At 32.7% G+C, this 72,089-nt stretch overlaps 6 protein-coding genes across 10 annotated transcripts in view; 3 read left to right on the forward strand and 3 right to left on the reverse strand.

Annotated features, from left to right (window-relative positions):
- Positions 1-738, forward strand: part of LOC107911301 (probable WRKY transcription factor 31) — a 2,363-nt gene extending 1,625 nt beyond the window's left edge. The window contains exon 5 of the mRNA XM_016839164.2: positions 1-738. This exon is cut by the window's left edge and continues 89 nt beyond it. Coding sequence (XP_016694653.1) covers positions 1-613 — 613 coding nt within the window. The 3' untranslated portion in view covers positions 614-738.
- Positions 739-21,913: 21,175 nt separating this feature from the next.
- On the forward strand, positions 21,914-28,555 carry LOC107912650 (methionine aminopeptidase 2B). Of its 2 annotated transcripts, none has more exons than XM_016840928.2 (12): positions 21,914-22,151; positions 22,633-22,797; positions 24,323-24,359; positions 24,449-24,556; positions 25,061-25,160; positions 25,285-25,430; positions 25,510-25,601; positions 25,740-25,834; positions 26,595-26,691; positions 27,359-27,502; positions 27,618-27,835; positions 28,208-28,555. In XM_016840928.2, the coding sequence occupies exons 2-12, from the start codon at positions 22,644-22,646 to the stop codon at positions 28,316-28,318; spliced, it is 1,302 nt and encodes a 433-aa protein (XP_016696417.1). In that variant the 5' UTR covers positions 21,914-22,151; positions 22,633-22,643; the 3' UTR covers positions 28,319-28,555. The 2 variants fall into 2 exon arrangements, with proteins under 2 accessions (XP_016696417.1, XP_016696416.1); XM_016840927.2 differs by having other exon boundaries at positions 21,986-22,151; positions 24,320-24,359.
- Positions 28,556-36,227: 7,672 nt separating this feature from the next.
- On the forward strand, positions 36,228-40,805 carry LOC107912651 (coproporphyrinogen-III oxidase 1, chloroplastic). 4 transcript variants are annotated; one of them, XM_016840929.2, is made up of 8 exons: positions 36,228-37,056; positions 37,168-37,243; positions 37,899-37,993; positions 38,544-38,627; positions 39,871-39,958; positions 40,054-40,178; positions 40,265-40,363; positions 40,508-40,805. In XM_016840929.2, exons 1-8 carry the CDS (start codon positions 36,520-36,522, stop codon positions 40,574-40,576), a joined length of 1,173 nt encoding a protein of 390 aa, XP_016696418.2. In that variant the 5' UTR covers positions 36,228-36,519; the 3' UTR covers positions 40,577-40,805. The 4 variants fall into 4 exon arrangements, with proteins under 4 accessions (XP_016696418.2, XP_040962249.1, XP_040962248.1 ...); XM_041106314.1 differs by lacking the exon at positions 40,508-40,805 and having other exon boundaries at positions 36,265-37,056; positions 39,871-39,975; XM_041106313.1 differs by lacking the exon at positions 38,544-38,627 and having other exon boundaries at positions 36,268-37,056.
- A 918-nt stretch (positions 40,806-41,723) lies between these two features.
- Positions 41,724-43,740, reverse strand: LOC107912652 (probable inactive leucine-rich repeat receptor kinase XIAO). The gene has a single exon (XM_016840933.2). The coding sequence runs from the start codon at positions 43,250-43,252 to the stop codon at positions 41,993-41,995; it is 1,260 nt and encodes a 419-aa protein (XP_016696422.1). The 5' UTR covers positions 43,253-43,740; the 3' UTR covers positions 41,724-41,992.
- A 9,731-nt stretch (positions 43,741-53,471) lies between these two features.
- On the reverse strand, positions 53,472-54,803 carry LOC107912653 (36.4 kDa proline-rich protein). Its single transcript, XM_016840934.2, has one exon. The coding sequence runs from the start codon at positions 54,609-54,611 to the stop codon at positions 53,760-53,762; it is 852 nt and encodes a 283-aa protein (XP_016696423.2). The 5' UTR covers positions 54,612-54,803; the 3' UTR covers positions 53,472-53,759.
- A 5,806-nt stretch (positions 54,804-60,609) lies between these two features.
- Positions 60,610-62,293, reverse strand: LOC107912654 (60S ribosomal protein L13-1). Its single transcript, XM_016840935.2, has 5 exons — positions 62,135-62,293; positions 61,914-62,029; positions 61,684-61,817; positions 61,142-61,300; positions 60,610-61,050 (listed from the first exon to the last, which is right to left on the reverse strand). The coding sequence occupies exons 2-5, from the start codon at positions 62,020-62,022 to the stop codon at positions 60,829-60,831; spliced, it is 624 nt and encodes a 207-aa protein (XP_016696424.1). The 5' UTR covers positions 62,023-62,029; positions 62,135-62,293; the 3' UTR covers positions 60,610-60,828.
- Between the last annotated feature and the right edge of the window lie 9,796 nt (positions 62,294-72,089).

Genomic DNA, 72,089 nt, shown 5'->3' on the forward strand with positions numbered 1-72,089 from the left:
GGCTTCCACGACTTCATCCGCGGCACGAATGCTGCTATCGGGTTCGATGTCGAGTGCCGATGGACTAATGAACTCCAATTTTCTTACAAGAACTATCCTGCCATGTTCCTCTAGCATGGCTACTATATCAGCTTCAGCCCCATTCCCCACTGTTACCTTGGACCTAACCCAGACCCCAAACCCTTTACAGTTCCCCAGGCTGACCCCAGGCCAGTTCCAGGTCCCATTTCCCAATCCACCCCAAAATCTTGCCAATTCCCCTGCAGCTGCATTACTGCCGCAAATTTTTGGTCAAGCACTTCACACCCAATCCAAGTTCTCCGGTCTGCAAATGTCTGGAGATGTGGGGCATCAGCAACTGCAAATTTCACTTGCTGAAACTGTAAACGCTGCCACTGCTGCCATTGCGGCGGATCATAACTTCACCGCTGCGTTAGCCGCAGCTATCACTTCTATTATTGGGAGTTCTCAACCCAACAACGCCGCCGTCCCTAATGACAATGCTGCCACTGCCAACCTCACGTCTGTCACTAACAGCAGTGCCAACAATGCCACTACTACTAGCAACAGCAACAATAAAATCACCAAAAATTCCAGTTTCACTGCAAATTAGGAGAAACCAAGATGATCATCTTCCATTCTTTTATATATTCATATATGTTTATATAGAAAGAAGGGCATGCCCTTTAGTTTTTTTTTTTCCTTCCTTTCGTTAAAGAACAAAGTTCAAAAATCAAATCATACATATCTCTAGCCAGTTTGCTTTTTCCCTCGATTGCTATAAACATTAGAGTAAATTGCACCGGTACCCACCCAATTTTGTCCAATGTTTCGTTTTGGTTAGTTAACTAGGGTTACAATTTCATCGTTAACGTCATTAAGATTGTTTTTTATCATCCCAGTGTGTGACACTAGTATAATAATAAATTGGTTAATATATGTAACAAGTTGCTGTAATTTTTAAAATTTTAAAATTTAGTCATTATGCTTTAATTTTTATGAATTTAGTTCATTTATTTTTTAAATTTCAAAATTTTATAATAATTATTATTGGAAAGATTTTACTTGAATATCACCCGCCTGAATAGAATTTGACTCAAAACGGACGATGACACAAAAAAATATTTTAACCTAATATATCTAGTCCTTGAGCTTTTATACTTTCTACCAATTTTGATGATGATTGTATATAAAAAATGATAAAAATCATAAATCTTTTAAAAGAATTTATATTCTTAAAACTACATAGAAAATTATAAAAAGAAGATATAATTAGATAAAAATCAAAATATACATGAGTTTATTTAATTGCTTAAACAAACCCCATTTATCTCCAAAACTTAAAAGTACCTCAGCTGTTGTGGCTGTTACATACAACTTGTGTCCTGCGAAGATCAAACTCAACTCCCACTCCCCTCGTGTTATTGCTGTAACTTGGGAGCTATTATAGGTTGGGTTGGGGTAAGGGATGGGAGGATTGGGGTTCGGGTAATGGGGATTGTGGCGAGACAATGGTTTTGGTGAAGTCGAAATTGACGAGATTTCGCTCATCGCCAACAACCTCCGCACCCACTGCCGCCTCTTCCTCTCCCCATTTCTCCATCTCCTCAACCGGTCATGCCTTGTTTGTGTGTGTGTGTGTGTGCGCGTGTGTTTTTTAATGTTATTTATATTTATAAAACAAAAGAAATTATCTCATTTTATGTATTTATGTTTATATATTAATTTTTTATGTATTTTAATTTCTTATGTATATTTGGCAAAAAAATCCTACGTATATATATTAAAGTTTCTTATATTTTTTTAAAAATATATAATTTTCTATATCTTTTAAAATTTTTACTTTTTAAAAGAATTTTGATTTCTAATAATATAAAATAAGACTAAATTGAAAGAAAGTATAAAAGTTGAGGACTATCTTTATTATTATTTCAATTAAAAAAGTGTCACTTGATGCTTTCATTAGTCACTTAATGGTTAAGTGACAAAAAAAAACAATTTAAAAAATTGTTAAACGGTTAAAACAAAAATTATACATAATTGAGTGACTGTTGATAAAGTTTACCTTAAACAAAAAAGATTTTAACATCAAAAATTAAAATTTTCATAATTTCTTTATATGAAAAGATTGGAAAGGAAATTATTAATTCAAACTTTTTTTTTTGATATAGTGGCTTAAGAGAGGCTAGACTGTAGGACCACTATCATTCACTATAAGATGGGATATCAAATTTTCTTTATCCAGCTAAACAAAATTAGTAGCCAAAGTAAGAGGACTATCGAAGAGGATCAAATCCAACCTCAGCGATCTCCCTGTTTTCACCATAGAATCAACAACTCGATTATGTTGTTGATTTGCATGATAAAAAAACTAGTTGCCATGAATGTGTAGCCAGCTCCCGAATGTGTCTACACCGTTGCTGGCCGCATGCTCACTGCAGACAACTTCGATCAGCAAAGCATTATAACTTTCAACTTCAACCATTCTAAAACCCTTCGCCCAAGCTACTTGAAGTCCTTCCAAAAGAGCCTTTGCTTCCGCTTCAAAAACTGAGGTAACATCGAGTTTCTTAGCATATCCTAGTATCCAATCATAGTTAGCATCCCTCAGCACCCCTCAAATGGCTGAGATACCAAAATTTATATTTGCTGCCCCCATCAGAGTTGAGTTTAACCCATCCCGCTCTAGGTTGCCGCCACTGGCACGCTAAACCCGAGATAGCAACACCGTGATAATGGATGGCATTCGAAAGAGCCAAACACTTTGACTAGGACAAAGCTCGTCATAATCACTTCTTTACAACTGATGTTTGAATCTTAAAACACAAACGCATTGCAACATTTCCAAATGAACCAACATATAATGGGAAAGAGAGTGTATCGACCTTTCTAGTGTGGTGAGGGATTATTTTAATAATTTGTTCGACAGAGGTGTTGAAAACTATGTGCTGGTTAGTAGAAGCTAGGGTGACAAAAGCCATAATAATATTGTGATGGCACCCTTTGTGGCAGATGAACTTAGACAAGCCATATTTTTTATGCCTTCAATGGTCCAGATGGTCTGAATCCTACTTTTTTCCAGAAATTTTGAAATTTACTTGGTGACGATGTTGTAGCTGCTTGCACAGGAAGGCTGCAATCAGGTAAATTTCCTACGTCATTAACAAACACTCTTATAGTCCATTATTCCTAACGTAAGCAAGTTGAATTCTCCCAAATACCTTAGTTATAGTCCATTATTCCTAACGTAAGCAAGTTGAATTCTCCCAAATACCTTAGACCAATATCTCTCTATGACATGATGTATAAAATTGTGGCAAAGGTGTTGGCTAACTAGTGAAGGTCTTGCTATCTACTATTTTTTAGAATCAATCTATGTCAGTTCCAGGAAGATTTATAACTGTAACACCCCTATCCCGTCTCCTCATCGGATTAGGGTTATATAACATTACCGAACAAATCAGAACAATCAATTTCAAAACAAATCAATAATTTCATTTAATATTAATTACCAAAAACTCGTTACAAACCTAGCAAACATACCCATTTGGGCCTTAAATCGAGCCTTCGAGGCCCTAGAAACAGTTTGAGAACAATTTGAGACTAATTTAAAACAAATCAGAAAATTTAGGAAAAAGTTGAAAAATTTAGAAACTGGGGTGACACGGTCGTGTGGTCAGGCCGTGTGACATAGTCTAGACCGTGTTGACACTCAAAATAGGGCCACACAGTTGTGTCACAGCCCGTGTGTCTGCCCGTGTGTATATTCGAAATAGGGTCACACGGCCGTGTCGCAGCCCGTGTGTGTATTCGATGTTGGGTCACACGGCTGTGTCGCAGGCCGTGTGCGAGACCGTGCTTGAAATTATTTTGGGAGACGCGACCGTGTGGTAGGCTGTGTCTTAGACCGTGTATAACCTGCACCTAAAAACTTTAAGACACACAGCTGTGTGGGTTGACCGTGTATGGCACACGGTCGTGTGGCAGCTCGTGTTGTAACAGCCCGGTTTTAGCCAAATCGAAACAGTACTTTCGGAACCACAAATCCGAGGTTGTAAAATTATTTTAAAATTATTTTTTGTATTTACAGTATGTTATTTAATATGTGTGAAAATTTTGTGATTTAATTTTACCGATTGTTTAGTTAATTTGATAAAATGTCTTAATCGCGTAAAATACAAAAGTTGCATACTGTTTGTTTAAAGTGCTCAATTGTTATGTTTAATTAAATTAAAAGTCCTTATGATGATATTAACCATTGGTAGTGTTAATGGACATTAATGGACATACATTATAAAATTTCTATGTTTATTCATTAAGGGTAAATATGTAAAATGAATATTAATATGTAATAAATAAAAGAAAACATAAAAATCATGCATGTTCATCTTTGTTGGCCAAAAATATCAAGGAAAAGAGACATTTTGAAGCTTGAGGGATTCGACACTTTGAAGTCTTGATTGAGGTATGTTTTGAGTTCTGTTTTTGATAATTTTATGTTTTTAAGATCGTTGCTTTGTATTCTAGCTAGCCCATGCTTTAATTTTTGAATTTGATGGTGATTTTGTGAAATTCCATTGTTGAATATTCAAGATTTTTGTTGTTTGATGATGAAAAATAAATATTTGATGTTAGATTATCATGTTTTATTAAGTGATTTTTGATAAAAATGCTTATTAAGGATTAAATTGTGAAATTTGTAAATTGAAAGGTTAAAATGTGAAATAAATTGAATTAATGGACTGATAGGGACATAGGGAAGATTCGGCCAAGCATGAGTCTATTAAATTTTTTGTATTATGTATTGTTTTGAAATAGGGACTAAATTATGAAAATGTGAAATGTTAGGGGCTAAAGTGAAAAATGCCCATTTATGTGTTTTTGGATGAAATTGAATGAATATGTCTTTAATTAAGTTAAATTTGAATTGATTTAGATAAAGAAAGAAAGAAATCGGAGTTAGATTGGGGAAAGTCGAAAGTTGTCGAATAGTCGTTCCGATCCGTTCGTTTCAAACGAGGTAAGTTCATAAGTAATTAAATATTTTTAAATTTAAATGTATGTATATATTATATGTAGCCGAATTGAAGTGTATGTATTGACATATATATATTGCCGAATTTATTTGAGCATAGGATAACCTATTTTGAGCTTGAATCGATTGAATTATGACGTCCGAAAGCCCCATACGAACCATAGGAATAGTATAGGATACGTATGTCATGACATTAGGATTTTCAAGGTATGATTTCGTGTAAGACCATGTCTGGGACATTGGCATCGATATGAGATTACGTGTAAGACCCTGTCTGGGATAGTGGCATTGATATGGGATAACATGTAGGACTATATCTGGGATATGGCATTGTATGTGATATATGTGTTTCCGAGTATCCTTAACAATTCCAAATGGTTCAACGGGCAATGTCAAAACGAGTCCGAATGTGAATTTGATCTAAATGGCTTGGTATAGGTAGCTTGGATTGGTTATTGAGCATACGAATTGGATATATTTATGTGGTTAGTTGTTCGGTTAAATGTTAATATTGGTATGTGTTTGTATTTGCTATGTGATGACTATGCTATGTCATGTGAATTTGGATATTTGGTGTGGCTTGTTAATGACCTATGTTTTGATGTATAAATTGCCTTGTAAGTTGTTTTGTAAATGATGAAAATTGCTTTGAGTATTAGGTGAGATAAATTATGATATACATATATATGATGCATATTTATATTCGGCTATGGTATTTGGTTCATTTTGATAAGCATGAGATTTTGATATTTGGTAATGTATAAAGATTATATTTAAACATTTGTTAATGTTTGCTAATGAATCATATTTGGATAACTAATAAATGGTATAATATAATTTGTTTAACTTGTTATGTGAAAGTGCATAGGTATATAAAATGGTTTGTATTTGTGATATGATTAATAAGGCATGTTTGAATTAATTGGTTATGTGCTTTATATATATATATATATGAATTTGACATATATGAATGAGGGAATGGTTGCTGTTTGAATTTGATAACTATTGTAAAGAAGTCATTATAATTTCATGCATGAATTTTAATAAATGATCGTGATGAACTATGTTTTGTACGGTAATGCCTCGTAACCCTAATCTGGTGATGGATATGGGTTAGGGGTGTTACATTTTATGCTCCATAATTAACCCCTAAAACAAGGCATTACAAAGCCAAACCTTTCCCAACAAGCTACTCAATTTGTACATACAATCAATGGACCTAAACACCTTTAAACATTCATAAACATACCAATTCAATCAACCTAAATCTTCTAACCAATATGCCATTCAGAGGCACCTTATTTAATACCAAAACAAAATCAATTAAGAACAAAGTTATAATACCATTTCTTAATCACAAAACTTAGATAAAATAGCTACCTAATGTCAACCATTATCAACCTATTTCACCATTCAAAATAAGCATACCAAAATGACCATTTTCATATAGTTTTTAACATGTACAAACTAACCATACCATATATGCATATAACCATTTACAAAATTAACCAAAAAGCAACAAAAGTATAAATGACATTAAACCCTATACATACCATTTATAACCATAGTTCAAATTAACCAAAACTACCAAAGTGTTCGTGGGATAGTGTGATAGGTCTCTGACTAAATTCCAACTGTTCGAGCTTCTGATGATCTATAAAATAAAGAACACCAACTACATAAGCAACGAGTGCTTAGTAAGTTCTTATAAACTTAAACATAAACTTACCTTTTCAAACTCAATTTATAAATTATGCATAACATCATTAACATGCTCATAAGCTTAATAAACTCCTATTTACACCACCAAACTCACAAGTTAGTAAGTTTATACATAATTCATTTAACTTTAACCATATCATGGAGCATATCATGAATGAATTTCCATACGCATACTATTCATCACATATTTATTTAGTTCCCTTTTCAATCTATTTGCATTCACCAAATTTACCTTTTCATAAGAATATGAACAATAATCAATTTGTATACATGCCTTTCTATTAACCTTTACTTACCCGTTGAACCATCTAGAATTTCATCAGATACTCGGGAATGCTCACACATAGTGTGCCTTTTCATGTAATTGTAGCCTTTCCTTTTCATTAATGCTCTCACGAGCTGTGAATTGGGCCCACTCACACGAGCTGTGAGTCAGAATGTTAGCTACATGAAAAGCTTTCTCTTACTTAATTTTGTCCAATATAAAGGAGTTTTACATTTCCGACCATACAAGGCTTCATACGATGCCATTTTAATACTCGACTGGTAACTATTGTTATATGCAAATTCAACTAACGAAAGAAAATTTTCCCAGCTACCTTTAAACTCTAAAATGCAACGAAAAAGCATATCCTCGAGTATTTGAATTACATGCTTGAATTGACCATCTATTTGTGGATGAAATAAAGTACTAAAATGTAGTTGAGTACCCAAAGCTTCATGCAATTTACTCCCAAATCTAAAAGTAAACCGTGAATCTCTATCGAGGATAATAGACTCTGGCACACCATGCAGTCTAAAAATCTCATAAACATATAATTCTACCAACTTTTCATGTAATAACCCGATTTTGACCATAATCGGAATAGTAGTTTTGGGACCACAAATTCGAGTCCTAAAAATATTTTAATGTTATTTTCTAAAATTTTTATGTGTGAATTTACTTGTGTGAAAATTTCATAATTTAATTTCGCCGTTTGAGTGTCCGATTAAATAAAAGGATTAAATCACTTAAAATAAAAATTTTGTGGTTATTTTTAGAAGGGTTGAATAGTGGATGTTCTTTTAATATGGAGGTTTTATGTGGCAATTAATCCATTTAAATGCTAGTGGACAGCATTAAGTGATAGTATATAGTTTTTATATTATTAATATTAATTATAAAGGTTATAATTATGTATATTATATTATTATGTTATAATAAAAATATTATAAGCCATTATCATTTCATTTTTTTTTCTTTCTTCATCTTTATGACCGAAACTAAACAAAAGAAAAAGAAAATAGAACCTAGCTACATTCAGCCATTTTGAATTTTGATTAAGGTTAGTTCTTTGTTCGATTTTTGATAATTTTTACGTTTTTGATATCACTGTTTTGTGTTCTTCAAAACTCATGCTTCAATTTTGTGAATTGATGATGATTTTGAAATGTGCCATTGATGGATGTTTGAGTTTTATGATGTTAGTTGATGAAATATGAAATATATGTGTTATATTAACATGTTTTGTCTTGGGATTTTCGATGAATTTGAGTATTTAGGGCTAAATTGTGAAAATAAATTTTTGAGGGACTAAAATACGAAATAAATGAAATGCATGGACTTGTATGAGTATAATGAAGTTTCGGCCTAACCATAGTATAGTCAAATTTTGAATGTTTTGTGTTTTGTGTAATTCGGACTAAATTGTGAAAAAATGTAAAATGTTAAGGGCAAATTTGTAATTTTCCATTTATGTGTTTTTGGATTAAATTGAAGTTAATAATATTTAAGCTAGCTCATTTTGAATATGTTTCGATCAAGAACCAAAGAAATCGGAGCTAGATCGGGGAAAAACCAAAATTGTCGACCAATTATTCGATTTCAATTTTTTACTGTCCGAGGTAAGTCTAATAGCAATTTAAATGTTATAAAATTGGAATTTATATAAATATATCTATCATTCATTTAGTAAGCTGGAACTAAAAGTATATAAATTGAATAGAACTTAGTGATTTTTTTCTATGTGATCCCGAACATAGAAATTGATTTTGGGAGGTTGATATTAATGGTATAAATTACATGTATATTAGCTAAAGTATGCTTTAAGTCCAATGATATGAAACTAATAGTAAAATTTACATGGATATGTAGTTAGAATGTAAGATTTAATTTGTTAAGTTGAATTTAAAGTTATGAATTATATATATAAAGTTTGAATGTATGATATAAGTTCTTTGAGCTGAACATAATATTATGAATTATATATATATGCACATATGGTTCGAATATATATATTTAAAGTTCTTGAGCTGCATTTAATGTATGAATTATATATACATATGTGGTTCAAATATAGGTTACAAAGTTTTTGAGCGGAATTTAATGTATGAATTTTACATACATATGTGGTTCGAATATAGGTTACAAATTCTTTGAGCTGAAATTTAATGCTGTAAATTATACATATGTGGTTCGAATGTTTGTTTGCTATGAAGAATTGAATATAATTCTATTCTTACGGAGATACGGTTATTGAGTAAGACTTATGTAAACATAAAGAATTATACGAAAGATCTTCCTTGTATCTGAGATTTTCAGGCTTAATGCCTAGCAGACTTGATGTCGGTGAATTACTTCAGACTTTATGTTTAGCAGACTTGATGTCGGTGAATTTCTTCAGACTTTATGTCTAGCAGGCTTTGTGCCGGTGAAATGTATCGGGCTTTGTGCCTAGCAGGCTTTATGTCGGTGTTTTATACAAGGTTCTATGTTCTATAAATCTTATCTGAGCAATAGTAAAAGCAAATAAATGTGTTAAGAAAGCTAAATTATTCAGGTATGTGTTAGCCATTTGCTTAATTAGTGTTAAGGTAAGTTGATTATTTTAAATTGATAATAGTTTCAAATGAAATATAGAGTATGAGTTAACCATTTGAATATAAGCATGTTTTGGCATAATGATTTGTTGAAAATTTGGCTTTGCTAAATATTTATGTGTATTTGGCCATATGGTTTGTTTATATGAAATACAATGTGATTTTTATTAAAATGTTATATGGTACAAAATATTAGGATATTTGGTTTATTTTAACTTAATGATGGAATAAGTATTAGTATATATATGTATATGAATTTTTGCTCATGACTTACTAAGCTTTAATAGCTTACTGTATGTGTTTTTGTTTACCTTTGTTTTATAGATTTTGGAGTCGCGTTACGAGCTCGGGGATCATCAGCATAGTCTATCACACTATCGACTTCTTTTGGTATTTTGTTAGAGTTTGAACTCGATCTTATGGAATGTATAGGCTTGATTATGTTTTTGGTTAGTTTTGGATCATAATATATAAATAGCCATGCGAAAATGGTTTAATTTCCATGTTTGTGTTCGGTTTGGTTTAAAAATGGCTTGTTCATGATCATTTTGTTTAAATTGGGTTTTATGCGTTTTTGAATGGGTGCTTGATGTGTTTAATTTTTATGCTTGAATTTGACTACATTTGATCATGATTTGAGCTTGCATTTGAATGAGATATTCAAGTTACATGTATGTGATAAATTTGGTTTATGTTAGATATTAAAGCTTTGTGATATAAGTTGAATAAAAAGGTGATATTTAGTTATGTGTTTCGGCAATAAGATTTATATTGGATGTTAGTTGAATTAAGATTATGTTATGTGATAATTAGGTATTTAGAAATATTGTATATACATGTGGTGTATTTAAATTATGTTTGATTTGAAAATGTAAGTGATTATATGATTTATGTGACTACATATATGTTCGTTTTAAAATATGGAATAAATCATAAAGAGTTTATGTTAACTTTATGATTTAAAATTTGATTGATTTAAGAGACTTGTTTATGTGTACTTGTAAATTGTTCGGATGTGTGCTTTGTTTAGTAATGCCTCGTAACTCTAATCCGACGACGGACACGGGTCGGGGTGTTACATTTCAAGTGAGTAATCCGTATGTACTGGAATGCAATGAGCGGACTTAGTCAGACAATCAACAATAACCCATATAACATCGTTCTTCTATGGAGACAATGGTAACTGTAACACCCTTAACCCATATTTATCGCCAGAACAGGGTTACGGAGTATTACCGGAGTTTACAGATCAAGTACAATTAATTCATATCATTTACTATTCATATCCAAAATCAATCATATTGTCCCTTAAATGGGCCATTGAGGCCCAAAATATGCATTTAAAACAAGTTGGGACTAAACCGGGAACTCAGAGAATTTTTCGTAAAATTTCAAAATTCTTCCTAGGTGCAGGGGACACGCTCGTGTGGCCAGGCCGTGCGAGCATTTGAAATAGCGGCACACGGCCGTGTCCCAGCCCGTGTTCAATTTAGCGTGCTTACTGACTTAGGTCACACGGCCAAGCCACACGCCCGTGTGCTAGGCCGTGTGATCAATTTAATTTGCATTAATTAGGTGCAGGGGTCACACGGCCAAGACACACGCCCGTGTGCTAAGCCTTGTGTCACACTTGGCTGAGACACACGCCCGTGTGTTTGCCCGTGTGAAAATACTTGGCATTCTGTTTCTCAATTTTTAAGATGCAGGAGACACACGACCAAACCACATGCCCGTGCACATGGCCGTGTGTCACACACGGCTGATACACATGCCCATGTCTCCGCCCGTGTGGACGAAAATAGGCCAGTTTTTAGGCCACTTTTCTCACCCAATTTGCCTTCCACCTACAACAACATTTAAGCACATTCACAAGCCAATTCATAACCCTTAAATCAAGCCAAAAAATAAGTTTTATGCATGATATATCGTCACATTTATTCAAGTATTAAACTTACCAAATTGACCAAATACTTATTTAAGCATGTTTATACCTAATATACTAATCCAACCAAATCCTAGCACACACATACCAAACATAATACAATCTCATATATATATACACACCAAAACATGCCATCACTAGTCATTCCAATGGCTAATTTAACATATACATGCCATTATACCCAAAGAAGACTATTTATACCAAAACGAGCTGAAGGATAGTGTATGTTGCTCCGACCCACTTCCAACCTTTACGAGCTTTCGGGTACTATAAAACAGAGGAAATAAAATAGAGTAAGCATTTAATGCTTAGTAAGTTCGTATAACAAAAAATGAACTTACCATTCATATTCATTAAAATAAACAGTTAAAATGCATCCAAGCAATTTGGCTAATAGCCTAAAAAGCACAACTTCATCAAACATGTTAGTCATGTATTTCATATTAATGACAAGCACAAGGATGAGCTTATCAAACATTATGTTTCCATGTAAACAAGGGTAACAATACATTCAGAATTCATCTTAACTACATCAGAGTTTCACTCATTGAATCCTTTGAAATCTCGATGGATACATGGGTAGTATACACGAAGTGTACAATATTATAAATCCATCAAGTCATATTCAGGAGTGCTTATAAAAGCACATAAACTGGAAGCTCACATGAGCCATGTAACGGGAAGCTCACATGAACCATGTAACGAGAAGCTTATTTGGGTTATAATAGGAAGCTCATACGAGCCTATAATGGGTAGCTCCGAAGAGCCATTAATCAGGAAGCTTCAGATAGCCATATATCGGGAAGTTTAAGAGAGCCATATCGAGAAGCTCATAAAAAGCCTTTGATCGAGAAGCTCATGAAGAGCTATATATCGGGATGTTCATACAAGTTGCGGTGTGCCCACAACACATGTAGGTTCACAACCGACCGGGATGCTCCGAAGAGCTATTAACGGGAAGCTCGCAATAACCATATAATAGGAAGCTCAAGAGGGCTATTAACGGGACACTCTTTTGAGCTATGGTGTATCCGCAACTTATGCAAGACCACAACCAATATGGGAACCCTTATCTAATCGAATTTCATTTATTTAAGCGGAATTTAATATTTATCGGGCATTGTCAAATATATGATTAATTTCATATACATAGAAATTACACAATTCAGATATACAATATTTAATTCAAATATATAAATATGCATAATTTAGTTACACGAACTTACCTCGATAATTGTTCGTGTATACAAAGTCTACTAATCAAACATTTTTTCTTTTCCACGATCAAACTTCGTATTTGATCTATCCGGATCTATACGAATGAATTTAACTCAATTTAATAGAATTCACATTCAATTCAATTCAATTTACATCTTAGGAAAAATTATCATTTTGCCCTTATACTTTTGATTAATTATGATTTCGTCCCTAAGCTCGGAAAATAAAATTCATGCAATTTAATCCTTGTTCGAAGCCTAGAAAATTTTTATATATAACATTTACAGCCCATGTATTTCACAAATTTTAGAATTTTTCCATGAATTTTATAACTTTTCAATTTAGTCCCTAAATCACAATTTCATGAAAATTTCCTTTACAAAAGTTGTTTATCTATCAACAACCTTTCCATTTCTACCATAAAACTTCATAATTCATGCATATTCATCCATGTTAAAACTTTAATACTTTGATAACTTTGCAAATTAATCCCCAAAATAGCTAGATTAAGTTATTACGATCTCGAAAATATAAAAATTACTAAAAACGGGACAAGATTGCTTACCTAACTAAGCCAAATAAGCTTGCTTGAGTCCTTTTCTCTTAGTTAGGGTTTCCATGTATTTTAATTTGGGAAAGATGATAAAATAAGAAGATATTATTTTATTATCATCTTTAGTTATTTCAATTTCCAATTTAGTCTTTTTCTTTATTTAATTTTCCATGGATGAATCATCATACTTATCTACTAACTCCTCTTAATGGTCTACTTGCTATATAAGGACCTCCAATTTTGAATGTCATAGCTATTTGATCCCTTTAGCTACTAGAATTTAACTTTTGCATTTTATGCAATTTGGTCCTTTTCTCAATTAAACATGAAATCGGTAAAATTTTTCTTAACGGAATTTATATACAATATTCCTATCATAATGCAGATTATAAAATAATATAAAATTTTTTTACAGACTCGAATTTGTGGTCCCAAAACCACTATTCCAATTTCACTGAAAATAGGCTGTTACAGTAACCTTGATACGAAATCATAGTAACTCGTTCTCATTTCTATTCTGGGATCATAACAGGTTGTAGCAGTCCAGAAGGTACTTGATGTTCGGGTTTGACTTGCTGACAAATCAAACATTTAGGCACAAATTCTAAAATCTCAAGTTTCATACCTAGCCATCAATACATTTGTTTCAAATTACTGTACATGTATCGAGTAATGACTGCTGTGAACTTCTTGTAAAATCTTCTGTTTAATATCAAAATTTCTCAGAACACAAATTCTATTTCGGAAAAATAAACTACCAGCATAACTAATATGAAATTCTGAATCAGATGTCTTTTCAATCTGTTCTCGTTTAACAATCAACTCGGGATCATTTTTTTAGCTTCACAAATCTGCTATAAAAATGTCGATTTAGCTTTTGATTAAGCTAAAATAGAACTATCATAAATTAATGTCAATCGAGTATTCAAAGCTCGCAAAACAAATAAGGATTTTCTACTCAAAGCATCCGTAACAATATTAGCTTTACTCGGGTGATAGTCAATGAATAAATCATAATATTTAAACAGTTCCACCCATTTATGTTGTCGCAAATTTAATTCTTTTTGGGACATTAGATATTTCAGGCTTTTGTGATCCGTGAAAATATGGTATTTTTCCCCATATAAATAATGTCGCCAAATCTTTAAAGCAAACACAATAGCTGCAAGCTCTGAATCATGGGTAGAAAAATTTTTCTCGTGCGATTTCAACTGATGAGAAGCATAAGCTACAAATTTACCTTCCTGCATCAAAAGGCAACTCAAACCATTAAGTGAAACGTCACTGCAAATCACAATTTTTTTATCAGACTCTGTCTATACCTTTTGACTTAATAATTATATTAAAATTGAGTAATTGTTAATAAATTAAGTGGATTTTATTTCAATGTTAATATTGAACATGAATTTATAAAGTATGCGAAATTATGCTTTATTACATGATTTTTGTGCATAAATTATATCATTTTCATGTTAATTATTAATATGTTAATTATTATTATGTAGTGGGTCCATGAAAGATGATATTATCATAATTTTGTTTGGACATGAATACATCCACCTTACTTGGATGGCAAAACCATACAAAATTGGGTCATAAGAATGTTAATTTTACCAGGTGAAGTGTTGTTACAAAGTGGACATGTCTGGTTATTTATTGGATCATGAAACTGTCCAACAAGAGGGAGTCAAGCCCAAATTCAGCACAAGCATATGGCTACCCAAAAATCAAATTTGGGATATTTTATTAGAGGTCTCTTGTAATAGCTCGATTTTTGGGTCTCGTCGGAACAGTGGTTTTGGGACCACAAATCCGACGAGGAAAATTTCGAGGACGAAATTTATTTTAAGGGGGAGAGAAATGTAATACCCCAAAAATTTTTACAGTAAGATATTATCTTTGATATAGTAAGGAAATAAATTGACAAAAAGGAGAATTTTGAGTTATGACAACATTGGAAAGTATATTATGACATATTAATTAAAGAAAGGATTAAATTGTAAAAGTGAGAAAAGTTTTGTTATCCAAGAGTAAATACTCAAAATTTGAGAGGTTAAAGTGTAAATATGAAAATTTTGAAGGACCAATAGTGTAAATATTTTAAGGGTGGAATAATCTAGAAACTAAGGAAAATGGATGAATTGAGACCAAATTGAATAGATGAAAAATTATGAGGGACTAATTGTAATTTTACCAAATTAAGTGATGACTCAATGATTGAATTTTAAAAGATCTAAAGGGAAAAATGGTCAATTAGAAGAAAGAGAAATCTAGAAAATAATGATGATGTTGGAGATATTTTAGATCAAATAAATAAATAAATATTAGTTTATTAATATTTTAATTTGATTTTTAAATGACATTTTATCATTTTATTATTATTTTATTTAGTATATATATATGTGGAAGAAAAGATGAAGAATCATCTTCCTTTCCCACGCATTTCACGTTAGAATAGAAGAGAAGAAAGAAAGTTTTGCTTTCTTTACAATTTGGCCTTTCCACAAAAAATTACCATTTTCACCTAGAAATCAAAAGAATTTCCATAGCTACCAAGAGAGAAAAATGTTAAGAAGACTATGGGGAGCTAGAATATCAAGTTAGATTCAAGAAATAGAAGCTGGAGGAGAGAGAAAATCAAGTTAAAGATTGAAATCAATAGCACAAGGTAAGAACATCAAGATTTCAATATACTTTTGAGTTTGATATTATTGAAAAAGTAGGAAATTAATGTTAATGTAGAGTTTCATTATATAAGGTTCTATATTCTTGTTGTGTTAGTAAAGGGAATTAAGAGAAAGTGATGGAAAATATTGAAGAGAAAGGAAAGGAGGTGTTATAAATTTAGTTATCAACATTTTATACTAAAACAGTTTTGAATAGTAACAGTAGGTTAACTTTGAAAAATCACCATAAATCGTGAAAATTTAATTAGAGGATAAAAAAAATATAGAATTAAAGCTTATTGAGTCTAGTTTCTCATAGAAGAAACGGTGTAAGTAATGGAATTGTAAATCATGAGATATAATGAATTTTGTGAGACAATGTCAGAATGAATTCGGGTTCCCCTATTCTGACTTGGAAAAATCATTAAAAATTGTGTAAAAATAATTATGGGTTATAATTTATATATTTAAAATCCTTAATTAGTCTATTTTCAATAGAAATAAATAGGGACATCATCTGAGTTCTATACAAAGAGATAATTAATTTTTAGTGAAGAGGGGTCAGAACTGTCGAACAGTGAAATAGGGGAAACTTTAAAGAATAAACTGTACTTATTGGCTGAACCAAAAATTTTGAAAATTTTATGGTAAGAAGATATGTGAGTCTAGTTTAGGGAAAATTAACGGATCTTAATTTGGAGCTCTATAGCTTGACGTATAAATAAATTAGTGACTTTGAGTCAGACAGACAGCTTGAATTTACATATAGGAAAATAGTGATAGTATGGATAATGTTGTTTAAATGTGTTATACACATTAAGGATGTGGAATGGAGAGGAGGAGGAGGAGGAGGAAAATTGGGAAATATATGAATGGTTTGTGTATAATTGGTCATATGCTTGATTATAATTGATAAACGATGAAATAGAAATGATGCTTATATTTGTGTATTATTGGTCATGGTCTAAGCTCATGTGTGAAAATAAAGTTTCATAGTATTTGTGTATGGTATATTCGGTATATGATCTGGCATGAAGTAATGTCATGAATGGTTTATGAATTAACACATGTTGGTAAGTGTGATACATGAATAAATGTTGTGCTCATCCATGCTTATAATGCTTATGCTATATGTGTATTTGGCTAACATATTTGGTGTACATGCTTAGGCTTTGGCCAAGTAGTGGTTGGATTATGCCACGTTAAATTTATAAGTTATGCATTGAAATGGTAAGTGCCTAATTGGAAATATGATTGTAATCATGAAAAGGGTGGTAAGGTTTAAATTATGTAATCTCTAGTGAAATGGTTTATCATGTGGTTAGTTCCAAAAAGAGTTATGTTTAAATACACTAGCTTGCGACTTTGGTTGAATGATATGTTTATATCTTGTGTAATGTGCATAGAAAACGAGTGTGGAAAGATAATGAAATAGTAAGTTCATATGGCTAAAATTTAATGATTACATGTTAATTTCATGAATTATATAATGTATGATGAGATATATTTGTTGATGAATTGAGAATAAAATAACAATACGAAAACCGAATAAATGATCAAATTGAGCGGAATGTCGGATTTGAGTACTTTTGATCAGTGACAAGTGATAAGTGGTAGCTTTAGCTACACTTATCTGATCAGTGACAAGTGACAAGTGATAAGTGATAGCTTTAGCTACACTTATCTTATCAGTGACAAGTGATGAGTGGTAGCTTTAGCTACACTTATCTGATCAGGGACAAGTGACAAGTGATAAATGTGATCCGTGTAAAACCATGGCAGGGCTATGGCTTTGGAAAGTGCTAAGTGATCATACGCAAGACCATAGTTATACTATGGCAAAGTTGAAGTGAAGTACTCAATTTTCCATAACCGTTCCCTAATTTGATTAAGGATGGTAAGTGACAAATGGGCCTAAAAGAATTATAGTAAATGGATAAGTGGTAGTGAATTTATACCAGGATGACGAGTTGAGTGATGTTGTTATTTAAGCTAAAGTGATATTTTCATTGCAAACTTGAGAATTTCATAAATGTGTTAATGAATGGTATAATCAATAAACGTTGAGATAAATGATAAATACGTATTAATATTGAACTTAACGATTTGAATTGTGAACATGAGAAATTTTTGAATTGAATGAAATGGAAATGAAGTATTGAATTATTAAGACTTGTGAATTGCATGAATATTTATCGGGTCTCGTAGGTCCTATTTATTATGAATATAATATTTTGAGGTTATATTATGAAGAATTATAAAAGCATGTTAATAATTTAAAAGTTTTAATTTAGATGAAGTTTTATAACTCGGTTAAATACGTTTACAAGTGTATGTGTTCTGGTAATGCCTCATACCCTATTATAGTGCTGAATACGGGTAAGGGGTGTTACATCCCTGGAGTTGCAATATAATTAGAAAAGATCCTTGAAAGATTGCCTTTGAAATCGTCCACTCTATGCCTAATTATAGCATGATTTTGTCCTCAAAATAAGCAACCAAATCACCTCCTCTTCCACATATTGTGGCCGGCCAAGAAATGGAGAAGATGGAGGGATTCTAATCCCTATTTTTAGTAAACTTCACCCTCGACCTCACCTATAAATACCACACTACTCTCACCTCTCAAAACATCCCTCACACCTCTCATCCTTCATTTTCACAAACATTATTCATTCTCTCATTCCCTCTCTTGCTCTCTTCTTCCTACGCATAGCCCTTCCATTTTAGCCAACAAAAGCCTTGAAAAGATCACCTCTTGGCCAGCCACCTTGAGGAACCATTAGCAAAAGGGCAACGAGCGGATCGGTGGAACACTTTCAATCCAAATCCAAAAGGCTACTTAATTGAAATAGAGTTTACTCTTTCCTTACTAGTTGTTTAATTTAATTATGTTTGTGATGTGTTTTATGATATTTTTCATCAACAATGATAGCTTAATTCTGTTTAGCTAGGATGATTGCGTTAATTCAATAATATTTGTTTGCATCATGTTTAAAGTGTTTGTGCCTTAGTCGATCATGTTTTCAATTAAAATCAAGATGTATTTCATTCATACGTGATTGAATGCATTCAAATTAGCTGAGCGATCCTAACCAAACGACGGCTAGTAGAAACAATAATTGAAAAGTGCATGCTTAATTTAGATAATTAAACCCGACTAAATTGAAGGTTCATAATAACTTTAATTAGCTCTATTGTCTTGCATAGTTTTTAGGTTTATGTGATTAAATTGTTTCAAACTTAATTTGTCACTGTTACCTCACATAAATACTAAGAAACCCTTAGTTTAATATGACCAGTAAAATGCATATTTCACTAAGTAAAAGATTCTGAAATGACTTAATTTGGTTTCCAAACTCATGAAAGATCAAGTTACCATGGAATGTTTTCCAACACTGTTAAGTTTATGAAAATGAAATGATCTGATTAATGTAATTATCCTAGCCTATACATGTTATTGATTGTTGAAGTTGTGTTTCTATTGCTAAAATCCATTCATACATTTAGATAATTTTGCATTTAGGGATCAATCTTATGTTTAGTTAAATTAATCTAGTTTAATCATCATCACTCAAGTTATTGTGTTTTTATCACCAAATTTTTAACTTATAATTTTGCAAATAATTGATTAATGTACATAGTCCCTGTGGAGACGATAACTCATTTTACTTACTTATTACTTGAATGACTGTGTACACTTGCACAAAAATTCTGTTGCAAGTTTTTAGCGCCGTTGTCGGGGACTGTTGCCTTAATCATTCTTTATGAAATTATTTTTTGCAGATTGGTTTTTATTTAATTTCTAACATTGATAATTTATTCTTTATTTGGGATTTATTTATCAGGTGTTTATAAGCATACATCGAATCATCGATCTATTATCTATAGACCTTGAAATTGAGAGGACATTTAGATAGAAAAGACGTGAGAAAGTAGCTCAAAGAAAAACTGAGATAGACCTTGTAAATTAAAATGATGGACAAGGTAAAGGAGTCAATCATGTGCACAATCCAATCCTTATTGCTGGTAATAGCGATCGTGCCAGTAGACAATACGTTGTGCCACTTTTCAATTCGAATTGAAACCAGTGATGTTTCAAATGTTTCAAACGCTTCAAACGGTGGGCCAGTTTAGTGGTATGCCCACAAAAGATCCACATATTCACCTTCGATTATTCATGAAGGTGAGTGATTCGTTTAAGATAGTTGGTGTGACTGAAGATGCATTAAGGTTGAAACTGTTTCCATACTCGTTGCGGGATTGAGCACAAGTATGGCTAAATTTGTTGCCACCAATTTCAATTTCTACATGGCAAGAATTAGCAGAAAGGTTTTTGATAAAGAATTTTCCACCAAGCAAGAACGCAAAATTGCAAAATGAGATAACCACTTTCCAACAATAGGATAACGAGTCTTTGTACGAGGAGTGGGAAAGATTCAAAGAATTAATTCTCTTCATCGCTTGCTTACTTCAGCAGGGCAATAGGGAAATTTTTGCATACTTAGGTGATCATGCCATGGGAACAACGTTTGTGTCTCACCACCAGTAGACATAAATCTCATTGAACCTCTAAGAGGACCATGATCAACAATCAAACCAAAAGTATCTCCTATAAGTGGTCTTGGTGGAGGTAGAGATCTAGGAGGAGAACCAAGGGGAGAAAGAACCACAACAAGGACTATAACCATATTGGCCATATCACCAGATGTTGCAGTGTGATCTTTCCTTTTTTTTGACAAAGCTCCTTACAAGGTTATCCTCATATTCGCTGCTTAGAACAATTACATATATACTAAAAATGTAAATGTTTCCAATCATATATACTAAAAATGTAAATGTGTTTTTAAAAAAAAACTTATAAAATTTAGTTTATAGAATTTTTAGGAACGTTTTCAAATTAATGTAATTAATTGTGATTAAAATATGGTAGTATTATTATTAAAAAAGTTCTATAAAGTATGCTAGACACGATACCTTTAAATAACAGTCTTTTTGGTTGGTATATGAATTAAATTATTTAAAATTTTACAATTACAAATGAGTGTAATAACTATAACTTTTAACGTGAATATATACATATCTGGTATATATTAGTATTAATTTATATAGAATTCCATTTAAAACCTGATGCTTAAATATATATATATATTCATAATAAACGAAGACTAAAAAAAATTAAGCAATCATTTTATTAGTGAAAGTCGCGAATTTTAAAAATTATTTTTAAATTAATACATCGAAACTAATTAAAGTATAAAGCAAATAAAAGGATAGTATAAAAACTTAAGTTTAATTGATAATAAAAAATAACATTCAACTGTGGAATAGCAAACATCCCTAATTACTCCAGAATTTGAATCCATGAGTTTTCACCCTAAAAACCTCAACTTTAGAAAATGCTTAGATATTGAATATTTGGACATTTCTACATGGTCAAATTTAACAACTAGGTGAATTGGATTTATTATTTTAATCCTTTTGTTTAATTGCACAACTCCAAATGCATAGGTTTTATCTTCAAAAGATGTAAAAAAATTTTATTATTTTTTTATCTAAACTCATTTTTTAATTTAATATTTTTGTTTAAATTCTCAAATTTCGGATAGGTCTTTGTGGTATAATTATTGATTATAGATTTATATTTTAGAGATAAACCTAAAAATTATAAATGAACTTTAGTCTAATGAACAATTGTATACATGAAGTTTGAATTTGTGTAACTTTATATATGAGATTTTGATCTGATTCAATTCTCACAAATTATTAATATAATGTTATTTTATATTTATTTATTGTATATAGAAATAATTATATTTATTTAATATAAAATAAATTGATTAAAAATGGATGAATAAATCAAAATTAAAAATCGATGTATACATTTAAGACGCCATTAAAGTTATTAATATTTAATTAATTAATTATAATAATTAAATCTCACAGAACGAGATCATATTCCTACTTACAAATAAAACCTAATTTATATTATATTTTAGTTAATTTTGTTGGGCTATCTTATGGTAAGTTGCTAGGTCTGCTTCACGTTGATATTGCTTCGCTTGCTTCTGCAAAGGGGATTTTCATTTCCGTATTATATATACACTTGGAAGGGATAAAATAACAGAGCTTTGCTTCGTCTAGACCGATCGAAAGGTAATGATTTCTCTGTAAGCTCTCTCTAGTTTTACATAATCTGATTATTTTCTTTCCTTCCTTCTTTCTTTCGTTTCTTTTAAATCATCTGTTATAATTAACCTGTAATTTGTTTCAATTCATGGAATAAAAAAGTGGGTTTATACTTTTTTTCATCCTTGATCTCTTGTCTAAGACATGTCTGACCTTTTCTTCTCGTACCCAACTGTGTCGGATACATTTCTTGGCCTATCCATGCTTCGTAGTGAACTAATTTCTAGAAATATTTAGGATGAAATGACAATGGTAGCTTTTTTTGAGCTACTGCTGGTAAAAAATAGACATGTTTACGCTGTAGATGGAGACGTATGCAGCTTATTTATGCATAAGCGTTAAGTTGTCATTCCTATTGCGAATGGTATGTTTAAAATTGGGAACCTGGGTGATCCTTATATTTCTTTAATAATGTGGATTTTGTATTGATGACGTTTTGTGCAAACAGGGTATTCAGTGATGGCCACTGAAATCATGAATAATGAAGTTGGTGTGGAAAAAAATGAGGAGTCGGAGGCTTCAAATGGCATTGAGAAATTAGAGATTTCGAATGGCACTGATGAGGTCTCCGAAAACTCTTCATCTATGCAAAAAGATGAAGATGGGGTGACAGGTGATTATTGTTTGGTCAATAGTTCTTTAGATTGTCATATAATTTGCATGCTGCTGCTTGTCCTGTAATCTGCACTTCATAGTTTTGAGATCCCTAGAAGTTTGCAGCAAATGTTTAATAACCAAAGGTGCTTTCAATTTTAAGAAATTGAATCAAAGCAAAAGAATTTGAAGACAATTAAAGGTAATTAATGCCAAGAACCCCTAAACTGCATATTTTTAAGTTCATCAACTATAAATACTTTTTGCTTGCTTATTGTATACTTGATTATTTACCTTAGCACATCATGTCGTTCAGCCGAGTGTCTTACACCTCAAGCATTTTTTTTCCTTGTAGAGGTGGCAAAACTTTTTTTGAATATTTTTATCTCACTTGAACCTAAATCCATTTGACTTGAAGCTATAGGACTAAGCAATGGCCCAGATCTTATCCTAACTAGAAATAACCCAAACTTGAACATGATCATTATTCCCATACAATGTAAAATGTGGCAAAAGTTGACTGGAACCTAGAAACCTGCACAAACAACCCCAATACCCACCCAAATTAACCTAAAATGAAACAAGCGAGCCAGAATCCAACCATGAGATGGAGTTGGAATGATTCAAACATGAAAATGACTCGAAAATTAGAAGTCTAATTCTCATCCAAAACTAAAACGCCCCAACCTGACTTGGATGCCAAATTGCCACCTCTAGGTTGAATCCTAAGTAATTTTTAAGTTTCCTATTAGTGTTGGGGTGTTTATATTTATTGTAAGTTTTCTTTTACCTTTTGTCTTGGTGCTTTTGTAGTTATGTTTTTTTTTCCTTTTATAGTGCATTTTTGTTTACTCTCTTTCATAATCAGTGCCCAACTTTCTCCTTCCTTTCTATCATGCATTTTTAACTGTGTGTGTGATATTAGTTTGCCAGTGGTTTTTCTAACCATGCTAAGAGCCTAAGGTTCTTTTTTGCGTTGTATGTATGACACCTTGTTTTCTTTGTAAATATGGTGCTCCTGTATGTTCTTCCCTAACTTGTACTCATCCTGTTCTCATCTCGTAACAAGTCATTGGTATAGAACTTTTCTTAATCTAATATAGAATACTTCTGCAATGTACATTACCAATTGCGCAATCTGCACATGCATTGGGCAAGGAGAGTGAGGGAAACTTCTGTCTAGTTTTATTTTGCTTGTGAAGAGTGCAAGTTTGAAAGAGGATTGTTTCTATTTCGCAATATAGGTTTGTAGTCTAGGAACTTATCTTTAATTACTCTTCTAAATGTTGTTTGTATTTGCCTCACCTAATAGACATATGTAAGTCATTTTGTACATTGTAAGATTATCATGCGGCTGATAATGTTAGATGTCCACTTTGTGGTCGTTGCTTCTATCTCTCTCCAAATCCATTTAATTTTGCTTTGAGATACTGTTTTTCGTTAAGATGATAGTGCTCCTATTGAAGGCTTCTTATTTCGATGGTCCTGATTGTGGTCTTGCTAATATATGCACTTTTCTGCATTTTTAAATTGTTTCCTAGCAGAAGTTGCCAAAAAGAAAAAGAAGAAAAATAAAAGCAAGTGAGTACTTGTTTCTAGCTTGGTTAGTTGTTTTCTTTTCGAAGATGTTTAGTTGAGAGTTTGATGATATTATGTTCTTTAACCCACAGAAAAAAGAAGGAGCCCTTGAAGCAGACTGATCCTCCATCTATTCCCGTTGTTGAGCTTTTTCCGTCCAGGGAGTTTCCTGAGGGTGAAATTCAACAGTACAAGGATGAGTGAGTCAAACCATATTCTTGAAACTATGTTTAGAAGCAAGTATATATTTCGTTATTTCCTAAAGCTTAAGAGATCTCTTAAGTGCATGTCCTTGTTCTTTTGAAATCAAAATAAAAATAGGAGTGGCTTGTAACAAGATATTCCTGGGAGGTCATTCATGTCTTCCATTGTCTTTGGTGATTGCTTTTTGTTGTAGTTTCATTTATGTGTAAAAAATAGAAAATCTCTAAGTTGTCTTAAGTTGTGAAAGTAAAATATGTTGTGATGTATTTTAACTGAGAAGGTAACTATGTCTGGATATTATTGAGAAAAAAAATACTTTTTCTTGCTTTGGAATATAAATAGCACATGAATGTATATAATGTTTCCTTATTTTATGCTACATAGTTTGTCTACATTTTCATTTTATGATTGCCTGTAATAGATTTGTTCCAGTTTGAGGTACATATTCTTATATTTGTCCATGTAAAGCTTGAACCTTTATTGTTTTTATTGCTTTTTAGTAATTTGTGGAGGACTACCTCTGAGGAGAAGAGAGACTTGGAGCGATTTGAAAAGCCAAAATATAATGCAGTGCGACAAGCAGCCGAAGTCCATCGTCAGGTTTGTTTTGTCTTGTATCCACATAAGTTGCTGCTGTATGGCATAAAAATGACTATTATTCAAAATGGTGAGTTTGGCTTTGGGGACTTACTGGTTTTCTGTAATCGCTACTATTCATCCTCAGGTTCGGAAATACATCAGAAGTATCTTGAAACCTGGAATGTTAATGACTGATCTATGTGAGACCTTGGAGAACACAGTTCGCAAGCTCATTTCAGAGAATGGTTTGCAAGCAGGGATTGCATTTCCTACTGGATGCTCACTGAATTGGTTAGTTTTTTCTTTGACATTTGATGAATCTACTTGTCTGTAATTGATTGTATCCGTGTTCAACCTTCTTCCCTGTTAGGGTCGCTGCTCACTGGACTCCTAATTCTGGAGACAAGACTGTGCTCGAGTATGATGATGTGATGAAGTTAGATTTTGGAACTCATATTGATGGTAATATCATTGTTGCTCCATCTTGTACACTTTTTGGTCCACACTATTTCTGTATAGATGTATAATTTCAACATGTGTTATGATATAACTAGCTTTTTAGCTGGAGATGTTTTCAAACACGAGTTCTTGGCTTTGCAGGGAATATAGTTGATTGTGCCTTTACAGTGGCGTTTAATCCTATGTATGATCCGCTTCTTGAAGCTTCTCGTGAAGCAACCAATACAGGCATCAAGGTACTGGATCCTATTAAATATGCATATTTAATGAGAGAACAGATTTCCCTTGTCTTTTTTATTTTCTTGCTATCAGTCTTTATGTAAATGTTCTTGTTTGTTTTTCTAGTCATAAAGTCCAGACATGTTTCTGTTAGGGGAGAATCAGTAATAAGGGAAAAGCCATGCTAGAACAATTTTGTGATTTTGTCTGATATAGTCGGGTAGGATTCTAAGAGGACTACATGGACAAGATTGATGTTGGTGCACTTGAACCTTTCTCTCAAATATGTACATAAAAATATGCCAATTGAAGATGTAGATGAAAGGATCTTCTTGTTATTTATGTCACTTGGACTTTAGGTACCGTGCCTGACAAAGGTATGTTCAATATTTTAATAAATATTTTCTATATATAATATTTGTGCTAGGCACAGGTACCTAAAGAAAAATGAAGTTGAAGCAACATACCTTGTTATACTTGGTGCTTTCTTTTCTTCTCTTTCTTGTAGTTAGTGGAAGACAGCCAACTGTGGTGTACCTTTTCCCTCAGAAATCTTTCTTTCCTTGGGAGTTCATCAATCTCAAAACAAAAGTGTCCTTGTTTGTTTTAGATTCTACATTTAAATTATTATCTACTTTTTGTTCTTGTTGAATTTGTTGGGTGGGTATTTAATATGGTTGGAGTCTTGTTGCCTTTTGAGGTTCTTCTCTTTAAAATTAGATTTACTAATTTCACTAAAATCTTTAATATATCTTTGATGGTTATTTAATTGTTCAGGAAGCTGGTATTGATGTCCGTCTTTGTGATATTGGTGCTGCAATTCAAGAGGTGATGGAATCATATGAGGTTGAAATAAATGGGAAGGTGTTTCAAGGTAAGAAATTCAGGAGAACATATGTATTTTTAAATAAGAACTATTATGGGAAAAATGCTGCTACAGTGCTAATTGTTTTTACTCTTGTGCTTCTGATAACTGACCAGTAAGGTAGTTTATTCTTATTAAAAGAATGTAGGTTTGTTTTATCACCTCTGCAAAAAATTAATTTTTGCGTTTTTGGTTATTTGATATTTATAACTGTCAATTTTAACAAGTGGGCTCCTATTTTGAGCAGTCGTCAAAGCAAATGTTTGCAAGACAAAATTTGCAATAATTGTAGTTTCCTTGGATATGTAATCTTTTGAGTAAATTTAAAATAATATTTAATATTCTTCCTTTTTCATTAAGTTGACATCAAAAGACTTAACGATTATGTATGTGGCGGACATTAACTAGAATCGGTAGTTTCATTTGATTGGTATGATTTGATACAGTTGTTCTGGACTCCCAATGGCAAGTAACAGCATTATTTTTAATCCTTCTCCTCTGAGACTGCATATAGTTGAAATTGCCGAAATTCTTTCAAACAGATATGGGTCTAGTAAAGAAATGAAAATCATTTACCCATACGCTGTGCAGACAGAAGTCCATATTTAGTAAATAGTATGACCTTATACGCGTCTTTATATGACCTTTTTTTAAGGGATTTGAATGTCCTTGGCAGTGAAAAGTATACGGAACTTGAATGGGCACAGCATTGGGCCCTATCAGATACATGCTGGAAAATCAGTTCCTATTGTGAAAGGAGGGGAGCAAACAAAAATGGAAGAGGGTGAATTTTATGCCATTGAAACCTTTGCTTCTACTGGTAATATATCTCATCTTCAACATATAAGAAACTGAATCTTTTTACATATTAGATGGTAGTTTGTGTGGATTACCTACATTGGTCTAACCAGCCTTTGTTTTTTTTTTGGGTGCAGGGAAAGGGTATGTCAGAGAAGATCTAGAGTGCAGCCATTATATGAAAAACTTTGATGCAGGACACATTCCACTGAGGTTGCCTAGAGCTAAGCAACTACTAGCTACAATAAACAAGAATTTTTCAACATTGGCCTTCTGTAGACGGTATTTAGATCGTTTGGGAGAGACTAAATATCTAATGGCATTGAAGAATTTATGTGATGTCGGCATTGTTCAGGTATCTTCTTGCTATTGTTATCAACTGTGTGTTCTTTTTTTTAATTAAATTTTTGGTTTTGCACTCTTGTTTCAAGTCCTTACCGAAAACATCTTGATAGAGGCCATGCTAATATGGTACGCCATTTTCTGAATGTGATTCTGACCTTTTTGAGGCGTTCAATAGCGGTTGTCAGTTAAGCTAATAATAATAATAATAATAATAATAATAATAGTAATAGTAATTGAATTGGGGTGGACATCTGGTATAAATGGCATAACAAATCAGTCCAAACACATTCCTCTTATATTGGTATATACCCGAAATGTAAAACTTGTAATTTTCTATGAAGATTCAGCCGATATCTATAATCATCCTTTTCTGTTGTTGCAGCCGTATCCTCCTCTCTGCGACATCAAGGGCAGCTATGTTTCTCAGTTTGAACACACCATCCTACTGCGGCCAACCTGCAAAGAAGTTATATCGAGAGGTGATGACTATTAAGGTGGAAGACCAAAAAGTTTAGTTGGTAATCATCTCCTCAAATATTTTGCGAATAATTTTAGTTGTGTACTTTTTGTGTTTTTTAACATAAGGAAGGTCCCTAAATAGTGGATGATACCCATGTTTGTCACTTGTCTGTACTCTTGCTTTGCCGTGTTTGATGATAGATGGTGTGATTGAGACTTGAATCAGGCAATATATGGTGATGGGAAGACTAGAATTTTCCATTGCAGTCAAGGTTATGTCTTACTACTACAAGACATGAATGATGTTTTTCTTATTTGGGTAAACTTTTTAAATGTTAAAGGTGGATAAAGTTTTTTCTTTTTAAAAAAAATAAGTTTTCAAATAATTATTAGAGTTGGATCGAAATCCTTCTATAGACATAGATTCAAACTTAACTAGGTTTGATGAAAATAATTTGGTTGGCATTTACCAAATATTTCAAATTAAATGATTCAAGGTTTAATTGAAAAAGTTAAACGTTTGGGTATATTTATGGTGTTGGAGGAAAAAGGATAGCGAAAATTTGGTGAGGAATTCAACATCCATAAATCTTGAAGTCAAAACTGATCTATGTGAGATTCAAGATATCCATATCAAGGTAATGCCATATCATGTATGTATAATGATGTGAATCATGTTACATCATGAATCTATTAATAGAGGAAAAAAGTTAAAAACTCTAAGCTCTGCTGAGATTCATCTAAAACTATTCATGTCCACCCCATCAAAACCATGTAATATTAAAATAGCACAGTTTAAGAATTCTTTTAGAAATATCCTTTTTTTTTTAAAGAGAACTGCGATAATGGAATAAAAAAAATCATCTCACGTTTGGTTTGCAATAGAATTTTTTTTAATTCGAAATAAATCAAAGAATTCGTATTCCAAATCTTGGATACATGTGTTATCACAAAATTCTATATTTCAAATTTGATGAAGCAATGTAGAGATAGATTTTATGAAATTCAATCTAATGTGAGAACTTGTAGAACCCATAGAATCCTTAAGGATTGAAATAATAAAGTGATGGTTTTATCACAAACTTTATACATGAACAAGATATTGTAATATTTTGTTATAGCTGATTCAAAGAAAGGTACACAACCTCCTGTATTAGCTTTTATCTTCTTTTAGAGAATTGTCCCAAGACAATGGAAGAAAGTGAGCATATGAGAAAGGTTTTATATTCTTTGTTAGTAAGAAGTCTCATGTATGCAATGTTATGCACACGTCCAAATATTTGTTTTGTAGTAGAATTGGTAAGTCTATATCAGGTAAATCCTGGTCTAAAACGCCTGCAATTTGTTAAGCACATACTCAAATGTTTACGGAGAATGAGAGATTATACGTTAGTATATTCTGGAGGGGGCTTAACTCTCATTGGATATACAAGCTTTGACTTTCAAATGTATCTGGATTCGTGGAAATTGATGTCGTGTTGTGTTTTTGCAATAGACAACAGAGCCATGGTATGATGAAGTGTTGGGCAAAGTTGTAGTGTTGGCTCCACTATGGAGGTCAAATATGTGGTTGCTTTTGAAGTAACAAAAGAAACAATTTGACTTCGGAAGTTCCTTACTGATGTCGAAGTCATTCCTAGTATGGAGAAAACTATTACATTGTATTGCGATGACAATGTGACAATAGCTAATACTAAGAAAATGAGAAATCATAAACGAATAAAACATATTGATTAGAAACAGGGATGGATCTAGGATTTTAGTCCAAGGGGGGCGAAACTTCTAAATCCAAACAACCTTTTTTTAACATAAAAAAGTCACTAACCTAATATGTATGGGTATGGGCCAAATTGATTAATTCTGTAATTTGGCTTTAAAGTCCATATTGGGTTTCTAAGCTTAGTGTTTCAAGGCCCATCATACATTAATATTTTATTATTATTCAAGTTATATAATTAAAAATTGACAAATATTTTGTTAATATAAAGTATAACCTTATGGCTTAAATAGGGGTGTTCAATCGGTTAACCGACCCGAACTACCATTAATCGAATTAATAGACCCTTTTAATTCAGTTAATTCAGTCGATTAACCAAATTAACCGAAATTTATATTTTTTTTTGTTTTTTGGTTAAAACAAGTATAAAACATATAAAAATTTAACTGAATTTAATATATGTAAAATGTATATAAAAACTATAAATTTTAGATTACTTAACCGATTTTGAACCGAATTAACCATTAATCAAACTTCCAAAAAATTATTAACCGACCCCCAACCAAATTAATTCGGTTAACTGATCGATTAACCAAATTCAGCCAGTTAACCAAATTAATTCGGTTTTACCCGAAATTTGCACACCCCTAGGCTTAAGGGGGTGAATTATATGCAATACAATTGGTCAAGGGGGCAGAATGTTATACAATGTGGAATTAATTGCTGAATTAATTGCTTATTAAGGTATAAGGACTAAATTGTAAAAGTCTTTTCGCTATAAGTTTTTAATTGGCCAAAGACTTAGGGAATTAAAGTGCAATTAGTCAAAGGTCGAAAATGGTAATTAAACCATTTTTTATTACAAATTAATGCTTGATGATGAAAGATTCCACTTATAATTGTTAATGATAGATTAAGTTAATTTAATTAGGTGATTACGATTTTAATTAAAGTATATATAACAAATTTAAGTGGAGATGCTCATCTTTTTCTTCTTCAACCGTCCAACCTAAAAAAAAAGGGGGATAAAAGGGTTTCAAAGCTTTAAACTTCTGGCCCTCAATTTTAAGGTATTTTCAAGTTTTTTTTTGTAATTTATATGTTTTTGAGGTCATGGTAGCTTGATTTAGCTAGCTCATGTACCAATTTGAAATTTTTTTAAAGTTTTAATTGTTTATTTCTTGAAGAAATTGATGTTAAATTGATAGATTTTAAGCTTAGATTATGAAAAATGACTAGATTGTAACATTTACTTGATAGTTTTGTACATAAGGACTAAAGTGAATAAAATCTAATTTTTTGTGAAATTTTGGTATAAATAGATAGTATAGGGTCTCTAAATGATGTAATTAAAGTCAGTTTTTAAATCGAGACTCAAAATTAAAAGATATGGTTATTTTGATGTCAGGGACTAAATTGAATAAAATGTAAAACTTTAAGGGTATAAAAAATAAGATTATATAGGTTCATACATGTCATTACATAATGTATAAATGTTTCGTATTGATAAATTGAATGGAATAATTGTATAGATCAAGAATTGGATCAAATTGGAGATAATCGATGAAAAGCTAAAATTGTTTATTAGTCCCTGAAGATTCAACTTGTTTGTTGTTTTGATCAGGTAAGTTTATATGATATTTTTTTTATATAGGTTGTTGTATATTTGATTTGTAATTATTTATGTGTTTGGTTGTGATTTTGTTCAAAAGGCTAGAATTAGACTAAATTGAAAAGAAATGTTTACATGTGTTAAAGATGTCCATGTGAACTTAGTAAATGTTAGGATACAATTGGCATCCTAAAAGGGTCTTGTCCGCGCTTATACGGGATTGATTACATATATTACTGAGATCCAACATTTGTTGCGGACTTATAAATACATATGACATAGGTTTAGCCCAAACGAGTAACTTGATGTCGTTTTAAAGGTTTAGCACAGACGGGTATATATATTTAGATCGGACGAGTAACTGGTGTGGTGTAGATACATGTGTATCCGAGCCTGTTTACTAAGGTTCATCGAGTGAAACGATTAAGGTGGAAATGAGAAATTGAAATGAAATGGAATGAACTTGTTAAAAAGATAAATGTTGAATTGATCATGAACAATGTAATTGAAATAATGTTTTAGACATGTATGTGATTATATTATCTCTTGATTGAATGAGCTTGAAATTGTTATCTAATGTGTCATGAATTGGCATATTGAACACTTGTGGTTTTATATGTGGATTCATTTTAAACTAATGCTCACCTTGTTAATGTTGTGATTTGCCATGTCTAGCCAAACTATGCCAAAATTATGGTAGCTTATTGTATTTAATTGAAAGATAAGGTAAGTTTTGTTTAATGTCTATGCACTTGCTAAGCAATTTATATGTTTACCTAGTTTGCTTTCTCTTTTCCTTATAGATTGTCACATTGCAGAACATGTCAAGTCGGGTCGTCTTAGAGCTCACACTATTACTGAGTTAGCTATTTGGTCTTTTTGAGTCTAAGATTTTGGCATGTATATATATATAATATGTATGCAAGTTATGGTGAATTAAAAGGTTTGGGATGATTATGGCAAATGTTGATTTTTGAATGTTAAGCAAAGTATATGAACTAGTAATGCATACCTAAGCAATGTTTGGTGTCTTTGGAAAGGAGGATCATGAATCTTTTGAACTTGGTATATTTAAGATGGTGAAATGAGATAAGTAGAATGGCTAAAATGATACTTAGTTGAAATGGTATGTTTGACTGATATGCTTGATATATGTATTGTTGAATGGTTGATTTGGTTCATGTTGATAAAATGAACATAAATGTATGAAGATAAGGTGAAATGGTATTTTTCAAATTGGTATGGCATAGGTAAGATTTGGAATTTGGATATCTTGGTTGATATGTATTCCATGGCATTGAATTGTTAAGTTTAATTGATGAATAGGTGTGGAATGTTTGATATGAAGTTGAAATTGTATGTTTGAACTCATTTGGTATGTTTTGATTCAAATGAAATTGGTATGTGGTATATATGTTGAATGGTTGTTGTTGGAAACTTGGAATAGGTACCAAATGGTTCATTTTTACCAAAAACAGGGTCCCCGTCCCGACGATTATCTTTCCTTATCGCAACGTTGACCGACAATATGTAACGTCGCGACGTCAAGTGGCCTGAGGTCGCAATGTGAAAATTTTTTTGACAACATCACGACATAGAAGGGATGACATCACGAAGTTGACCCTGAACTTTTAAAATTTTACAATTTGGTCCTATTTCGAGTTCGGGTTGACAAAAGAGCTTTCGTAAGCTCGATTAAGACACAAAATTGATTGTTTATTATAAATAGATTGTGATTGATGTTTAACTGCATATGTAAAATATTATTTACTGTGTTTTTTTACTCTAGTTGCTCCAAAAACGAATTTAGCATTCCGTAATTCAGACCTGACGATAGGATCGGGCGAGGGGTGTTACAATATATTCATTTACTTCACTAGGGTAAATGGGAGATTGTTGGGATCTAGTGCCTTTAGTGTAGTTTTTCTTCATATGCCCTTGTAATTTTTCAAACAGATTAGTTTAATAAAATTCCAACATTTACATTAATATTGTTTGCATTTGTCCTTAATGGTTTTTACACGCAAAGCAAAATAAACAAGCAAATATTGACTCATTGATTACTTAACGTTTAACTTGTATTAAGTTGTATTATATGGCCGGATCATAATGCGAGAAAACTACTTATATTAGTAGTTAAATAATGCGAGAAAACTACTTATATTAGTAGTTAATTTAAATAGTCCATAGTAGGCTATTATGTCGTCTGTTAAATTCAATTGAGAAGATACATTGTCTTGGGTATCAAAATGGATGACTCCCCAAAAAATAGAGACATAGATGTGATTCTTTGGAGTGACAATACATTAGATAGGACACAAGTTGAACTAAGTTCTAGATTTTTATAGATTTATTCACTTGTGACATTCATAGTGTGGCTTACCTAAATCCTGAGCATGTGATTGACTATGCGTGCATGTACTTGACTCAAATACTTTGATGTACTGAAAGCCTGAGTTCAATTGATATTAGAGTTGGAAGTTGGTACATTGGGTATATGACTTTTACATGGCATAGCTTCATTTACAATAGTGGAATTCATAGCGCAATAAATGGTAAATGATATTGTGTGATAACCCAATTTTCAGTGGTACTGAAAAAGGAGATTTTGGAACCCTATTTTCGTAAACCAGATCTGTAAATATTAAATATAAATACTTATAGAGTTAGCATAATAGTTTATTAAAGTTTGGTTCGATAATTTGTTAAATTAATTGCTTAATTAGGGTACAGGGACTAAATTGTAAAAATCTTATCTCTATAGATTTTTAATTGGCCAGAAACTTAAGGATTTAAATTGCAATTAACCAAATGTTAAAAATGAAAATTAAACCATTTTGAAATATATGATAGTGCTTGATGATGGAAGATTCCACTTGTATTTAGTTAATGATGGTTTAAGTCAATTAAGTTTACTTAATTTTAATTAAACCAAATTAAGTAATTACTAATCCTAATATATAAGTTAAAATAATGAAAAGATGGTCATCTTGAATTTTTTCTTCGAATTTATTACATTATTACTCACCGATGAGACACTTAGGTGATGAGTTTATTTTTTTCTACCTCAATGAAGATCAAGATTAAGCTCAATATTTGGTTAAGTAGTGCTACCATCGAACGTATGATCATATAGGTTTGTGCCATGTATTTGTTTAATTATATTAGATTCTATATAATTTGTTTGTTTAATTTTATAATTTTTATTTTATTCAATATGATGTATCAAATAAATTAAAATTATTTATTTACTTTTTTAAGGAAAATTCAAAAGAAAGTTAATATAGCATTTAAATTACATTACATTTTATAAACAACAAATCATAACATCAACATCTTAACCGGTACACAAACCAACTCACTACCACTTTCAATAGCATCATTTAGATTAACCCTAAATAGCTTTTATTAAAATCGCATTAACCTTATTTACAGTTAGTGTAGAAGTTTTTTTATTTTAAAAAAAAATGCTTAAACACTTATAAAAGACAATGTTCACTCAAGGCATCTAAATCAAAAGAGCCAAGTTGATTTTGATTAAATTTGGAGTCAAACTTGATTAGGTTGAACGAGCATTTATTAAATGTTTCAATTTAAAATGTTTAAAATGCATTTATAGAGGAAGGTGTAGCGGAAATCCGACAATAACCTCCCCGCTTATAGTGTGGAGGTCAATCTTAAGTTTTATGAAGAAGAAGACATCCACATCCATTAGACTTGAGATCAAGATAATATCCCAATAGTGGAAATCATGCTATGTGGGGGTTGAGAGAAAAGTATTCAAATCGAGCAGAATAGTTGTAAGTATTGAGATGATTTAATATATAAAAAGATTTAACCCACAAATTGATACTTAAATTATTATTTTTCTAAATTTTTTGTCACAAGTGATACTTAAACTATCTTTTTTCCCCAAGTTGCTACTTTGGTGATAAATTATTTTCTCTCTTTTTTTTCCCTTTTTTTTCCTTTATAATGTTTAGCAATACCAACAATACTCAAAATTTACCCTTCGAGATCGTGATGCTAGCAATTAATTTTGTTGTTGAACTTAATTGCCTGCTTGCTTTACTTGAACTTGATGGGATAGAAAAAGTTAATTCATTTATCAAAACCAATGTTTCCAAAACTAGACCTATTGGATTGGGAACCAATGGAGTATTAGTAAGAAGGTGAGGTTCGAACCGATACATGCCGATTGAACCAAGTTAAAAAAATAGTTAAAACAATTTTCTCTATTTTAAATATATATTTTTATTTTTATTTTAAAAGTATTAAAGTATGAAAATGAGAAGAAAAAAAACATATTTTAGGCACCAATTTATAGGTTAAGACTCTTTTAAAAACTTAACGGTTTGACTGAAAATGTAACAATTTGACTAACTAATGTATTAACTTAGGAAAAGAATAATTTAAGTACCTTTTGTTGTGATAAAAAAAAATTAAGTACCCAAATAAAAAAATTTTAAATAGGTTGAGTGAATAAAAAAAAACCAATTGTGAGAATTAAATTTGAAAGACGAAAAATGCAAAAATAGAATAAAAATAAGTTATTAAACAAAAAAAAAGTTTAAAATATAATATAAAATAAATTATTAAGTAAGAAGTTTAGATGGTAATATAAAAAAGAGAGAGATGAGTCGAGCGTTGACAAAATTGGCGGAAAATGAAATCCAATGGATGGTTTGTTTGCTTGGGGAGGGTGGTGGGTTTTGACTAAATCAGTAGAGTAACTCTAAAATACCAATGGCGGAACCATTCGCACACTGTGGGCCGACTCCTACGCTTTTCCCTTTTTATATGATCTCTCTCTCGTTCTAACTCCAACTGATTTTTGTTCCCAATTCATCCTTAAGTGTTCTTTTTTAAGTTTTTGTTTGCGGTTTTGGCGTTTTCGTCCTTTGCAATGCCGCCACCTCCCACAGCCGCTCTCTCTTCTTCTTCTTCCCTATGTCTCTTCCCATTTTCTTCTTATTCTTCTCCCAAGAAAACCCAATTAGGCTTCTGCCCATCCTTCCCCTTCACCAGGCTTACCAATGTCACTCCCACCCGCAGACTCATGACATGCTCCGCCGTTTCCATCGAGAAAGAAACTCTCATCTCCCACCGCCCCCACTCTTTCCTCCGTGAAACCGACGGCCTAGATGACGGTTCCGTCAGGTCCCGCTTCCAGCGCATGATAATGGAGGTGCAGGACAGCGTCTGCGGCGCCCTCGAGGCTGTCGACGGAGCGGGGAAGTTCAAGGAGGACGCGTGGACGAGGCCCGGAGGCGGTGGAGGAATTAGTCGAGTGTTGCAAGACGGTGACGTTTTCGAAAAGGCTGGTGTCAATATCTCTGTTGTTTACGGAGTTATGCCCCCTGAAGCTTATCGAGCTGCCAAGGCTAATGTCACTGATCAGAAGCCCGGTCCCGTTCCCTTTTTCGCTGCTGGGATCAGCTCGGTATTTAGTAACTTTTTAAATTTCCTTTCTTTGCCTCAATGTTTTGGTGCAATTCCATAGCAAAAAGAAATTGCTGATAATTATAACATTCTGGTTTTCTCCCCTTTTCAGGTTTTGCATCCCAAGAACCCCTTTGCTCCTACGCTGCATTTTAACTACAGATATTTCGAAACAGATGCTCCCAAAGGTACTTACTTTATCCATAGTTATTGTTAAAGTTGTTGATTTGGGAATGCTAAAATGGTAGTTTAAATGTTGGAAACATGAAAATATCAAAATCTATATAATAAAAATTATTAGCTTGTCAAAAAGTGATATAAATCTAAACTGCTTTGAACATTATGACACTGAGAAAATCTACTAGCATGACACAAATATTTGAATTCTCAGCTGATAAATTGTGTCCTCATTTTAATCAAAGTGATATATTGTATCCTCATTTTTGTAATGAGTTCTCTGAGTTCGTCAGAGTTTGGCCAGTTTATGTTGTAATCTGATTCCTGGAAATGGCTCCCAATAATCCCATTAGCTTAGACTTGAGTTACCATCAGCATATTAATCAAGCAAAAATTTTATTCTCTACTTGTTTGCTATTCGGTAGTGATGAATATTATGCTTTGTGGTTTGCTTTGGTACTTGTTTTCGTAAACAAAAATGAGGTAGGTCCCCAATATCCCCTCCCCCCCCCCCAAAAAACAAAGTTCCTTGATTAAAAAATTTTCAAATTGCCTTGATTTTCTTTAGTTGCATTCACGATACTTTATGATTATTCTCTACATTAGTCTCTTTCGTGCTTCAAAGATAAGTGGTTTAAGTTTAGTCAGTGACTTGAAAATTTGCAGATGCTCCTGGAGCTCCAAGGCAATGGTGGTTTGGGGGTGGAACTGATTTGACTCCATCTTACATCTTTGAGGAGGATGTCAAGCACTTCCATTCAGTGAGTTGAATTTCAATTCTTTATTTCTTATGTCTTTTTCTTTTCAAAAGAAAAAAAATCACGAGTTTCTTGTTCTCATGGCAAAAGTTTTCTCTATTTTACCAACCAGTAAAGCTTCAGACTTCTGCATTTGGCACTATTAAGATATGGAGGAGCTCAAGCAATTAAATTAGTTCTAATTCTAGTTGTCCCACTTTGAGAAAGTAAAGTATTGATTTTATCAAAGAAGGGATTTGAAAAGAACCTTCTTATTTCAAGATTTCTCTAAATTTGATATATATGGATTTACCTTAAAGCACATGGATTTGATATATATATATGGGTTATAGATTGATAGGTAGACTGGAGACAAATGTTTAAAACTGTCAATGCACTGCACATGTCGGTCTAAAGATAACTACAATGTTCTATAAATACCAGTGTATGTGTGTGTTAAAATTAGTTCTATCCTTGTAAAATAGTATTTGAATAAATGAAATATTTTGCCGGTTGTTCTTTTGCTAACATTGGCCTTCTTTTTCAATAAAAAAAAAACATTGTCCTTTTGTAGATACAAAAAAAAGCATGTGACAAATTTGATCCATCCTTTTATCCTCGATTCAAAAAATGGTGCGATGACTACTTTTACATTAAGGTATTATCTTGCCAGACCTTTTTGGTGTTATATGCATTTCTCATTTATTTTCTGAGTTTTATAATTATGTGTATAGAATTTGAATATATATGTATGTTTTTCTCTGTGATGATTTTACTTGATGTTTGGGTTGGCAGCAAAGTATTAAGAGTGTGATGAAGCAAATTCTGGAATAAAATTTCAAATTACATATTCAGGCTTATTATAAGTAATAAATGGAATTTCCTTGTGTATGTATTTAACTTTTTATAACCTAGATTTTTACTTCACTAGGGTGAGTGCTTCTTTTTTGCCTTACGCACTAGGCAATTTAAGGGTCTAGATTTCAGCTTGTCCTTTCAACAACATCGATGGTATTTGGTCACTCTTTAGTCGAAGGGTGGATGTGTTCAGGTTTTGTCCAAAAAGAGCTCCTTATGAATAGACCACAATAATGATGGACAATTCTGGTTTATGGCACTTAGGGTACTGATCCATCCAAACCATAATGTTATGTGCATTCTTTTGACTTGAATTGCCTGTCAATCCAGCTTACATAAACTCACCTTTGCCCTGCTTTTACTAACTTATTCATGGGCATAAGAAATATTGTTTTTTATTTTTTAACAAATTGTAGATAGCATAAAGCCCACTTTGAAGTTTGAACTTTTAAGTGCATGCATAATACCTACCCTAAGCTGTGCTTGCCACCTTTGAACTAGCAACTATATGTTTCACAGTATGTTCAAAATTTTTACTAAAACATTTTGCCTTAATTCGTTCTTGATTTGGTTGGTGTTAATTTTATGTTTACTGAAACGATGTTCTTGAATTCTTCTTCTGTCCCACTAGAGTTTTCCTTCAATAGATATCTGACGATGAATATTGTTTGCCATGATCTAAGGGTTTTGATTTCTTTACTTTTATTTTTTTATTTTAAGATTGATATTGTTTATCTTTTTTACTTTCTATTTAATGTAAAAGGACATGGAGTCAGATATTATATCATATTTTAAAATTCAGTGCAAAAAGTGTATCAATTTGGATATATCTCTTGCTGAAAACAGTCATCTACAGTATGATAGACATTTAACTTTGAGTGATATCAGTAGCCTAACCTGTGTGGTGATCATATATTTGTTCTGAAAGCTATTATATATAGTCATTTTTTTTCACATTGACTAATACCATACGTTTACAATTTTCTCCTCCTTTATCATGGATGAAATTGTTAAATCTTTATGTCTGCTTTTGCTCTATGTAGCATCGAGATGAGAGACGAGGGCTTGGGGGAATATTTTTTGATGATCTAAATGACAATGATCAAGAGATGCTTCTTTCATTTGCCACTGGTATACTCAGGAAGGAGGTTAATCATTGGGTGTTAGCCACATATAAATAGTGATTCCAATTGGCCTTCAATTTCTCTAATGCTATCTATTTGCAGAATGTGCGAATTCCGTGGTTCCTGCATACGTACCCATTGTTGAGAAAAGGAAGAATACACCATTCACTGAGAGCCACAAGGCATGGCAACAATTGCGAAGGGGCCGCTACATTGAATTCAACTTGGTATCATATCTACCTATAACTAAACTGGAGAGATTTTGACTTTGTAGACATCTCTTAATCAACTTAATTTGATTTGTTAATAAAAGGTATATGATCGAGGTACAACGTTTGGACTGAAGACTGGAGGTCGAATTGAAAGCATTCTCGTCTCTCTCCCTTTAACGGCACGGTGGGAATACGATCATGTAAGCTTTCTTCCCTCATTTTCCTTTTTCCCCTCCCTCCAAGGAAAAAATATTCCCATTGTTTGCAAATAATGTTGACTGATTTATGTTAATGAGAAGCCATAACTGTAACTGCCAAATATATAATTTGTGTTGGACATACAGAAACCAGAAGAAGGAAGTGAAGAGTGGAAACTATTAGATGCGTGCATGAATCCCAAGGAATGGATTTGAGACTTAGTGGTTGAATATTTTTTATTTTTCTTTGAAGGTGGTATTTCATATTGCATATGTTGTATAAGTTAGGCTTTCATTGTTTTCTGGTGTTAAGGGTTTAGGGAACTCACTCGTGTTCTAAAATCATGTGAATGTGGGTGCTTAGTTTTTCCTGTAATTTACACATTGTTCAGAGCCTAACGGTAGCTTATTATTAATAATAATATTGTCTGTGGGTAGTTCTAAATATTGTATTAAAAAGAGCAGATATAATGAAATTTTTTTTTTAAATTGACAAGGAATAAATGGATATTTACACAAATTTGTTATTCAAATGATTCGAATTTTAAAATTCAACTCGACTCAAACTCAAATTACTTATTTAAACTGGCTCAAATAACTGGATTTATTAAATATTTTTTTGAGTAGAATCTAATCCAATCCGGTTATGGATTGGTTTCAAAGTTTTGACGGTTGGCCCGCTTGTCTCCCTCTCCTTCGCTTATGTCATTTTCCCCTTTTCTCTTCCTTCTTGAACGGTTTTGGTAAAAGCAGATTTTTAATTATATAAAAGCCTATATTTCTCTTTTACAACTCATTTCTGTTGGTTTATATTTTCTTTATTTATTTATCAAAGCTTCAACTCAAATGATATTAGCAATATATATATATAATTAAAAGGGAAATAAAAGTCAAGTATTTAGGTCTTTTTATTCTTTTAAATGACTAAAACTAACTTTTGTCACATTCAATGTAAAAAAGGATTTTCATCAATTATAATAATAGGGTAAAATCCGAACAATAAATGCGACTCGGATCCAAGCTACACGTAGAGTACTAAACATTCTTAACTATCAAACTATTATATGGGGTTCAAAGAATTTTATTTATTATAATTGAACTGAATTTTATTTTTATGTTATAACTATACAAATTAGATTGCAAGTTGCAAGAGATGTTAAAAGAGTGGTGAATGATATGGACAGTGCGCAGCACCCACTCACTTTAACCAACATTCACTCATTGGTTTCTAAAACTCCCTCGGACATCCCAAATAAGTGACCACCTACGTCATCCTTGATGTATGAAATCATAGCAGCGGAATTTATTAAATTTTCGTATGAAATCAATATCAAACAAAATAAATATATTAAAAACTATGAAGTATTAACAAGTCAAGTCAAATTTTATAATAATAAAAAAGTAACCCAAATAAAATACGATTACATTGAGGGGTGGGGAGGGGTTAAGTATAAGAGAAGCAGGGCTGCTAATAAAACCTTTCTTTTTCACTGTTTATATAACTCATCCTTAAAACAAATTATATAAATTTAAAAAAAAAAAAACCTATATGGTAGTAATATAAGTTACACACACTCTTAACATTGCTTCTACTAATGTGAAACGTATAACCATATCCACCTTATCCTGATGTCAGTTGGTGGAGCCACGATGGGTGAATACGGAACATTGCGATTGCGGCCTGGAGGGCTGGCTTCCGGCACTGGCCGGGCAGGCTGATATCCCAACGGGCGGCACCATGCAATTATAGGACAAGCACAAGGAGACGGTATCAGGCAGAGTGGAACCTTGAGGTAATGGGAATCCGGATAGATAGTTATGCTGCAAATACAAAGTTTTGGTGGTGCCGTCGTACACGCTTTTCACGTACTCCTCAGGTACAGACCCAGTGAGATGGTTATTGTTCAAGAAGAGAGTCTCCACCCCAGCCAAGAAGGGGGTTATATCCCCCGTGATGAAGTTATGGCTCAAGTCCACGATGGATCCCTTGCCGCCGTAGGATTGGAAGGTGGGGTCCATCTTGATTGATGATGGGAGGCCACCCGATAAATTGTTCCGTTGCAAAAACAGTGAAGTGAGGGAGGGGTTTAAGAAGAGTGAAGACGGGATGGGCCCACTGAATTGGTTCATGCTAACGTCCAGGTACGCTAACTCGGATAGCGATTCCAGGGCCTTGAGTGGGCCCCACATCCAGTTCTCCGACACTGACAAGTAACGGACAGTTGACGGTAACCTTGGCAACGGTCCGCTGATCTTGTTCTTCTTCAAATCCAAGTGTAATAACTGCGCCGACACTGTTCTGGGTAACTCCCCTGTTAACTCGTTCCAGCTCAACACCATGACTTTTAAAGATGGAAGCTTCGTGAGGCCTGGTGGGATGGACCCGGTGAGCCGGTTTGAACTCAGATCCAGAGTGTGCAAGAAGAGGAGAGTAGAAAAGGAGGGTGGTATGGGTCCTGTTAAGCGGTTGTTGGTCAAGGAAATGACTCGAAGACTAGTGAGTTGACCCAGTTGGGGGGGGATGGGACCGGTGACGAGACCAGGGAAGAGGATGAGTTGGGTTAGCTGGGTAAGGTTGGAAAGAGCGGGGGAGAGGGAGCCAGCGAGGCCAGGCGAGTCGGAAAGGCCAGTGCCGAGCGACAGAATGGTGACTCGGTCGTTGAAACCGCAGGTGACGCCGGTGAATGAGGAGCAAGGATCTGGTGCAGTGAAGTCCCAAGTGGAGAAGAATCTTGAGCCTGGAATGTCTGTCAGACTGTCTTTGATGGCTGACAGCGCCGCCAAATCAACGGCGCTGATCTTGGGTCGTTGCTGAAATGCTAGAACAGACGCATTGACAGAAAACAGCAGAAAAAGAAGAAGGAAAAAACATGGCTGGTACTGGTAAGCCATTGCTGAATCAAACACAAAAAAGAAAATACCCTGAAAAACAAGCTCATAAGTCTTTAAGAGAGAATGGAGGGAAGGAGGGACAGACGGTGGACGTACGTGAATTTATTAATTATGCATTTGGAAGAATTTATATTTTAAAGCTGAATGAATGAGATCCAAGAGAGGCCAATATATAATAGTTTAGCTCAACAAATGGAAATGGCGACAATAAATCGAAAAGACATTAAACCAGGACCATGTAATAATAATTAAAATAAGTGATAGTAGCGTAGAGAAGGAAAATGACAGGGGAGAAGAAGGAGAGGGAGGCAACGGAGGTCGGAAGAAGTGAGAATGGGGTCAACTTGTATGTGTTTTTTTGTTCCAAAATTAGTGGTCGGAATTGGGAAGGGGACGTACGGACCAAAGTCTTTTGTTTTGCCTTAAAATTTAAATGTAACAAAATATTGTTTTAATTATACCAAATTTCAAATAAATCTTAAAATTACATTAAATTTTGATTTGATGTAGAATGTGATTTTAAAATTTTATTTTGGTGCAATTGTATAAATATAAATTTAATTTTGATTTAATATATAAATAAAATTTTGATTTTGGTTCAACTATACAAATATACCTACAAAGCATCAACATAAAAACAAGACGAATAATTGATGCAAATTGCTCTAGACTATTTTCAAAATTTGTTCACCTCACAAGGATAGTCTAATTCTACATAAGTTCTAAATGGGGTATCAAGCAAAGTAATCGAAAAAATGGATAACTACTTGACTTCATCCTTCTAAGAAGACGAGGCAGTGGCTGCCTTAAAAATATGCATCCCACCAAATCCTCTTGGACTCGACTGCCTACGTTGCTTTTTTAGAACTACTGACATTTAGTTGAAAGTGGGGTTATAAATTTTTGCTTGGAGGTGTTTAATGAAGGGAGGGATTTGCCTGATATTTACTCTATAAATATTGTTATTATTCTTAAGATCAAGAATCCTAAGTTTATTAGCCAATTTCATCCTATAAGTCTTTATAATGTTTTATAAAAAATAATTTCAAAGGTTTTGGTTAACAGACTAAGGCATGCCATCTGTGATTGTATTATCGAGGCCTAAAGTGCTTTTATATCATGACAACTAATCTTTGATAATGTGCTAGTAGCTTTTGAAATGATGCATGCTATGAAAAACAAAGAAAAGGGGATGGTTTATTTGCGCTAACCCAGTAGAATAGGGATTTTTGGATAGTATAACATGCACAAAAAGGTTTTGCAAACAACTAGGTTAGATTCGCTATGAGATGTGTCACCTTAGTATCTTAACTGTGGTGGTTAATGGATATCGTACCAATAGCTTTCAGTTAGGGAAAGGTCTTCGCCAATGATATCCGCTTTCATCGTTTCTATTTTTATTTTGTAGTGAAGATTTTTTTTTTTGCATTATTAAGAAAAAGCAATGGGGATAAAAGAATTTAAGGTATACAAGTAAGCAAAGATGGACTGTGTGACACATCCAGTTTTTTGCTAATGATAGTGTTATTTTTGAAGACTTTACTTTAGTAAGGGAAACAAGAATTAAAAGGATTATTTAGTCTTGTACAACTTTTTTAGATCAACAAGTTGATTTTGATAAATCTGAGGTCTTTTTTAGTTCTAATACAACACTAAAGGCTGAAGTTAATGTCAAAAAGAAACTAGAGGTTCAACAAACTAGTGCCCTTGAGAGATGCTTAGGTTTACCAACCATAGTAGAAAGGAACACAAGAAGAACCCTTGAGAGATGCTTAGGTTTACCAACCATAGTAGAAAGGAACACAAGAAGAACTTTTCATATACTATTGTATAAGCTGAGAGCTAAAATCATAACTTGGGGCATTAGAAGCCTATCTAGTAGGGGTAAGGAAATATTTATTAAGGCAATTTCACAAGTCATCCCTACTAATTTATATGGATTATTTTCAATTACTCAAGTCTTTTATAGTTAAGACTACCAAGATTATTAGTAGCTACTGGTGGAGACATAGCAAAATCAGAAGGGGGACTAGTTGGCTACAATACTGAGAGATGTGTATAGTTAAAGAAGCTAAGCAAACATGGGTGGAGGATTCTTACTCTATTTGCCTCAGACTTTCAAGAAGCATATTTGGGCAAGAATCCTTTTTTGACTTGAAAGGGTGTTTAGGACACCAAAGTTGATTATAGATTGGGTGGGTTGGAAACTAGGTATTGGAAATTCAAGTAGAATATAAGAAGACTCATAGTTACCTAATTTTTCTAGGGCAAACCACTACCACCACATATCCCTGGGGCATAAATAAGGATGGTAAATGATCTCATTGGCCCTGTTAGTGCCAATTACATGGGCCATATATAACTTTAGTTGCAACTTAGCTTGCATTTGGTAGACCAATGTAACTTTCCATGTTTGGTTGACATATTTTGATCGAAAAACCTTGAAAATTCATAAGCAGCACCAACATTATCTACTATCAAACAATTATGAAAAAAAAGACTATGGTTCTTGCTCACACAAACAGGTAAAATAGCCTTCAAATGATTGGTCAAAACTTTAGAGATTATGTTATATATTTTTTGAGGGCGTTGAGTCCTTCAGGAGAAGTTTCCGAAGTGTTATTCGTTGGGTAGTCGACTAGACCCTTAACAATCGAAAGTATTGTCCCGAGCTTGGTATGGTCCGAGTTTTGTCTCCCAAATCTACGGAGAACCCCCGACGGTTCATAGAGTGGAAGCACCTATGTCTCCTTGAAAAGGTTGCTTATTCCTTGGTTGGTAGTTATATTCAGTATGTGTGCATTCTTCACAATTAATTATCTACACATCCTTCAGGTACGAACTCTCTCCACTAACCAAGGTGCTCCCATTCTGTGAACCCTCGGGGATCTCCGCGGAGTTGGGAGACAAAACTTAAACCATTCTGGGCTCAAGACAATATATTCAATTGCTTAGAACCTAATTGAATGCCCGATGGACGACACTTTGGAGACTTCTCCCAAAGGAGTCGACCCCCTTAACAATATTATATTGTATAAACTAATCAATCAAAACTAGGATATTTGTTCAGAAATAGGCTTTTGAGATATGGCTAATATAAGTGTAGTTGCAACTAGCCAAGGAATTTTCTTCGCTGAAACCCCCAAGCATAAATGACATCACTTTTAATAATATGCCAATAATGTTGGTATATTAAAGTAGACATATTGCTAGGTTCATGTGACTTATTTGGGTGCATTTGCTTTAGGGCTTTAGTAATCTCTGTTGTATTTGGTACACTGAGTGTAGTATATTCATTTGTAAACTTGTAATTTTTTTCGAACAGATTGATTAATAAAACAAATTCATTGATTACATTAATATAGTTTGTATGATTATCCTCATGTGGTTTTTGCACGCAAAGCAAAATAGAAGCAAATGTTGCTCATTGATTGTCTAATGTTTAAACTAATATTAAGCGGTATTACGTTGTCGAATTATAATACAGAAAGACAACTTATATTAGTAGACAAACCTAAACATGTCCTTAGTCTAATAAAAAATGAGCAAACCGATTTAAAGACTAATATGTCGTCTATCAAGTCCAATTGGGGAAATGTTTTGCCTTAGGCATCGGAGTAGATGACTCCAAGAAGATAGAGACTGCATAGATGTGACTGGCTGGACTGACAATACATCGAATTGGATCCAAGAAGAATAGATCCTGAATTCGTTTATTGTTTTATTCACTTGTGACGTTCATAGTGTGGCATACCTAAATCCTAAGTGGATGGCGGACTATGTATGCATGACTTGTATAATTTAATTCGTGAACTGATGAACACTGTGAAAACTTTCTATTGATGTTCAGTGGGAATATCGATAACTCTCAAAGGCTAGAAATCCAAAAAAAAAACTCTTCTTCAAAATTAGAATTTATTTGGAAGAATAAATCTTTTAGAAATTTGACAGAGTGTTGACGCTTAGTATAGTGCCAGTTTGACCTAGCCAATGGTCTCTATTTATAGAGAAAACATATAGTCCTACTAGGACTATTAGGGGTGAACGACACACACCCTTTTTGGGAACTTTGTGTGCTGCCTATCCTGTGTATTTTGGGCTTATTGGGTCTTTTATTATATCATGTTCAATTATATGTGTTATCTAGTCTTTAAACCAACATATATAATTTTGCCAATTCAATAACTTGTTTTCTTTTCCCAAAATATTATTTATTTAAAATAAATTTAATTAATTCACTCAATTAAATTATTTTCTCAACCTAATTTAAATTCCATTAAAGTCATGATAACTTTATCGTACCAAAACCTGAGTAAATAAATTTAATTTTCTTCTTCAATAAAATTGCGATGACTAATTAATTTAATTTTAATTATTTTAATTATTTCTTTAATTTTAATTTTAATTATTTCTTTAATTTTAATTAATTTAATTTTCTTGTTCGATAAAATTACGATGACTTTGAATTTTAATTATTTAATTACAATCAATTAAATAATAATTTTAAAAAAATCTAATCTCTAAGCCATCTCTTGCTCACAACAAGAAAATGCATTCATTGATAATAGTGATATATGCACTATATTTCTCTAATTTGTCATTTTCATTTTTTTATCTCATCAATTTAAATGCAAGCCATCAAAGTTATACTGAGCTAGCGGAGAGCCTGACTGAACATATATAATTAGGGCTCAAATAATTTGTAATTAAGTTTTAACTTTTTGTCTGTTAATTACAAGATTATTTAGTCATGGAGTCATTCCACTAAAGTACCATGACTAAGCTCTCCCTATTATATACCATCACAAAAACTACTTATTAAGTGCTAATCCAATGGCCTTGTCATATATGTATTACCCTCGTAGGATATCCTCAATCTATTTGGGTTAGATTTGTTCACCCAATCTGATCTTATTTTATCTCATAATAATCATTACATTTTCCTTCATGGAAAAGTCAATTACTAATATGTAGTAATTAAATTATTCATTCTAGACAAATGAATCATAATCATGTTAATTTTTCATTTGTCATGTAATGCTAATGAGATGATACCATTTACCCTTTACTTGGGCTATGAATTCCACTATCATAAGTGAAGTTATGTCATACGGAAATCGTATACCCAACATACCAGCTGTAAGCTCTATAACCAATTGAACTTAAGCTTTCAATACATCAAATTATACGAGTTACGCACACATAGCCTGTCACTTACTCAGTATTGAGGTAAGTCACACTATGAATGTCACAAATGAATAAAATCATAAACAAATCTAGGATTTATTCTGCTTGGGTCCAGTTCGATGTATTGCTAGTCCAAATAATCACATCTATGTCTCTATCTTTTAGAAGTTATCCGCTCCGATACCCAAGACAAGAATCTCCCACTTAGACTTAATAAACGACATAATAGTATTTTAATCAATTTGCTCAATTGTTGTCTTCTTGCATTATGATCCGACCACATAATGCAACTTAATATTAGATAACCAATGAGCTAATATTTACTTATTTATTTTGTTTTGTGTGAAAAAAATTGTTAAAGACAAATACAAAAGATATTAATGCGAATGATGGAATTTTATTAAAACAATCTATTCCAAAAATTAGTATTACATATGGCGAAAAACTACACTAAAACACTAGATTCCAACGTCCATAAGAAAGCATAAATCATACAACAAACCCTTTTGATTTGGTTCGTGTCAAACAAATTGACAAAAGCCCTAGTTGAGGCTACCTCCAAATTCGACTAAAGTTCATAAAGACCATAACTTTAAAAACCTGTAAACACCAAGCACAATCCATTTTGAGAAAAGGAGAGAGCAATTCACACAAACCAAAACCCCTAAATCAAATTTTCACAAAACCAAATCAAGAAGTGTTGAGACCTAATAATTTGTGAAATTTTGAATTGAAATAAGAACTTAAAATTAAGTTTTTTAGATGGAATCAAAACGATGATCATTTATCTCAATCCAAATCCTAAAATAACAATGATTACATAGCTTCATCAAGTGAAATCCAAAAAAAAAAAAGTAAGGGATAAACTTATAATAAATGAAATTGTATAAAATTAGGATTGTTGGATCATTATCGTACAGATTGCGACACTTAGGATGTTAAAAGAATAACCTGTCCTACCTACAGATTGACCCCATAGTTTTTATTTTATTTTGTTGTTGATTTTGATGTATGTATATTCTCCACTTTTAGCTTTGCCTTTCTCACGCTTCCCATCCTCAGATTCACCTTTTTCAGCCACAACATTTGCTGCACTCTGCAAAAGTATATAGCTTCAAAATATCTTGCACTACCCCCTTTTCTTTTTGCTAACACAAAATTGGGGAATTAAATAGTTTACCCATTTTTATATAAAATTTTCAGAAACATTCTACTTTTTACTCATACCATCAACATAATTAACTAAAATATTAATTTTTTTTAAATATGGCAACTTACATGACAATGCTATTATACGATAAATGATATTATGTTAGCATGATGTGCACAATATGAACTGTCATATGAATTGTTGCCACTTGAACAATGTTAAAAATAAAAAATTTTATTCAATATTTTTATTAGTTTTTTTAAAAAAATTGGGTTCAATTTAAAATTTTGTAACTGAAATTCTTAGATAATATTGGGAGCAAATAAACTTAAACTGTTGAAGGTATTATTAATATTAAAAACATTGAAGAAAGAGAGATGCACATGGGGCATGTAGCACACATCCTTATGTTTAAATTGACTGGGGAAAGCAGTTGATTGATTCATTTTCTTACTGGGTTTGCCAAAAGCATGCATCTAAAAATCCCACTCCAGTCCCACATTACATACAATACACTATACCACCTCACCATTTATGAATTAATTATTTACAGCTTTCTTTTCTCGCATGTCTCTTTATTCATCAATGCCTGCGACTGCGAGTTGTGACCCACTCTTTTCATGGGTAACAAAAGAATTCAAATTTTCATATTCTTTTTTTTAAGATTATCATTTTGTCGTAAGCATATGTCCATCCAAGGACCACCCTAAATTATGTTTAATATTGCTTTCAAACTTGTTCATACTAGTTCATAACCTCATTTTCTTTTAATCATGCTTGTTATTACACATTGAAAATTAATTGATATTTGTTGGGGATCGATTCGAATAAACAACGAGATAGAAAGCTGGAGAAGATAGAATATATAAATATTTACGTGAAAAATTCCTCCGAAGAGGATAGAAAACACGAACAAAGAAAACTTCACTAATCAGCAAACCAACGAAGAGTACAAGATGGAGAAAATAATACCAAAGAGAAATATATTTATTAATTTTAAAAAAATTAAAATAACATGAAATAAAAATTACAAATGTGTTTAGAAGAGAAATAGAACCTGGGACTTAAGAATGAAATCATTGTTATTCATCCATTTAACTAAATGAGCAAATATGTTAAAAGCATTAATTAAAAATAATAAAAAGCTTAAAACAACATAAAATAAAAAATACAAATATGAGTGGAACTATGGAAGAGCAATCGAATCCAGGACTGAAGGACAAAACCACTCACATTTAACCATCCAACCAAAGAAACTAAGTGTGGGCTTGGATAGGTGATGCGTTTATCTACGGTTAGTGTAAAAACAATGATTGTGGTGAGATTAAGTACTATAGCGATACTGTAGCATGAGACAAAAAAAAACTAAACACACCGCCCCGCCCATCCAAATGGATACTAATTATATTTTGAAAGTCAAAATATGCAACTTAAAGGGAAAACGTGTCCAACTAGACATGCATTTTTGTTAACTATGCACAAAAACACATCCAACACTTTCCAAAATCAATCTATTTCTTTAAATTAAAAAAAAATTATTTTACCAACTTGAGTGATTAGTAGATGAGGACAGGAGAAAAATTCGTAAGCAGCTAAGTGCAGAATTTGGCATTAACTACACTATACTAAATGTTGAGCAAAGTTAGAGATGAGTTCATTATAATACTTCCAAAGTTGGTTTAGCATAGAATTAGTGTCACAGCTTTGTTTTTCGATTTTTGAATCAAATAAAATAATTGAATTGTGAATGAAGAAATGGTCCAAAAAGACAGTGGACAGCGCAAGAGAGGATGGCCATCAGGGTATTATGAGGAGTAGTCAATATTTATGATGTACATTTCGTCACGCAACCGTTGCAAGATTCTCCCTCTTTTTTTTGTTTTTCATCTTTAATATTCCCATTCCCCCCTTTTTCTTTTCTAAATAACATTAATGTTTAATGTGAAATGTATGCAACCAAATCAAAATATAATAAACTCAAACCCATCATCCCAAACATTTATATGAAAACTTTTCAACTATTTTTTTGTTCAAGGAAAAACATTACATATTTGTCCTCGTTTGGGCATCGGAGGAAATGGGTTGGTTTATACCGACTGGCTTAACTCGGCCCGCAATCTTTTATAGACCAAAACATTTACATGTATATTTCAAGGGAAAAAGAGATCATAGTCTGAGAGTAGACAAGGAGTTTAAATAAAAATGGGAGCAAACTAATGGGTTGCAAAACTAAAGTTGGCTGCCTGGGGAAATGCCCCTACCACTGTGGACTATTAACAAGCTAAGCTCAATCAACTAAAATATATTTTATCCAGCATAAAGATTGGCGACCTGCTGCACCAAAGTACTCCTTATCTTTTAGTTGGCCCTCATTCTCATTTTGTTCTTCATTGTTTCGTTTGACTTGAGTGTATTTTTTTTATTAAAAGCTTATTAATATTATATTTTAAAAGTAATTAAATGAAATGTATTTTTGGATAAATATACAACATTTAGCGGAACAAATCACTATCACTTACACTATTAGCAAGTGGTTCTTACAATTCAATCTCACAAAGTGGATATGAAGTGAACATTTTTAGTCAATTAACTAAAAGTTGGATGCAATTAAATGAAATAATCGAATTAAAATGGTTTTGACTGATTACCACTCTCTATTGTTAAGTTTCTATTATTCACGCTTTCTTTTTCTATTTTTCTTTTAAATATGAGAGAATTTTTTTTAATATTCATAATTTGGGCTTTTGCTAGTTGTTTTATTTTTTAGAATACAACTTCAAAAAAAAAAGGTTATATAAATACTAGTTACTATGTTTTGTTGTTGTTAACATCTTGGTTGAAGGCTTGTAGAAGTTTGGGGACTACAAGATACAGGATGAACAATGGTTGTCTTGGAACTTATGCTCTAGGACGCTCTAATGCTTATCTCAAAATACGAGAAAGAGTAGAGTAATGGCGATGTCTTTGATGCTCATGCTTTGATTGTTTTTAGATATGTGAGGATTAAGACATGATTAGTCGGGGCATTTGTCCTTGATCCGTCAAGATTGTGCCTTCAACCTCTTTGTTTAGTCTGTTATCATTGCTAGGTTTTAACCACTTCTTGTTATCTATTCATATGTATTTGTGGGATTTGGGCCTTCTAACCTGCTGCTTGTCTTGGGCTTTGTGCTTCAGCTCTCCATTGATATACCAATGTCAGGTAGGTTAAAAAGTGACTCGTCCTTGGGTTGTTTGAACAAAATTCTTCTGCCCTATTTGGTGCCCCTCCAATAATTTTCTGCCACGTGGATTATAACATTTTAGACTTTAACTTAAAACGATATTATTAATTTAAATTCTTTCTTAAAATACATCAAACTTCTTATTAAAGCAAATTACGCAAAATTTATTTTAGGTCAAATTATGGTTATGGTCCTTTTGTTATATTTAAATTTAAGATTTAGAATTTATATTTTAATTTGATTCATGTATTTTTATAATATCATTAGTTAATTAAAATAGTTGACATCCTTAATTTTTTCAATAAAGATATTGAGGCCGAATTTCTCTTAAAAATACACATCCCAACTTATCATGCCAAAAATAGGTTTTTTGTGTTTAAGTATGTTAGAAATGCGTTAAAAATTCATATCATTTTAACCAATATAATTAAAGACATCAACTATTTGGACTAACTAATATCATTGCAAACATAAAAGAACACAATATGTTAAATTAAAATATAAGTTCTAAATCCCAAATGTGAACATAGTAAAAAGATAAAAATTGAAATTTTACCATCATAAGTTGGGACGTGTGTAATTGAAAGAAGCCTTTCGGGCACTTACAGTAATGAGCCCTTAAGGCATTTACATATGAAATTTAATGTTAAACACGGGATTTTATAGAATGCCTATTTTTGGACACTTTATTGTATCATCAAAATAACATTGAAAGAAAAAGCAGCACCACAAATGTAAGTGGCGATTAAATCAAATTAAAAACATAATAGAAAACTTGGAAGCACAACTCCTCCCTAGGAACTCGGAACACTACCTACTAAGAAATACATCAGCACATCTTGTCATGCCTCAATATATCTTTACGGGGAAACTCGAAATTTTCGACAATTATAACTTCTTGTCATGAGATGAACATGATGTTATTGTCCAAAAAGGGGTACTATCCTTATGCTGGACACTGGAATCCTGGAGGTGGAGTCTTGCCACAGTCGATGAGGACCTGAAGGCCAATTGGTATTATGATATTGATGTTTAAAAGCTTGGCCTTGATTGTGGTACAAAGACAGATAGCAGCATCCAAGTCTAGCAACCCTTGAAGCACTGGGCAACATGTGTCCTTGGCGCTGCTGCCGATACCAATGTGCACTAAGCCACCTAACACATCAACACATGCGCCTAGCTTGAGAGTGTCAATGGGGCATGTTTGCTGTGCCGGGGGTGGTGGATATAGCACAGGTGGTGGTGGTGGACAAGGGGTCTCCACTGGAGGTGGCTTCACAACGGGAGGACTTGGGTATACAGGAGGCGTTGGTGTTGGCGGCTTCACAATGGGAGGACTTGGGTATACAGGAGGCTTTGGAACTGGCGGCTTCACAATGGGAGGACTGGGGTAGACGGGAGGCTTTGGAACTGGCGGCTTCACAATGGGAGGACTGGGGTAGACGGGAGGCTTTGGCGCTGGCGGCTTTACAATAGGAGGACTGGGGTAGACGGGAGGCTTTGGTGGTGGTGAAATGACTGGGGGTTTAGGATAGTGAGGTGGTGGGGGATTAACGACAGGAGGTTTGGGTACATGAGGAGGCTTTACGACGGGAGGGTTGGGAGGATGATGAGGCGGATGTTTTGGTGGTTTGGGGTGAAATGGGGGCTTCACAATGGGAGGATGTTTGGGTGGGAAAGTTGGAGGACAGTTGGGTGGAGGAGTTGGACGGGGACATAGAGGACAAGCAAAAGAAGCAAGCAAAGCTCCCAAGTTCAGAAGCAGGACAATGAGATTGGGTAAACTATAGTTCCCCATCACTGAACTTGCTACTTTCCTCCTTGCTTAAAAGAGAGCTTAGTTCATTTTCCCAGCTTCATCCAAATGATTCATTTATAGATCCATCATGCAGTGTGCAGACAAAAGGAAGGCGAGGTGTATCCATCATGCAAATTAGCATATTTCCTGATAATTTATTAGAGCCTTGACTTTGATGAAGTGAGATTACTCACAACTTCCAACTTTGCAAAATCTAGACCCAACTTTTATGCTGATTTCATTACCAACATGGGATAATAGTCCGATTTATATATTGTGTGGCACGGATTTTGAAGGGGAAGGGAATGGAGAAACCACATGCTTGATTGAGGACATTTTTTAACTCCTAGTACCCAGTTGGAGTGTCGGACCCGTGATTTGCTACTTGCATTTTATTTTTCTTTTCCTCAAAAAAAAATCTCTTTTTGCATAAGATTACAAACAATCGATTTCACATTCGCAACCACATGTCCAGTCCTCAATGTCACCCGCAATATAGGTTCACATACCCTTAACTAATACGTACGAGAGCGGGAGCCCTTGCCTGATTAGGCCACTGAGCCATGTTCCATTGTCGCCCAAACAAGTACAAACAAAGGGTCCAGTACACTACGTAAGGGATCTATAAATTAGACTGTTCTTTTTAAAATACCTATAACAAAAATATTATGATACATAAGCAACTTCAATAAACACATCAGATTAAAAACATTGTCAGTGTTGTAACTTAAATCCAACATCCATCAAGCAATTCCACCTGGGTAACTCTTTTTCATATCCTGGAGAGGACATATTTTATCAATATTTCGTTCATTGATTTTCCAGCTGCTGTTAATAAATATCAATGGAGAGCCAATAAGTGGAGTAGGTTTGAAGTATTAAGTCAATATATTGATGATGAATTTTGGGGGTAAAATCAAGAATGGGGCACATGTAATGTAAGGGACCATCAGACTAAAGTCCAAAGTCTGATGTTCACAATTTTGGCTCTATATCTCATTGTCAAAATCAGCTGCAATGTAGTGCTGACTGAATCTCAAATTTTATTTTTATATAAATGACGTAGTCAAAGTGTTTAATTTTGAAACTAAAATTTTGTTATTATCATTCTCTTTTTCCATTTATAAATTATAATATGTACTCAAAAACCCATATTATTTTATTAAAACTAAAATTATTTATATTTATATTCTTATTAAGTTCGTTTACCATTAGGTTGAAAATTAGGAATGACAACGGGTCGGATATCTGTCATTTTTAGATTAATTGAATCTGTAAATATATTTAAAAACCCAAATTAGCAAAGTATGCGAGTATTACTATCTAAAACTAAATTAAATATCACTATCTTTCGGATTTTCAAATCTACAAAAATTTGAATTCAAGTCTGCAAAATAATATAAATTCAAACAAAAAATTAATTTTTTTATAAATAACAATATATAATTGTAAATTAACAAAAGTAATTTAATTAAAAATCCAAGCAAATTAAAAGCAATAATTTCACGACAATTTAAATATAGCTAATAAGTTAAACATAATTTATGAATTCTTCGATACAATGCTAGCATGTGAAATTATCTATATTTTTCTCTAGTTTATACTCTATATTGGTATGACTAATTACATGTATAGTAAACTAGACCAAATATATTAATTAGTCGGCATGATCGGTTAAACCATCCTGATCAATAATGATGCAACAAATGAAAATTTACATAGATATTTATTAAAGAATCTAGAGATTCTTCATTTTAAAGATTTCTCAGGTGTTCTTTGTTCCCAAAGAAGATTATTATAGAATCTCACTAGCAAAAGTTGAGATTGAATCTTTTCCATTTTTTAAAGAAATATGGATTCATTTATCCAACAAGTGGATGTTATGATATCATTTTGGTAGATGCATCTACAAGATAATCACATGTGAGTTATTAAATCGCAATCTGTAATTTGCGAGATTAGTTTAAGAACAAAATTTTTAGATTATGCAATCGAGAAAAATTTGCTAATGTTTGTCAATTTATTACTCAAACTTTCAATTATTATTGTATGCTAGATATTCGGTACAAGTAAGCATCGCAAAGTCTGATGTTTATGTGTATAAAATGGTTTAGTAGAATTAATAATTCAATGCCTTCAGTTAGTAGCTAAACCATATCTTTTGAGAACAAAACTTTTTTGTATATATGTATAAGGATATGATATTTTACATGAATCAGTATTTGTTTGCATCATGCCAATAAATTATGATAAATATTTCTCATTACAATCGACTTTTGGTCAGTAGCCAAATACAACCCATTTTTTAAAAGTTTTGAATGTGTGATGTATGCTCAACTTGCTCCACCACAATGCACAAAATGGGCATTCAAAGAAAGTTGGGAATATATTAATTATGAGTCTCCTTATGTTATTAGATGTTCTGATCGAATTGAAGATTCAATTATGACATGATTTGGTGATCACAACTTTAATTTTGATAGTTTTCCCAATATTAGAGGGAGAGATATAATAGTTAGATGAAGTAAATTTGAAATAAATTATCATTATTTAGGTCCTCGTAGAAAGTAATTTAAACTAATAGTTCAAATGAATAATTCACCTTATTGCAAGTTAACTACTAGATGTATTTATTGACCTGATGAGAATAATCAAGTGTTATATGCCAACTAGTGGTTTTATTTGAATCAAAGTCTCAGTTGGATAATCTGTTAAAATAGATTGAAAGTATTGCATGCCTGAAGCATGATAAATTGATTTGCTCTAAAGATAAAAATTCTCGTAAAAGAAAATAATAAATCAAAATGGTCATATAGTGAAGGCAAGTGCCCTTAGATATGACTAATTATTAAAATTCCAAAAGTGATTCAAGTACCTGAAATTGAATGTGGAAATAATTAAAGTAAATAGATCTCGATAAGTTATGTCAATATGAGAAAATATGGAATCGAAATAGAAAGTTGTTGAAAACAATTTTTGCATGGAATAGTATTGTTGAGATAATAAAAGAAAAATAAGATCTTGAATAAATTTGTTGGGAAATATAGACATGGAATAAATTGACTAAAATAGAAAGACGATTCAAGTATAATTAAATTCGTGAAGTTTCTGGACCAATAGTCTAAACGTTTAAAGGTAAAAAACCAGTGAGGGCACAAAATGAGTAGTTTTGCAAAAATGAATTAAGAAATATGAAATTTTTCACTAAGTTCTAACATTGATTTTGAAAAGATGTTCTTTTGTGGTGGATGCAAAAACTTTGTTTGACAGTGCTTGAAAATTTGACAAGCATCTAACGATAAGCCTTGAAGGATTTAGAATACTGAAAACATATAGAAATTCTTGGGAAATTGTTCTATACGTTTGAGTAATTATTTATAAAAATTAAAATAATTTGAACATATGTGGTAAATTTGACTCAGCGAATAATAGTTGAAAGAAGATTGTATAATGATCTAACATACGCATGTATAAAAAGATCATGATTAAAGTTTACTATGATTATTGTTGAAACTCTTGAAGAGATCAAAATATATTTACTCAAAATTATGCCTCACTCATAACTTTCAAAAAAACATTTATCAAAATTCATTCAAGTAATAATTTGAAAAGCTAATATTGAATATTGAATACGTAGAATATGAGATATTATGTAGTGTTGTCACTTTTTCCATTAGCTTTTGTCCCTTTGGATTTTTCTAGTAAAGTTCATAATATGTGTATTATAGATATGTGTATTATTTTTCATTCCTAAGATTTATTTTTCTCACGGGATTTTTATTTTAATAAAGTTTTAACGATGCACATTATCTATCAATGAATATCGAAAGGAGAGTATTATAAATATTTTATTATAATAGAAGTGAATGTCCATTAAGATAAAAAGAGTTTAACATAAATTAGAACTCTAATGTTCAATAAAATAAAATTGTATATAATTTATAAATATAAATTTTGGAAAAATATAATAGAGTGTTGTCTTTGTTGTCGTATTTTTCTTATACTCTCCCTTATTTACAACATAACTATTGTTTTAAAAAATTATTATTAATTTTAAAATAAAAAAAAACTAGTGAGGGTGAGAAAAGTATATATATATATATTGTTAAAAAGAGAGACAAATTTGTTAATAATTGGTCCGTAAGGCGTATGGAGGACAGAGGTTGCAGCAGCCCATACCCCAGCCACGGACAGATAACATCTCATCTAGTCTTAGGCTTTGTAATTGTTTTCATAAATCCCAACCTTCTTACTTCTTTGTCCTATTAAAACCAAAATACAAAAAAGGTAGTCGTCAAAATAAAAATTAGAAAATCTTCTATGGTAATTATAGAACATTATTTCATATATTTTACTACCTCTTTTTACACAATCTTAGCTGGTTGTTATGTAATAGAAGTTTAGAATAAAAAATTAAAAATATAAATTACGTCTAAGGTTGAATCTAAAAGAATAAATGGAGTGATCGGGATTACTTCCGATCCACATTTTAAACCCCTTTAAAAAAAATGCGAATTGGTACCAACACATGCTAAAATCAACATGATTATAAGTTATAAACTATTAATCTAGATTTTAGGTGGTAAAAATTATCCATTTATATTTCTGTATGAGTGTATATACAATCAATAAATTATATTAAAAGTAAATAAAGAAGCTATATTTTGACCAAATGGTGTCTTATAGTTCAACCACTATATTACAGGTGTATTAAATATAGATTTTTGTTGCTACCGATGGTTTAATTAGTGAGTGGAGTTAGAGTCAGGGAAGAAGAAGAAAGACTTTCATAGGTGAGAAAGAGAGGAAAAGAGAAATATCTGGATGCTTAAAGTTAGTCAATCTATTGACGGTTTTTCCACCTAAATATAAATGAACGATACATAAATGGATGTAGGAATGATAAGTATTCGAGTGTGGTTATTATAACACGTGTTACAATGTTTGCCTTACTCTTAATCCACAACGTTAAGGATTGACGAAATTTTGGTTGATAAGATCTTATTCTCGCAAGTAATTTAAGCTCACAAAGCATCTCATAGATCGTGAGGCGAGTATGCATATAAACGAACTTCTAAATTGAAAAGCTGCCGACCTGAGGTTGAGGTCTATTTCTCTTCATTTCTAGCCTCACCACTTAGCAAAACCTGTCACGTTTTAATTACAAAATTCTTTGTATGCAGTAGGCATTATGAAGTGAAACCAAATATGATTCGAAAAGTACAGATATGTGAGTTACTAGAGCCGACAGTAACAAGCATAGATCACGATTAGAGGTGTTAATAGGCAAGATTCAAGTTAGAATTAAACATGTTAATAAATTTTATGTTTGTTCAAACTGGCTCGATTTGAAATATGCACTTAAAACCTAATATTGATGGCTCTGCCACCACTAATCCTGGCTAAGCTAGAGCTGGTATAAAAATTAGAGACAGTGATGGTGATTGGGTTATTGAGGCTTATGGGCACAATCCCTATGCAACGTGCACAATCTGAACTTTGGGTGCCTTAGTATGGCCTTAAAACTCGCTAAGTAGGCCAATATCTCTAGCTTCATTATAGAGATCAATGCTACGAGTGTCATTAGTCTAATCCAAAATTGACTTGTCTCTAACCCATTATTATATACCTTGGTTTATGAATGCAGGACTCTACTCAATCAGCTTCAGCATTATCAGCTAAAACACACGTTTAAGGTGGATAATCAGTGTACAGATGCAGTTGCGATATTAGGAAGCAACTTTCCAAATCCCTCAAAATCATATTTTACATTTTCTACTAGCTATTTTGTTATTTATCAGCAGCCTCCAGGCTGTTTAATCGCCGCGGGGGAGTGATATCTCGTGACATTTTTGTTATTTAATTCCGACTTAAGAATGACAGGAACGCATAATTTCAAATTGAATTTGACCAACTGGTTAATGCAATCACCTTTCCGCATAAGGTACGACAATAAAACAATAAACCAAATAGCCATAACCAAGTTATCAGAACAAAATTAAACAACTTGCCACCATTTTTAGTTTCATAACGCCGATACCATGTTAAGGAGTTGGAAGAAACTTCTCAATAAAAAAAAATGGCCCACAAACAGGATTTTGAACAAAATATGAAAGGATAACTAAAGCTGGCTTTAGACTCACCTGACAATCCGAAAACAAAAACTAATGTCTTTAACAAGTCAAATACCAAAACATAGTCCTCGAAGAAAGCAACCTTACTTCTTGTCTTCCTTCTCAGCCTCAGCAGCTTTCTTCAATCGGGCACCAATGTGTCGTTCATTCGTACGTTCCACACGGAGCTTGTTATAGGCCTTGAATGACTTCATCTCCTCTGTGACCTTCACAAGCTCCACGGAAGGCTTCTCGCGAGAAATAGGCATGTATGATCCCTGGACTTGGGTTGCAGTTGCAAGCTCCTCAGCAGTAGAATCACCAGCCTATACCATCACACAGAACAAACAACAATTAGAAGAAACAACAGCAAGGATTTAACAATTTCTCACAGCAAATAGGAAACTTAAAATTCACCTTAAACTTGCGAGCTTGTCTCGGGAAGACAACAAGTTTGGCCTTGTAAGTCTTAAGCCTCTGAACATTGGCTTGAAGACCTTCAAGGGATTTGTTCTTCCGACGGTGATCGACTGCAATACCAATGGTAGGTGCAAGTTTCTTTGAAATACCAGCAGCCTGAATAGATACAAGAACATACAAAGTAAATCAACATTATCTGATGAAATCAACTATACGAAAACATCTAGACATTTATAAAAGCCCCAACAGAAACCTATGCCCTTTTTTTTCTCATTTTGATTCTTAATTTTAAACTTGATTGTCGCTAACTAATATCCAAACTTGGTTATCAATCACAGGCAGAGTACCAAAGCATTCAATCGATATAACAATTAAAACCAAATTCATTAAGAGTCTAATCCACAAATCTATGTGTTTATATAAGAATAAAAATAGAAAACCTGAAACCGTGATAGATCAATTTTGGTACAAGAAAAAGACATCTAAAAAATAAGCCCCAAAAAGTGTATGAAAGAAATTGAGAAAATAGAACGTCATACCTTAAGCTCTTCAAGAGTGAAACCCTTGCCTGCTCTCAACTTCATGTTGTACTTCAAAGTTTGGCCATGGACGATTGGGCGAAGAGGTCCAGAAGTTGGTCTTGGAAAGATCCTTACCGCCTTCTTTTGCCTTGCTGGAAACGTCCCCAAAACCCTCAATTACACAAATTTAAGCCACTCACACAAACATCATCGCTCTTAAGAAAGGCAACCCAGAAAAGAAAACTCACCAATCCTTCTCCTAGCCTTTCTTGCTGGCTGATTGAACCAGGTTTTCACATAGTTCTGCCAGTGCTTTTTGAAGTGCCCATTTGGTACAACGTTGTTATGCTTAACCATGACTTACCTGTCATTTCAATGCAAGAAACAGAACAAAAATTATCAAATTATTATAAGAAACCGAAAAGACAGATGGGAAGAAGAAACGAAAATAGAAAAGGCGGAGGAGCACCTCCGGCTGAAGACGGGAAGGGGATGTTTTAAGAATTTAGACTGCTCTCTTTCTAGGGTTTTCTTAATCTTGGGCTATATATAAAACCCTAACTATTAGGTGTCCTTAGTCAAATCACTTCGAAAGTTCATAAAAGAATCCAGTGAAATTAATGGGGAAATTCACCTAATTAAAAAAATTACAATTACTAAACCTTTTGTAGTTATTTGTTGGTGTGGCATTTTTTTATTTAGTATAATAATAATCTCAATTTTTATAATTTTTTTTTCAATTTAACTCTAGTTTTATATAAAAGTTATAAAAAAAATCTCAAAATTATTTTTAAAATAAAAAAATCTATATAAAAATTCTAGAAAAAGAAAATCTTGAAAATGTTGTTGAAGAACTAGTATGTATGAGAAATAAAGAAATTATCATTCAATACAATCCAATAATAAATTAAAAATAGAACAAATCTTTTATAAAAAAAAAGTTAAATCAATACATGCTTCATCAATATTTCTCGAAACCAAATTAATAATATCTTCAAGTTAAATTTCATGCCCCTAAAGAACATCTAAAACTAATATTGTAGAGACTTAAAAATAATTCAATTATCATTGCATGCTCTTGCGTTCTCGAAACTTAACGGTTAAATAACCTAATATGCACATTTTAATGCTTTCAAACCATAGCGAAAACATCCCTAACTTAATCAAACCTATACCACACACAATTACAACAATATATCACATGATAGCCTATTCAATCATTACTCAAACATAGCATTTCATGCACTACAACATAACAAGGTAAATTGCATCATTAAACACCTATAATCATGCATCATTTTCCACTAACCAGGCATTACAATGCATCACTTAAATATTATGAGTCATGTTACCAAAACCAACAAAATTAGTATTAAACCATAAGACTCTTTCTAGGTACATCTTATTTACTATATACATACAAAATACATACAACTTGGTCCGAGCGAAGTCGCTAAGTCTTGAATGCTTTCAACTTAATCTACTAAGCTTTATTGAAACACGAGCACATAAATAACAAACTGTGCGTTGAATAATGTATACTCAATGGTGCTAACATAAATTGATAATAATGCATGATCAAATATAGCTTGTAAACTAATTATAACTCATATATAAACATGATTATAATAAGCATCTTTCTTGTAACACCCCGAACCCGAGACCGACACCGGAGTCGAACACGAGGTGTTAACAGACTTTAAACCCCTTATAAAAATTTTCCAGACACTGCCAATCTGCGTAATAGCCACTTTAAAAATCATATCTTGAGTTCGGAAACTCGGAATCCAGTTCCGTAAATTTTCCTTGAAACTAGACTCATATGCCCATCTACATATTTTTTTCTAGAATTTTTGGTCGGGCCAATTAGTACAGTTTATTAGTCAAAGTCTCCCATGTTACAGGGATTGACTACCCTGACCTTTGCGCATTACGACTTGGATATCTCCTTGTGCAGGGCTTCAATGCCGTTTGTTTCTATAGAAACTAGACTCAGAGAGGAATCTATCCATATATGGTATGACTCCTAATTATCTCTGGTTAATTTATAATGAATTTCCAAAGTCGGAACAGGAAATCCAGAAACCGTTCTGGCCCTGTCTCACGAGAACCTGAATATCTCTTAACATACTGTCCGTATGATTGTTTCGTTACTTTCCTATGAAAGTAGATTCATCAAGGTTTGTTTACATAATTTATTCACTATTTAATTTCCTTCCTACTATTTTTAGTGATTTTCCAAATCTACATCACTGCTGCTGTCAGCATCTGCCTTTAAGGTAGACTTTACCTATTTCATGGTTTCCATGATTCAACTAGCCCTTTTTGCATAAATAGCACAATTTATGAAAGTGATTAACCATCCCCATGGCCAATCCTTGTCAAGCATATCCACACCAAATGATTATAACAATATACTCAAACACATATAAGCCATTTTCGCATGGCTATCCAAAATTTATACAAGTCCAAAGGGTCCACGACCCACAACAAACGGGTAGTCCTATACATGCCATTTCGAAGTTCAACCAAAATTGTACCAAAAGGGGGGGCTTTGATAGTGTGGGCGACTTTGACTTCAAGATCCCGAGTCCGATAGCTGGAGAACCAAATCTATAAAACAGAGGAGCAATGAAACGGAGTAAGCAATTTATGCTTAGTAAGTTTTGAGCAAGGAATTCCAGCACAACAAAAGTATAGCATTCATATAGCTAAACGGATAATTTCATATGCACAAATTTACGATATCGTACTTGCTTCACATTATCAACCCTTATGTACATACACAAAAGATCAACTCAGCCAAAGGCCGGTAGCTCGTTTATCAACTGAGCGAATACTTATTTGTAAGGGCTCAACTAAATTCAAGCACATACGAAACATACCTCAATGTTGGGATGTTTCGAGAGTATTAACTGGAATTTTACAGCAAGTTCATTCATTCCCAAATCACGTACCTTCGGAATTTAACCGGATATAGCTCCTCGTTCAAATGCCTTCGGGACATAGCCCGGTTATAGTAATTCGCACAAATGCCTTCGGGACTTAACCCGGATTTAGTATCTCGCACAAATGCCTTCGGGCTTAGCCCGGAATTAGTATCTCGCACAAATGCCTTCGGATCTTAGTCCGGATATTGTCACTTAGCACAAGCCTTCGGGACTTAGCCCGGACATCATTCAAATAACCATGCACATTTAACAATAAATCATGGCCCATTCGTATTTCATTTTCGTTAGCAAAACTCAAACACAAGACATTTATCATTCTTGCAAATTTGGCTCAATAGCCACACAAAGAGCATGATTTTAATTTGCTTAAAACATGATCTAATCACATCATAATTTAAGCTCTCTTACTCAAGAACTTACCTCGGGTGTTGTCGAACGATTCCGATAGCTATTCGACCACTTTTTCCTTCCCTTTATCGGATTTAGTTCCCCTTTGCTCTTGAGCTTAATTAAACAAATAAATTGATTTAATCATTTGAGCATCGAAAAGAGGAACACAAGGCACTTAGCCCATATTTATACATTAGACATTAAAGTCACATATGTACGGAATCATGAATCAAACTCAACATTTTAGCTAATTTTTCCCCCTTGGCCGAATATGCATGTCTATTTTGGGGCCGATTTCAACACTTAATACATTCTACAAGTATGGTCACTTGTATTGACTAAACACCCTTTTGTTTCAAGTTCAAAACTTGGCTAATACACACATATACACACTAGTAAAGCATCCTCTCCCTTTCCATCAATTTAACACATGCATTGCTCATTAACATGCAAAAGTTATATTCGGCCTTAGCACACAACTTGCTAGCCGATTCTTCTCCATTTAGCAACCAATGCACATATGTGCTCACTCAAAAATGCTAAAAAGGAGGTTCAAGAATCATCAAGCCACCATCACATGCATCATTAACAAGCTTCATATTTAGCATGCAATGGCATTAACACAAACTCCACCTAGGCCGAATCTTAACTCATCCTCATGCCTCATCACCACAACATCAAACATCAACCAAGAATGATGCATCCATGGCCGAGTGTCATTTCCATCACATAGCAAGATTTAGACCATGGGCTAGGTAGAACTCAAGCTAACAACTAAAACATGCATGCATCTCATGGAACATCATCAAACATACCTTAGCCTAGCTACATGCATGGCCGAACCTCTTCAACCTTTCTTCTTCCTTCCTCCTTAAAATTTTTGGCCAAGGATGAACCAAAGGATGAGCATTTTTTTTTCTTTGTTTTTTTCTTTCTAGTTTCGGCTAAATGAATATGAGAAAGGATGAACAAAAATTTTCTCCTTTCTTTTCTTTAGCTCACGGCAATGGGGGGGGAAACAACTACACACATTTTTTTTTTGTATTCATCATACTCCTTTTCATTATTTTATGCCCATGCCCCTTATTTTATTTTTTTCCTACATACCTCACTAGGCCAACATGTTCCCAACATGTTTCCACCCATAGCATGGCCAACCACTAGCTCAAATTTTGGGTAATTTGACATGCAAACCCATCATTTTCACAACATGCATTAATAGACCATTTTAAATTAGCCTATCATATTTTCACCATGTCTCATATCAATCCCTATTTAATAATTTCTCATGCAATTGGCAAAATTGGAGAATGAAACTTCCACATACTCATGTACACACATAATAAGCATAGAATATGGAAATCAATTAGGTTTTGTAGTCCCGAAACCAGTTCCCGACTAGGGTCAATTTTGGGCTGTCACATTTCTCCAAATTCACCATGTAATGCTTGCCTATGGAATTTGGTATTCGATTTAAACCATGCATACCATCATCTCTATGTGCTTTCAAAGTCGTACACCACCATATCTAACATCACACTTAGATGCAATATCATCATACCATAGCTATAACGATTTCATTTCTATATTGCCTATAACATTTTATAATAACATTCATGTCTCATTTTACTGATCAAATATATATCCATTTGTTTTTATAGCATCATCAGCCTTAGGTTCGTAATTCACAATTCGCATAATATCACTCATCACTTTAACATATGTATTCAATTTCAAAATATGGCGTAAATCAAATAACCGATAAAAAATTTCCATACTTGTGACCTTTATTAACTAATTTCTACTCACGATTAGATACGAGGATCATTATATCAATATACGCTCATGGACCCCTAAGGCTTTGAAGTTAGCGTTAGTTTCCATAGACACCCAATGCTCTAGGGATTCTAACTAAGGGCGAGTTTGGATGGGCGGTGCGTTTACCTGCGGTTAGTGTAAAAACAGCGGTGGCGGTAAGATTAGATACTGTAGCGATACTGTAGCGTGAGACAAAAAGTAAGCTAAACGCACCGCACCGCACCCATCCTAAATCTTTGAGGTATGCTCACGAACACTTGGTATTTTGGAGAACTATCAATACATTCCCACGAACACCCAATGCTCTAGGGAAACTATTTAATGATTTACACCCAATGCTAAAGTGCTACGTTCTCAAGGGAAACTATTTGATGATTTACACCTGTTAGAGTTGTGTGATCCAAATTCTAAGAGATTGCTTGCAAGTCAAGTTAAACAAAAATATATTTTCTTTCTAGAAGATTTAGTATTTATTAGTATAATATATTTGACATTTATTAGTATAGTTTATTTGACTTACTAATTTAGCCTATAAATAGGCTTTTTTACAATCTTAGAAATGACACCCATTAGATTAGAACTCATAACACATTTAGAGAATTTTGTGTTTACGTTTTGAGGGTTCTTTGTTTTTCGGGTTTTCGGGGTTTAGTTTTTATCTCCATCTTTTGTACTATTCGTTCTTTTTCCATTATAGTAAAATTATATTTACCCGTGGTTTTTTATCCTCTTTGGAGGGGTTTTTCCACGTTAAATTTGTGTGTTCATCTTCTCAATTTCTTTTGCTATTTTTACTTGTTTGTTGCTTAATCGGGACGATCCTAACAAGTGATATCAGAGCTAGTTTAATTTTCATAGATCAGCCCGTTCAAATATGGCAACAACAAGGTTTGAAATTGAGAAGTTCGATGGTGAGACAAATTTCAATTTGTGGCAAGTTCGGATGATGGCGATTCTAGTTCAAAATGACTTGAAAAAGGTTGTTACAGGGAAAAAGCCTAAGAATCTAAATCAAACAGAATGGGAAGAGCTTGATGAAAAGGCATTGTCTGCAATCCAGTTGTGCCTCGCGAATACAGTATTGCAGGAGGTATTGATGGAGAAGACCTCATTCGCCTTGTGGAAAAGGTTAGAAACTCTTTATGCAGCTAAGTCTCTGGCTAACCGTTTAGTGTTGAAACAACGTCTATTTACGTTTCGCATGAAAGAATGTGAGCTTCTTAAAGATCACATCACCCAATTTATTACTCTTTTAAATGATTTAAAGAACGTTGAGGTTCATATTGACGATGAAGATCAAGCTATGCTATTATTGTGCTCTTTACCCTCTTCATACAAGTCTTTCAAGGAGACCCTGATTTATGGCAGAGACAAACTCTCGTTCGAAGATGTGAAGGGTTATTTGTTGAGTAGAGACAAACTCGACAATGAGTTTGGTTTGAATAGCAAAGCAGATAGGCAAGCTTCCGTTTTGGTAGCATCAAAGAAACGAGACAAAAGGTGTCGCTATTGTAAAAAGTTAGGTCACGTCAAAGCAGATTGTTTTAAACTGTGAAATAAAAGAGCTGCTGAGAGTAATGAGGAAGATATAGTTGGTGCTAATTTGGTTGATGAAGGTGGTGATGATTTCTTGTTAGTGTCAACGAGCGACAACTCCAAGCTTAAGTCTGAGTGGATCCTAGATTCAGGATGTTCTTTCCACATGTGTCCCAATAGAGAATGGTTCTCCACATACAGTTCAATTGAAGGTGGAGTTGTGCACATGGGAAACAATTCATCTAGTAAGATAATCGGTATTGGTACTGTTAAGATTAGGATACACGATGGGACAATTATGACACTCTCAGATGTAAGGTATATACCTGATTTACGAAAGAATCTCATCTCCTTAAGTATTTTAGACTTGAAAGGATGCAGAATCAACATCGAGTCTAGCGACATTAAAGTATCTTGTGGAGCTCTCGTTTTGTTAAGAGGTAAAAGAACTGGTAGTCTTTATATTCTGGAAGGTTCTACAGTGACCGGTGAAATCGGACGTCCTTCTTCCGTTACGGGGTCAAAGTCAACTCGTTTGGAGCAGAGGCAACTTGGTCATAGGAGGGAAAAAGGTATGACCGTTTCGTTGAAGAGAGGTTCTCTTTTGGATGCAGGTTTTAAAAAGTTAGGGCACTGTGTTCGTGAAAATCAGACTCGGGTTAGTTTTGATTTGACAGTGCACAAGTCGAAGGCTAGAAGTCTTCCAGCTTCTAAGCATAGATTCGACTCAATTAATTCCCTGCATAGTTCAAGATAGGCTCGTGACGGGTTTTGGCAAAGATGGCATTGAAAGAATTCGTGTCAAGGTGGAGATTGTTAGAGTTGTGTGACCCAAATTCTAAGAGATTGTTTGCAAGTCAAGTTAAACAAAAATATATTTTCTTTCTAGAAGATTTAGTATTTATTAGTATAATATATTTGACATTTATTAGTATAGTTTATTTGACTTACTAATTTAGCCTATAAATAGGCTCTTTTACAATCTTAGAAATGACACCCATTAGATTAGAACTCATAACACATTCAGAGAATTTTGTATTTACGTTTTGAGGGTTCTTTGTTTTTCGGGTTTTCGGGTTTAGTTTTTATCTCCATCTTTTGTACTCTTTGTTCTTTTGCCATTATAGTAAAATTATCTTTGCCTGTGGTTTTTATCCTCTTTGGAGGGGTTTTTCACGTTAAATTTGTGTGTTCATCTTCTCAATTTCTTTTGTTATTTTTACTTGTTTGTTGCTTAATTGGGATGATCCTAACAACACCCAATGTTAAAAGTGCTATGTTCTAAGTGCTAATAACATTTATGCATATATCTTTCATTACATCTCCATTTCCAATTCATATCTCAAACATGCATATATGTACTTACCTTGTTGGAATAACATCATCCAATTCAACACGGCATGACACACTTATGCTCACCTTTATTATAAACCATTCCATGAGCTTTGTACTTACCATTCACTTGCTATTTAAACATGACAATATATATACACACATTTACATACCTTTCATTATTAATCATTCATTAAATCTACTTACTTAATGAAATCAAATAATAGAATTAAATTAAGTTAGCACAACCTGAAAATTCTAGCTGTTTGTCGCTTTCTCTTTTCTTTCATCTCCGAGATTTTCGTGCCGTATTTAACTATGTATGATAAATCTAATCACGGAAACGTCATTAATTTACAATCAACAAAAACATAGACATCAATTCAATCATAAACACATATTTTGCAATTTGATTCATTAAAACCTTAATATCTGAATTGCTCGTATCTCACAATTTACCCGACCAATTCTAAAGTTAATTTTATAATTATAGTATTTAATATCAAACCTCAAAATTTAGCCCTTAATAGCACATACATTATCAAATAATTTAAACTTAATTCACTATCACCCACCACATTTTTAACATGCTGTTGCTTAAATCTAACCGACTCCATTCATGCATGAACTTAATCTATTCACATCAAAGGTCTAAAACCTATTCATGACATGGACTTTTATTATCTATCAGTAATGTAACTCAAATTGAAAATTACAACTCGCCATTTTTTTCCAATTGAAGCTACAAATGGACGGAAAATTGTTTCTTTCCTTTCTCGGTGGAGGGTGAAAGAGAATGGAGAACGATATAATCTTCTCTCTCCCGTTGACTTTAGAGGGGTAATTAGATAATTAATTAATTACTACTCAAGATTAACATTAATTAGTGGAGAATGATGACACCATTAGTAATTAGTCATGTCTCATAAATTATATATGGTTTAATCGTTAGTATGAACTTAGTTTAATTTCGCATTTGCTAACTTGAACATTAATTTCCTTTCATTTTAATCACTAACCGATTTAGTATTTTTACTATTTTTATTAACCGATTTAATTAAATAACACTTAATGATTTAACCTTTCCATTTTGAACTATTTTAATTTTCTATTGAACTCAATTCAATATATTTAGTCTGAAACTGAACTTTTCAACACCATTAAAAATTGAATCATTATATCTTTATTTTAGGAATCAAACCAACTCCGATAACTAAGATAAACTATCTCCCAATTGGACTTATAGACAACATAATTGTCCCCTAAAATTTAAATCATCTGCTCAATATGATTTTACGAACTATGGACAAATTAGATTACCTACTAATATAATATATTTTCTCACATTATAATTCATCCATATAATGTATCTTATTATTGGTTAAACCTAGGAGAATTAATTAGTTAATATTTTTTTTATACATTTTGCTTCTAATAACCATCGAGGACATTCATATAAAAATTAATTAAATAAGCATGCGGTCGTTTTTTTATTCAATCATTTTGAATAAATTACAAGCATAGTCACAATGAAATAACTACACTAAAGGCACAAATTTTAACATTTAGACTCGACCTGTCCCATTTTCAATTTTATAATATGTTGTTTTTTGTTTTTTATATATTTTATATCATACGAAAATTAAATATATTATATTATAATATAATATAAAGACTAAAAAGTAAATTTTAGAAATATATAAAGAAAAACCACATAACTGTACTAAAAGATATATATTTACTAAAAATTAAAATTCTTTAAAATAAAAAAAAAATGAAAAACTTGAGTTGGACAAAAAGTATGTATTAGCCAAACAATAAAACTTGTGATTGGTCAAAAAAATAAGATGAACAGATATAATCCTACTAAACCAAAGATACTAAGGGCCAGTTCTTTATTGCTTTTGAGAGGTGCTTTTGAGAAATTTGAGTGTTTGGCATTGCTGTCAAAAAGTGCTTTTGAAGAATAAAATGTGCATTTTAGGCATGAGATTATAAAGTAACAAATATGTATTTAAATAATGTTCAAATTAGTTAATATTATGATATTTTAACAAAAATATAAAAAAATAATTTATTATAACTTATTGTTAATATTTTAATATACAATATTAATTTTAAATATTTCTAAGTAATCAATATTAATTATAAAATTTAATTAGAATATATAAACTATATTTAAATATTTAAATATAAAAATTAAATATTTGTAATTAGATATTGACACGATTGTATTATTATAAAAATTATTTTTTATTTTTAATTAATACTTTTAACACATTTGTATTATTTTATTATAAAATATTACATATATTTGGATTAAAATTTTAAAAAGGGATAATATTTATATACCAAATATAAATACTAAAAATTTGTCAATAGCATTTACAATTTAAA

The sequence above is a fragment of the Gossypium hirsutum genome, chromosome D11, assembly GCF_007990345.1.
Source record: "Gossypium hirsutum isolate 1008001.06 chromosome D11, Gossypium_hirsutum_v2.1, whole genome shotgun sequence".
NCBI lineage: Eukaryota > Viridiplantae > Streptophyta > Magnoliopsida > Malvales > Malvaceae > Gossypium > Gossypium hirsutum.

What these genes read in the sequence shown, in the direction of transcription:
- LOC107912650 (XM_016840927.2), top strand. Translation starts at nt 22,644, where the DNA reads ATGGCCACTGAAATCATGAATAATGAAGTTGGTGTGGAAAAAAATGAG. An exon ending in CAACCAATACAGGCATCAAG is followed by an intron (nt 25,835 to 26,594) that starts GTACTGGATCCT and finishes TTAATTGTTCAG; the next exon opens with GAAGCTGGTATTGATGTCCG. An exon ending in GTGATGTCGGCATTGTTCAG is followed by an intron (nt 27,836 to 28,207) that starts GTATCTTCTTGC and finishes CTGTTGTTGCAG; the next exon opens with CCGTATCCTCCTCTCTGCGA.
- LOC107912651 (XM_016840929.2), top strand. Translation starts at nt 36,520, where the DNA reads ATGCCGCCACCTCCCACAGCCGCTCTCTCTTCTTCTTCTTCCCTATGT. An exon ending in ATGACTACTTTTACATTAAG is followed by an intron (nt 38,628 to 39,870) that starts GTATTATCTTGC and finishes TGCTCTATGTAG; the next exon opens with CATCGAGATGAGAGACGAGG. An exon ending in GCTACATTGAATTCAACTTG is followed by an intron (nt 40,179 to 40,264) that starts GTATCATATCTA and finishes TGTTAATAAAAG; the next exon opens with GTATATGATCGAGGTACAAC.
- LOC107912652 (XM_016840933.2), bottom strand. Translation starts at nt 43,252, where the DNA reads ATGGCTTACCAGTACCAGCCATGTTTTTTCCTTCTTCTTTTTCTGCTG.
- LOC107912653 (XM_016840934.2), bottom strand. Translation starts at nt 54,611, where the DNA reads ATGGGGAACTATAGTTTACCCAATCTCATTGTCCTGCTTCTGAACTTG.
- LOC107912654 (XM_016840935.2), bottom strand. Translation starts at nt 62,022, where the DNA reads ATGGTTAAGCATAACAACGTTGTACCAAATGGGCACTTCAAAAAGCAC. An exon ending in AAAGGCTAGGAGAAGGATTG is followed by an intron (nt 61,818 to 61,913) that starts GTGAGTTTTCTT and finishes GGACGTTTCCAG; the next exon opens with CAAGGCAAAAGAAGGCGGTA. An exon ending in GACAAGCTCGCAAGTTTAAG is followed by an intron (nt 61,051 to 61,141) that starts GTGAATTTTAAG and finishes GTGATGGTATAG; the next exon opens with GCTGGTGATTCTACTGCTGA.